Source organism: Vigna unguiculata, chromosome 4, assembly GCF_037176805.1.
Source record: "Vigna unguiculata cultivar grain cowpea cultivar isolate G323 ecotype 2 chromosome 4, ASM3717680v1, whole genome shotgun sequence".
In the NCBI taxonomy this organism is placed as follows: Eukaryota; Viridiplantae; Streptophyta; class Magnoliopsida; order Fabales; family Fabaceae; genus Vigna; species Vigna unguiculata.
In genome coordinates, this window is record NC_140795.1 from 29,133,598 (window position 1) to 29,205,686 (window position 72,089).

General features: G+C 34.0%; 2 protein-coding genes and 1 pseudogene across 5 annotated transcripts in view; 2 read left to right on the plus strand and 1 right to left on the minus strand.

Moving 5' to 3' along the window:
- The window catches only part of LOC114182532 (uncharacterized), a 4,292-nt gene extending 2,879 nt beyond the window's left edge, over nucleotides 1-1,413 (minus strand). For 2 of the 3 annotated variants that reach the window (XM_085672431.1, XM_028069419.2), the window contains exons 1-3: nucleotides 1,178-1,413; nucleotides 872-964; nucleotides 333-427 (exon numbers count right to left, since the gene is read on the minus strand). Coding sequence is in view for 2 of the 3 variants with exons in the window: in XM_028069419.2 (XP_027925220.1) it covers nucleotides 333-373 (41 nt within the window). In the remaining variant the exon portion in view is untranslated. Of the gene's footprint in view, nucleotides 1-332; nucleotides 428-871; nucleotides 965-1,163 lie in introns of all 3 variants that reach the window. The other variant, XM_028069420.2, reaches the window with a different exon arrangement.
- A 33,284-nt stretch (nucleotides 1,414-34,697) lies between these two features.
- On the plus strand, nucleotides 34,698-35,228 carry LOC114180599 (uncharacterized). Its single transcript, XM_028066910.1, has one exon. The coding sequence runs from the start codon at nucleotides 34,698-34,700 to the stop codon at nucleotides 35,226-35,228; it is 531 nt and encodes a 176-aa protein (XP_027922711.1).
- Nucleotides 35,229-50,826: 15,598 nt separating this feature from the next.
- LOC114182082 (uncharacterized) lies at nucleotides 50,827-59,304 on the plus strand (annotated as a pseudogene). Its single transcript, XR_014994230.1, has 10 exons — nucleotides 50,827-55,136; nucleotides 55,675-55,758; nucleotides 57,044-57,176; nucleotides 57,218-57,241; nucleotides 57,399-57,496; nucleotides 57,905-57,926; nucleotides 57,988-58,187; nucleotides 58,314-58,404; nucleotides 58,507-58,820; nucleotides 58,992-59,304. The product of XR_014994230.1 is annotated as an uncharacterized LOC114182082 (transcript).
- Nucleotides 59,305-72,089: the final 12,785 nt, after the last annotated feature.

Here is a 72,089-nt window from a genome sequence, read left to right on the forward strand (position 1 = left end):
CTTGAACAATAATACCATTCTTTTCCTAGAGTATATAATTTAATGTATCAGAAGGGAATATCACTCATGCTGAAAACATTCAATTAAATGACCAAACTGCAAAATCATCTAAAATTTTATAACATTCAATTAAATGACCAACTGCAATATCACTCATGCATGATATTAATAGAAATAATTAGTTCCAATTTGATAACATCACTCTATATCATTAAAGCAATTTGTTATGGTTATTCAATCATTAAACTATTAAATGCAACAATGAATTACAATTAATAAAAGTAAAAAAAAAAAATACATCACGAAAATTTGTTAACATGGTGAAACCATACCTTTCCAAACACTCTACAAAACTCCAAGAGCTGCAACACATTCCCGTGTTTGGATGAAACCAGATTCCTTGAGATTACGATATAAGAAACCAGTACTGTATTCATCACAGGAAAATCATCATTCAAGAAAACATATTCATATATACAAGTACTGTACTTTATACCAGGATATCTCAGCTGACATTTGGAACATTTCACATTTACAAAAACAATATTAGTCATAGTTTTTAGAAAATTTTAAGTTTTTTCTTGCATTGCAAGTGTGTAAGAAATTCCATTGCTTTCCAACTATAGTTGAAACATACAAAAATCACCTAAGTGGGTGTTCTTTTTTCTGTACCAGGACACACGTATCCAGCATGATAAACAATTTTAAATAAGATAAAGTATCTCATGAGGGATACCAATGACCTAGTACAAGACCAGACAAGAAAACAAAAATATACATAAACAAAGTAAAGCATGCACACTAATTGAAGACACTATTAAGAGTGTTTATAAAATGTAAAGATGAAAAAGGAGTTGAAAAAGAAAAATACCTCTGCAGATAAGTTCTTTGAACCAAGGAGGCGTGATAGAATTTCATTCCAGTGAAAATAAGCTGATATGAAGTCAACCATTCCTTTACGGTACTTTCACACAGCAGGAAGGAAAGGTAAAATAAAATAAGTGATAAACGGTATTGGAAAGGTATTGGAAAGTTCTAAGAGGTAAACGAATATCGCAATAAGCAGCATACATTAGAGCAAAACTACAACTGGCTTCACCAAATTTCTCCAGTAAAAGAAGGAAGGAAAAAAATAGAGAAAAAAAGAAAGAAAAGAAGAGTACCATCAACAACATACTTTTTTCTTATGCAGAAGCAAGACACCCACACATATTCATAACACCTCCAAGAATAAACGCTGCAAATGACTGTCTCTTTTGCTTCTTTTTTTTTTCTTTTCTATAGTTAGGTTAGAAATTAATCTTCTTCTCTCTGATGAGTTAGGGTTTTTAAAGATCGGAAACCCTGATTCTCCCCTCTTTATGTTGAACCACCTGTGCTGTACGCGTGACCGACCTGCACTACAGCAACGGTCTTTTGTCCTAGTTTTGAATACCGATGAGTTCACAAACTTTTAATTTATTCATTAATTATTTTATTTTTATTATTTTTAAATTATTCTTTTACTTATATTTTTTTATTTATAAAACTATTTGAAATATACAATAAATTAAAATTCTGTTTAGTAATTTTTTGAAAATTTATTAAATTAAATGAAAAGTAGATAACTTTTATTTAAAAAAACATTCATTTTTATCAATTTAATATGTTTATATTATGTACGACAATTATATGTAAGAAGAAAAAAAGGACATAGGAAGCAATTAACGGAGGATATTTTGTAATTTCTATGGTAGAGACATCCTCTCTTCTGCCACATATATTTGGGTTCATTCAACTCATTACAAATACGTGATAAGATATTTTTTAACACAAGATATTTGTTCTTACTTAGAAAACTTTCAAGTACATTTTTAAAACTTTTTCTGTTTTATTTCTACATAGCAAGCTCAAAATCATTTTATTTTATCTTTCACTACAAAAATACCAAATTTAAAACACGTATTCACCCTTACAGTATCTAACAAAGAATAAACAATATATAAGTAGAAATATATATTTTTATTCTTTTTACAATTTTGTGATTTTTCTAAAAAATATATTTGTCAAAGTATTAAAAATTTATAGCATTAACTTAGAATTTAGGATTTATTAGGTAAAAGAATTATAAACATGATAATGAGAGAGCGTGGAGGTAGGTTGAGGAGAGATCAAGCATTGATAGGGTGAGAAGGAAGAAGGGATGGTTGGGGGTGGGAGATGGAACCAAAATGATTGAGGTAGGAGAAGAGATAAAAAATCGACATCCAGTCTCAGGGTTTCAATCTCGAATACTAAGAAATCGACCTCCAATCTAACGACATAACTTTTTCAAAAACAAAATGAAACCGGCTTGGGAGAAGACAACTTCACTTTTAATGTCGTCATTCCTCATGAAGACTTACCCCTATTTTGCAAAAAAAAAAAAAAATTCAACTGACCCTATTTTACAAATTGATGGTCAAAAAAACCTAGAAATACAAAAAAACCTACAAAAGACTATTAAATACAAAATAAAGTTGTTTGCCTGTAACTGTGTGCCACCGTAAGAGATAAGATTTTCCACCATTCATCGTTGTGTACAAGATAATCCACCATTCCTCTATTCACACGCAAGATAAAAGAAATAACTTTATCACATCATGAAAATTATAATTTAAATATAAAAACATAGAAGTAATGATATTAAATTATTTATATGATATTTTGATGACAATGAAATTTTTGTTACATTTAAATTATGTATAATATAATATATGTACTATTTTTTATAAATTTAAAAAAAAAAATCTTAAATACTATGGAGATTTTAAATGTTTTTAAATTTTATTTTGGAGACAGAAATTATAAGATAAGTATAAATATCAATATATTTAAATTTTTATACAGTTTTTAGATAAATTTTATAAGATTGAATGGTCTCTTCCTTGTTTCTTTTGCTTAAATAATAGGATTTTGCTATAAAATTCTGAATGATTCTATAACTATAAGAAAGTGTAGAGATATTAATATATTAAAAGTTTTATACTGTTTTATATAATAAATTACTGGATCTTAAAATAAGTATTTCAAAATGAAGACCCTCATTTATAATATTTTATTAATAAATGTATAGTATTACTAAATAAAACATTATATATATAGTTATTTCAAAAGAAAATACGTGTAACAATAAAATATATACAAACCAATTATAGACGATATTTCAAAACAGATATTTCATTTGTATAAAATATATTAATATAATCTTACAAAAGATAAGACTATAAAAATATATTATTTATACAAACCAACTAAAGCTAACCAAGCTCTATACAACTCCCATAAACCTTTCAGTAACCTAACTAATGGTTCGTCATCCTCCATAGGTGCATCTAAACCTGCAATCTCATCGTCTCTCACCAAAAAGGTGATCATGGCAAAAGAAAGACAAACATACTTGTGGAACCTTCTGTTTGTTTTCTTCACCTATAACGTGAATTCTTTTCTCCCCTCAATCATTTATGATATTTGTGTTTTTCTTTGTGTTTATGAACACTAGTGCAGAATCGCGTTTTTAACTCGTCTTATAGGCCTCGGTTATTGCAGAACCAAAGCCTATAAGGACGCGGTGGATTTTTGAAATTTTTCAAACTTTTTTGCCTCGGGTCCCTTTCCAACCGAAGCCTATAAGGGTTTATATGCTTCGGTTATCACTCAACTGAGGCCTATAACTCATCAGTGTTCCTCAAAATTTCAAAATTGCCACTAACAGCAAAGGCTTTGGCCTAGGTGGAATAGGACCGAGGCCTATACGACTTTATGCCTCGGTTATTAATGGAACCGAGGCCATAGACCTTATTTAGGATTCCAAATTCACGAACCCTGCGTTGTTCATCTTCTATGCGCGAACCCAAATCGCGAACTGGTTTTTTCTCCTCTGTGCAACTCCCCCAAAACACAACCAGATCGAGAGCTAGTGCGGCGTCAGACCACCGCGTGCCACAGCGACGCGAAACCAAGCTGCTGCTACGCGTTCAGAGTAGAGATTGACACTACTGCGAGCAAAGACGCAAACAGCCTCTATTGCGACGCCATCAACCTCACCACTGTTGCTCTGTCTTGCGAACCAGATCTACCTCGTGCCTCCGACAACCACCACGAGTCGCGCTGCTGAAGGAACATCACCTGCGACTCGCGCGCGACTGCACCATCGACACTGCCATCAAAAACCTCCATCGCTGCTGCTACAGAATGATCACTGCGAGTCGCATGCCGCTGCACCCGAGACGCGTGCTCCACCATGGCAGGAAAGTATGAGGATGCAGATAGAGGCAGTGCGATGAGTTCAAAAGCAAGTTCGAAACATTTTGGATTTAGGGTTTTAAACCCTCGAGAATCAGTATACCAGGATAGCAGATTTGGGGATTTTCAGTTCCAGATTTGGCTCCGGTCCTTTGCAACCGAGACCAAAAGACATCCGCTTTTGGCCTCATCCCAATATGCCTCGGGTCTAAAACCGAGGCAGAATAACGGAAATAACCGGGGCCAAAAGCCCTTACTGCACTGGTGGAAGTTTTACTAGTTGTTCTTGAACATTGATATTAGAGAGTGCTTATTACATGAAATTATGAAATATGATTTGTGAATATGATGAAGGAGTTGTGTATGATTGTTTGGTATGAGGAACTCAGTGTGGGGTCATGTTTTATGAAGAAGTATGAGGTTATAAGTATGAAAGAGAATCAGTGAAATGAAATGGTTAAAGTTGAATTGCATCTTTTTTTTTGAAGTCTTGGCTTCTAAGGAAGTATGATGATTTTAAGAGAGTGAAAGTGGATCTTAATGGAATGGAATGAAAAAAGTTGATTTGAATTGTTTGTTGTATAAAGGTTGTGTTTCTAGGAAGAAGTGCAACCCTTACTAGTAGGTTGTTATGCATTGACTAGGGATATGTGTTGGTCATAAGCTATCCTATACAATACTAGGTTTACAAACTCATATAAAGTGTTGTGTCCTAGGTGGTGACAGTTGAGGGAGGTTCTTATGGCGGGATTAGGGGTGATACCACTAATCTGGCGATGCCATAAGTAACTTACCCTATCAAGAGGAAATTGATTCATTTTGATTAGGCCAAGTGGAGCCATGACCTTTGCCGCAATCCACTTTTATGACAGGTGCACACTTCTTATGTCTAAGTCAATGCATAGATCTGAATAATTGAGTCAAGAGAGTCTATAATTGTATGTTTGGTATTTCTTTTTATGAATGTTTGAAATATGATATTTTATGATGTAATAAGTTTAACTATTATATGATTATTTCTTTTATAAATTAGTTTGCACTCTGTGTCTTGTGTTGTTTGTCTTTCTTTTGCCATGATCACCTTTTGGGTGAGAGCAGATGAGGTTGCAGGTTTAGATGCACCTCTGGAGGATGAGGAACCATTATTTAGGTTACCGAAAGGTTTATGGGAGTTGTAGTAACGTATAGAGCTTGGTTGGCTTTAGTTGGTTTGTATAAATAATATATTTTTATAGTCCTATCTTTTGTAAGATTATATTAATATATTTTATACAAAAAAAATATCTATTTTAAACAGTATACGTTGATACATCCTAGTATAGTTTTTTCTAAGCTGTTGAAATTGGGATGTTACACAAACCAATATTATTTATATAGAAATTGAAAACATTTTTTATAAATTGTTTTAACAATCTCAAATGGTTCCCATTCTAAATTATTATCATTGGTAAATATTAGATTAAGCTAATTTACATTTCTATAATAATAATAATAATAATAATAATAATATTATTATTATTATTATTATTATTATTAAATTAGAATTTCCGTTAAATATTATACCCGTTGAGAAAGACAACCATCATCATCTTATTATCTATTATTTGAGAAATTAGTGGTGGATGTAACAATGTCATACAGAAAAAGAAAACATATTTTATAATCATACATCAAAATGTCCTTTAGTATAAATTAAAAAGAAAAAATATAACTTTAAATGTGACATTCAATATGCACATTCAATAACATCATTCAAATAAATTGTTTCTTTCATAGGTTAAAAAAACGGTTTTCGATAAAAGAAAGTGCTATTAAAACGTTGAATACCGTTGACAATATCCATTCTACACAATTACGAATCCCAAGTGAAGCAATAGTGACCAAATTGCAGAGTTGGAATGAGTGGAAGAGTAAAAAAAAACCTAGATTTTGTTTCTTCTTTTGTGCTTTCATAAAAAAATTATTATTGTTTGGTGATAAGTTTTGGTGGTAAGTTTCAAGAGATACAATCAAACTAATATAAATATAATTAAATTTTTATTGTTTTAAACTGTAAATATAAAAAAAATTAGATACAAAAGTGAAATATGGTGTTGTGATACTTATATTATTTATAAGTCGATATTAAAGATAATTCTCCTTTTAATCTTAAACCCCTGACAATGTTTTAAGTTTTAAATACGACGATATCTGTTTTGTCATTCAAACAGACCTAAATTGAACTATTGAACTATGTCTTATGAATAAGTTTTTTAAATATAATATCATTAATAATTTCAAAATCTTCGTACATGTGATTCCTTGTGTGCATAAAAAACACAACCAAAATTCAGATTCAAAAACTTAGCATTAATGATACATATTTACTTCCATTACATGTGGGCTGAATCTGTAATTGCTTTCAGCCTATGGTCCCAGTTGACAGTTGAGGTGATTGGTTGAGAAAAGAGGCAAAGAAAAATGATTTTCAACGAAAACAAGATTCATTGAAAAGCTAAAACCTACTGCGTCATTCTGCATAAATATGGATTCCTATGGTCCTAGTTGAGCTCATTGGTTCACAAAAGAGGTAAAAAAAAACTGTTTTCAACCAAAACAAGATTCATTGAAAAGATAAACCTGTTGTATTCGAGAACACAACAGTAAATTGCTTGATTTAATAGTTCAGAAAGATTACAGTTGTCAATGAAAAAAATACTAGATTTTGCAGAGAGGTTTTGTTTCTTCTTCACTAAAATTTGTCTATATACATAATTAATTGTAAGACCCCTTCTATTATTGTTTGTTGATAAGTTTCAAAAGATATCATCAAAAATATTTTCCATATTTTTGTTATTAATATACATAAGCATAATTGTTGTTATTCTAAATATTCATTAGCATAATTATTTCAAGAGATCTTCATATAACATAATCCTATAAAAATTATTATTTTTCATATTTTTAGATTATTCTAAAGAATTTATTATGTTAAAATTTAAAATAACAACTGTTATTATTGCTATTATCAAATAAAAATATATATAACAAAATGAATTTAGAAAATTATATTAAATATCAGTGTAAACTCTAACATCTCAATTGATAATATGATAGAGAACACAATAAATTTGTTCTTTCAGACTTAGCCTATGGTCTGAGTGTAGTTGAGCTCGTTGGTTCAGAAAAGAGACAAAGAAAAACTGTTTTCAGTGAATTTAGATTTAGATTTTCAGAGAGGTTTGCTGATCCTTTGTTTCTTCTTCTGTCATCTGTTTCTTCTTCTTAAAAAAAATAATTTGCTGAATTTTGAATTATAAAATATTTTTCGGAATTTTTTATATCTTAAATTATGTGATGACATAAACCATTTCAAGAATATTAAAAACACATTTATTTCTATAATAAATAATTAAGTTACTTTACTAAATATATTTCAAATGTAGAACACTAAACAAAACGTTTTATGTCCCTAAAAATATTAGGTACTCCAAAAATAAATTAATCATATATATAGTAAATCTTAAATTTATTAAAACCTATAAAATATATTAAAAATGGAGTGAAGCATATAATCAATTTCTAACTGTACAGTATGGCCTACCATCGGTCAGGCGGACCAAGGACCATCGGTCAGGCGGATTCTCTTTTATGAAGACAACCGACAGGACGCACGACCCATCGGTCGGGCAGCCACACCAAAACCTGGATCAATAATCAGGTTTAAAACGCAATTGAGCCATGATTAAGAAACCCTAATCACAGGCCCAAACCAAAAACTATAAATAGAAGCCCAAGGTAAGTTGTTAAGGACCTTCAACTCGCATTTTATTACAGCATTTACTGCTATCTACTGATTGGTCTTAAACTGACTTAAGCATCGGAGCCTTTTAGACAGGTACCCCCGATCGCCCGACCAAGCGAACGGGAGGAGAGCCGAGCTACAGAGCGAAATGCAAGACCTAGATGTTAACTGTGGGCAAATCCGAGAAGATCTTGACTGGACGACCGAGCAACAAGAGAAAGAACTGTATAAGCTCACTAAGGAGGACATCAGACAAGAGGAGAAAAAAGGTAATTTGAGTGTTGATTGTAGGTGCTTGGTCCCTACACCCGAAACATTTTTGTGTACAGTATGGCCTACCATCGGTCAGGCGGACCAAGGACCATCGGTCAGGCGGATCCTCTTTTATGAAGACAACCGACAGGACGCACGACCCATCGGTCGGGCGGCCACACCAAAACCTGGATCAATAATCAGGTTTAAAACGCAATTGGGCCATGATTAAGAAACCCTAATCACAGGCCCAAACCAAAAACTATAAATAGAAGCCCAAGGTAAGTTGTTAAGGACCTTCAACTCGCATTTTATTACAGCATTTACTGCTATCTACTGATCGGTCTTAAACTGACTTAAGCATCGGAGCCTTTTAGACAAGTACCCCCGATCGCCCGACCAAGCGAACGGGAGGAGAGCCGAGCTACGGAGCGAAATGCAAGACCTAGATGTTAACTGTGGGCAAATCCGAGAAGATCTTGACTGGACGACCGAGCAACAAGAGAAAGAACTGTATAAACTCGCTAAGGAGGACATCAGACAAGAGGAGAAAAAATGTAATTTGAGTGTTGATTGTAGGTGCTTGGTCCCTACATCCGAAACACTAACATAGAAGAGAAGAGATATATTTTATTAAATTTGCATATATTTGAACTCACTTATTGTAAAAATGCTGAAAATGGTATCCTCATTTTGTTTCTTTTTCATGACAAGAGATTTCTTTAGAGTGAATCTCTGGTACGATAATACCTACAATTTTATGATACAATACTTTTTATATACAATGTATTAATATTATAAGTCAAACTACATAATATAATATAATATAATATATATAGTTAATAAATAAATTTAAAAGAATATATAAAATAAAATAAGTTTAGTTAAAATAACAAGATAAAGAATATTATTGTAAAAATAAAATGTATACCATCAGGATGACAACAATATTATAAAATAATATAATATTAACGAATACATAATTTATATATATATATATATATATATATATATATATTAAGTACGTGTATATATTAGATATTTGATTATTGTTTCTCAGCACCCATTTTTCAACAAGTGTATTGGTACGTAGTAATATCAACAAGTATCGTATACATAGGGTTTTAGCAAGTATATTGGTAGTTTGATTTTTGGGTTGTTTTAATTATGATAAAGAGTACAAGTAAAAATAAATAGTATTTTTTAGATAGATTGAGTAGAGTAGGGGCTATGAATTGATTTCATCTCATCTTCTTCTACTACACCACTACCATCTTGTTTACTTACTTTGCAAATCATTCAATGTCCTAGGAATACTCTTTCTATGTAAATCTCGGTACACCCCTGATACACTAGAATCTAAGGACTCCAAACCCCAGTGTGATTCCTCCACTCCTGGTAGAATGAGTCCTTGCTGTAATGTGCAAGACTCTCTCCTCCAACATCCACTCTGGTATGCCATTAGCATTCAATACATGTATGATGATTTGATTGGACCATAGTTTGAGACTGGTTTCCCAACTCAAAATCCAAACCAGTTAAATAGATGAGTGAGAAGTTATCATTAAGCATAAATCAAACCACAAACAATTGAGTGAAAGCAAAAATAAATACCCAAGGAGTATAAGTGAATAGAATCAGAATTGATTACATCAAATTTGGACACGAGGGAGTTTAGCTACTCATAGAATATTATAATACAATTTAAGCAACATCTACACATAATATTTACACTAAGAGCACCTCCCTCGTGCCTCACAAACCCTATTCTATCCTACTACTACATTGTGGAGGCTCCACTCAATGCTAGAATGAAGATCCAAAGTCTTTATTTATAAGAATATTTGGGTGATGCTCAGCCCAACTTTTGGTGCTTAGCCACAAGGGTTACTTCACAAGTGGGTTTCCTTCTCAGCTTAGCCCATTTTCGTAGTGCTTAGCATGTGACCTTTCCTTCTTGGAAGGGTTTTCTTGGCTGCTCAGCCTCATGGATTTGGGGTCAAGGTTTCCTTGCAAAGAAGGTTCCTCACGAGGCTCAGCTTCATTTCTTGTGCTCAACCAGAAAGTTCAAATATGTTGTCTTGTCTTTTCTACTTCCATGGCTCATCTCCAGTACTATGGCTTAATTGCATACTTGATATTTTCTTTTATTTTTACTGCAAAATAGCAAAATGTCATTATAATTCATAAAACTCAATTTCTCAATATCTCATTTTGTGTCTTAAGCAAGAAGGACTCTTTTGTGCACAAATAGCACCATTTGATACATGATAACAATTGGAAAATTTATTTATTCTTGACACTTATCAATATTTAAACGTATATATATATATATATATATATATATATATATATATATATATATTAATATTATAATATTATAGAAATAGATTATGTATACATTTTAAAAAATAAATTATATACATGTATACAAATTTATCTCTTGTACGAAGAGATAGAGGACTCAGCATATAAGAATCTAATTAATGAAATTCTTTTGACCGCAAATCTTTGGAAATGATTAAGTGTAATTAATGAAAGAATCTTTACCATTTATCACATTTACCACATGATGCCTCTATATAAAGAGTGAGTGATGGTGTAGTGAAAGCAACGACAAAAAAATAGGGAAGAAGATTCGATAAAAGGAGATAGATCAGGAACCATAAAAGAAAGTAAACATAACAGTAAGAAGCAAAGGGAAACAAGAGTGAAATGTGCATTTATTCATATCTTTTACAATCTTTAAGATAAGGGGAGGAGACATTTATCATTTTCTCTTTTTATTTTGATTATGCTTTTATCTCTTCATAATTATTTTTATATTTATCTTAAGTGAGGTGTCCTTAATCTCATTCCAATTTATATTTAGTTCTCATTATTTTTTATTTATTTATTTTTATTTATGTTCATCTCTAGTTATGCACTGGTCATATATTTAATTTATATTTACTCTTATTTATTTATTTATAATTACCTCCAATTACGTACGAGTCCTTTTTAATTATTTATATTTACCTCTAGTTACGTACTGGTCCTCATTATTTATTTATGTTTGTTTCCAATTATGCATTGGTCTTATTTATTTATACAATTATATGGTTTAATATAAAAATAAAATTTATGATAAATAAAGATTTGATTATTGTAGTTAGAGGTATGACTTTGGGGATTTAAATGAGTTGATATTACTCAAGATGAGATGTTCTTGGGTTACTTTGATGACCATGACGAGGCTCATTTGTCCTGACTAGTCACTACAAAATAAATTAAAATGTTTATAAAGTATGATAAAAATCTAGTTTCATGAATTTGAAAGAGTTTTTATTTTATTTTAGGTGAAATTACTCTTTTGGTCTCTCTATTTGTCATGAAATTTCAGTTTGATTCTCAAGTTTTTCGTTGTCTCAATTTGGTCCTTATTTTCTTAAAAATGACTCAATTTGGTTCTCACCATTAACTTTGACCAGACGGTGTTAAGTCAACACCACGTGTCAATTTCTGGTTTTTTTGAATTTTTTGAATTTTTTAAATATTTTTTTAATTTTTGACACGTGTCACTTCACAGTTGTGCCACATATCAAAGTGACTCAATTTGGTCCCTATATTTGTTTTTCGTTTCAATTTAGTCCCAATTTTTGTAAAAATGAAGCAATATTGTCCTCCTTAGATTGAGACTCAATTTAATCTTTATATACAACTTATGATGATATTCTTAATAAAATTGACATTTTTATTAAATATTTGTAGAAATATTTTTAAATAAGTTTTCTTTTTAGTTTTATTATTAAACAAAGTTAAACCCCAAACTTAATTTCAAAAGTTAACAATTTTGTCATCATATATAAAGGCATCAAGTGTATCATATTATACAAAGTTAGTAAAAATTAAAAATCAAATAACTTATCACACATAAGTTTAGGAACTAAATTTCAAAACAAAATCAAAGTCTAATGTTTTGTGTAGAATTTAAAGTTAATTTAAAATATTTATAGAAATATTTAATAAAAATGCGGTAAATAATTCAGTAATATTTCAAGGTACAAAATATTCTACCATCTCCATCCTAAATACTCCAAATGCATTGATTATCCTTTAAGGATAGATTGGAGTCAGCTTCTATTTACCCACAATAGTCCAAGTGAACCCTATCCATAACCCTTTTCCTCAACATGCTTCAAGGCCAATATATGAGGGGGAAACTATAAATAAATAATACTCCTTCCTCTTTTAGTGTAGAAAATATAATATGTACCAATTGATGTAAATATAAGATGCATATAGGACTGTAAAATGTATAAATATATGAATATTTTAAGTATGTGATATGTTATTATAGAATTATATATTAGAATTTTATAAGTGTAATATAGAAAATAATAGTAACAAAAAAAAAATGTGGTCGTCAGAATTAGATGGTATTAGAGCACGTTTCATGCGAGACCTGTGAAATGCTTTCATCATAAAATTTCTTTTAAGTACTAACTCATACAATTCCTGATGGTGAACAATAGGAGGGACAATAAGTTGACTAAAACAGTACAAGTTATTAGAGACATGGCTACAACTCTATTAAGAAATAAGAGATCTGAAGAAGCCCCTAGCACAATGTTTAGTTCAATTTAGGAGAAACAAACCCCCACAATTCTCTTGAAGGAAATGATCCATAAAAAGTTGAGTTATGGATTAAAGAATTGGAGAAAATATTTCGAGTTATGAACTGTGCTGACAACCAAAAGGTGAATTATGTTATGTTTATGTTAATTGGGGAAGCTGAATATTAGTGGGATAGTACTAGGATATTACTTGAAGGAGGGAGAATAATTATTACCTGGGAAGTATTTAGAATAAGGTTTTTAGAAAAATATTTCCCAAATGATGTGAGAAGAGCAAAAGAGATAGAAATTATGCAATTTGAAAAAAGGAAGTATGACTGTAGGGGAGTATGCTTCCAAGTTTGAAGAATTAGGGAAATACTCTACTTTCTTTTATCACCTAGAGGAAAGAATGAAGTGTATAAGGTTTGAAAATGGACTTAAGCCTTAATTAAGTAAAGTAGTAGGAATACTGGAAATTATTGATTTTCCTACGCTTATTCACAAGTGTAGATTTTTTGGAATATTTTGAGAACAACCAAAACAAGAAACTAAAATTTTTTGGACCCCAGACAAATAAAAATAAACGCAATGAGGAAAAACCTTACAATCACCCTCAATGGAGGTCCCAATCCAACCAATCTTCGTCAGAAAATTCTTGTAGACCTATATATAATCATATCAGATGCTTCAAATGTGAACAAGGTCATCATGCTAAAGATTGTCATCTCAAGGGACTAGTCTATTTTAAGTGTGGGAAACCTGATCACTTATTCTCTGAGTGTGGACAACAAAAGCCACATTTCAATCTTACTACAACCAAGGCAAGACCTACCACAACAAGAAGAGTGTACACCATGACTAGTGTAACATCCCTAAGGAATACTACTGATATTAACGAAACAAAATTGAAATTAAAATAAATGCAGCCTTTATAATAACTATTTCCCAAAATACGGGAAATTTAAAACTTTAATAAATATAGCCATAACACCAGGAGTCCATAAATCATAAAACCGAGATAAAAGTCAATGACTCCTGGCCCACCTGTCACATCATCTACTCTCGGATAACAAGTCATCCGATCATCGCCACACACACAGAGAAAGGGTGAGCTATGCACAATATATATAAACAAAACATGAATATAAACATGTTTTCCAACCCAAAATAATCATAACTAAATTCTCATACTTTTCAAATCATCCCACCATGACCTTATAGTCCTTCATGAGTCATATGCATGAACTAGATCTTGGGACTTCACTGTGCTTCCACGAAACTAACTCATTCGTGGTCCAACCCTATGAGCCTATCCCCCTCATAGTCTTGCCCTATAGACTCCTTGTCTGTAGTAAATCATCCAAATCTCATACTTGGACCCTAGCACGCACACAATCACCATACTATGGACTCCTCGCCCAATAGTAGCCGACGGGAACATAATAGTTCCTTGCCCATCGTGCGCCCGACACATGCAATCACCATACTAAGGACTCCTCGCCCATTAGTAGCCAACGGGAACTCAACCAGTTCCATGCCCATCATGTGTCCAACCACCAAGCACATCCCAGACCCCTATTGGACTTAGTTCTTCAAGCCCACACATCATAACACATGCATATACATCCTATACTTAAGAAAAGTAGACGTTTCACACGCACAAGGTCATACAAACATGAGAAATTCACATAAACTCGCTTAAGCCAGGGACTCTCGCCCAAGCCAAGCCCTCTGCTTCGCTTAGGCTAGTTTACCTCGCCTGGGCGAGCTTAAAACAACCATAACCTCACGTTATCTCGCGTGGGCGAGATCCCATCACCTGGGCGAGCTGTACCATCGCTCAAAGTGTCACCCACCTCTCGCCTAAACGGAGAACCACTCACTTAGGCGAGTGTTTCTCGCCTGAGCGAGACTAAGTCGCTCAAAACGCCAATACTTCTCGCCTGGGCGAGATATCGCTCTCAAAGCGCCCAAGTTCCTCGTGATCTCGCTTAGGCGAACTGTCTCTCGCCTGAGCGAGACTAAGTCGCTCAACACCAAACCAAGGTCGCCTGAGCGAGCAGCGCGATCCAAACCAGACGTGAGGTTCTGCAACTCTCGCCTAGACGAGATAGACTCGCTTGGGCGAGACTTGTAGAGTTTCCTCACTATCAAACACACATTTTACCCAAAACAATGTTAAATCATACCCAAAATTGTACCACAAACCATTCAATCGATACCAATGTAATTATAATGGCAAATGACATTCAGAATCATCCATTCCAACCCACTAGACCACCAATTGCGAATATAGGACTAAAAGTATCCAAAACCCTCGTCCCACAACCTATTCCACATACATAATCAAACACCCAATTCCAAATATCTCAATTTCACAATCACAACACATAGAATGCGAAATTTACATCATTCAGAATTCAATTGAGCAGGCAATAATCCAAAATTATAACACAAACATCAATTAACAACCATACACAAAGACAACTCCCCTAACCTACAGGCAATAATCAACTCCCCTAACCTACTTCAGCTCTTGCACACCCAAACTCAATTCACCCTCTCAAACTCGTGCTCCTCTCTACACTAGTTTAACCCAAACTCAATTCACCCTCTCAAACTCGTGCTCCTCTCTACACTGCCAAAACCCTTCCCTTCCCTTTACCCATTCTGCTAGGTTCTCTACCTTTCCACGTTCACTCCAAACCGAATTTAATAAAAATAAAGGTTTTGTCTACCAAAGTTTGAACCCGTGACCTCCCACTCATAATACCAAAGCACAACCACTATGCCAATTCACATTTGGTGATATACATAATCAACATATGTTTACATTTCAAATTCCATACTCGTACATATTATTAAAAATAAATCATAAAACAACAATGCATAATTGACATACATAGGACTTGAACCAAGTCCCCTCACACAAACCAAGTACTCTCAACCACATGAGCTAGTACTTTTCCACGTCACATTAAACAACAATTAATGCCATAAAGACGACTTCTACCCGCATTTATTAATTGATTAATTATTTAATTAATTAATTTTTTCCTGGTCTTACAACTAGAGCTAAAGTCGCTGAAAACCATGATCTGATTCAAGGTATGTGTTTTATTAAAATTAAAACTTTAAATGTATTGCACGACTCAAGTGTAACCCATTCATTCATTTCCAATTATTGTGTTCAACACCTTAATTTATCGATCTCTTTTCTTAAAACTAGTTTGATTGTTTCAACTCCCACAAATGACTCTTTGAGAATAAAAAATTCCTTGTAAATTTAGTATGTGTACCTTTATCTAAATTAGATGTAATCTTAGGCATGGACTGATTATCTTCCAATCAAGTCCTTTTGAATTGTTCTGAAAAATCAATAATATTTCCAAACTTTGAAAATCTTTGAAGTCACCTACAAATTCAAAAAGTGAGCCTTTAATAAATGAAATTCAAGGGTACTTGTTATTATCTTTTATGGAAATATAAGAGGAAGTTGATTTGAAAAATATAGCAGTTGTTCAAAATTTTCCTGAAGTTTTTCCTAATGATATTCCTACTTTACCGCCTAACAAAGAAATTGAATTTTCCATAGATGTATGCCGGGAATTGGACCAATCTCTCCACCATATAGTATGTCACCCTTTGAATTAGCAGAACTAAATAAAAAATTAGAAGTTACTTGAAAAATAGTTCATTCGTCCTAGTGTGTCACCTTGGGAAGGCCCAATTTTGCTAGTTAAGAAGAAAGATGAAAGTTTTAGGTTGTGTGTAGATTACCGTCAATTAAATTAATTTACCATAAAGAATAAATACCCTCTTCCTAGAATAGATGACTTGATGGACCAATTGATATGATCCTCTGTGTTTTCTAAAATAGACTTGAGGTCAGGATATCATCAAATTATAGTGAAAACAAAAGACATACAAAAATTGCTTTTAGAACTAGATAGGGTCATTATGAGTATCAAGTAATGTCTTTTGGTGTAACCAATGCTCCTGCAATATTTATGGTTTATATGAATAGAATTCTCCATCCCTTTTTAGATCACTTTGTAGTTTTTTTTTATAGATGACATTCTTATTTATTCTAAGACTCTTAAGGAGCATGATGAGTACCTTCGAACTATTTTGCAAATCTTGAAAGAAAAGAAATTGTATGCCAAATTATCTAAGTTTGAATACTGGTTAGAGGAAGTGAAATTCTTAGGTCACGTGATTTCAAAAGAGGGAGTGTTAGTGGATCCAACCAAAGTAGAAGTAGTTTTACAATGGGAACCACTAAAAACGGTGACTAAGATTTGCGATTTCCTCGATTTTCCAGGATATTATAGAAGATTGATTGAGGGATTTTCTAAAATAGCTATGCCATTAACCCAACTCATCAACAATGGCCAAGCATTTGTGTGGACAAAAAAAATGTGAGAATAGTTTTCAAGAACTCAAGAAAAGATTAACCACTTCTCATGTTTTAGCCTTACCTGATCTTGCTGGACACTTTGTTATATTTTGTGATGCTTCCAAAATGGTATTAAGATGTGTTCTTATGCAAGATAGAAGAGTGGTGGCATATGGTTCTAGGAAACTAAGAACCCATGAGAAAAATTACCCAACCCGTGATTTAGAACTAGCTGCCATTGTTTTTGCACTTAATATATGGAGACATTATGTCTATGGTGATAAGTTTGATGTTTTTAGTAATCATAAGGGTCTCAAATACTTGTTTGACCAAAAGGAATTAGATATGAGACAAAGGAGATGGATGAAATTTCTAAAAGGTTATGATTTTGAATTCCATTACCATCCAAGAGAGGCAAATGTAGTGGTAGATGCTTTAAGCAGAAAATCTTTACATGACTCCTCACTAATGATTCATGAAATGAATTTGTCAGAAAAATTTAGAGACATGAATCTGTCTGTCACCCTTAGTTATGATAAAATGCAATTAAACTCTATTTAGATCACTAATAGTTTACAAAAGCAAATCCATGAGGCACAAAAGAAAAAGAAATTGATAGATCAAAGGGATGGAGAGAATTTTGACATAGATAGGGAAGGAACTTTGAGATTTAAGGATAGGGTGTGTGTACCTAATAATGAAGAAATGAAGAAAATAATTCTAGAGGAAACACATAAAAGTAAACTAAGCATACATCCGGGCACAACAAAAATGTAGCAGGATCTCAAGAAAATGTTTTGGTGGCCCAAAATGAAAAAGTAAGTGGCACAATAAGTAGCAAAATGTCTAGTTTGTGAAAAAGATAAGATAGAATACTAAAAGCCAAAGAGAATGATACAATCCTTAGATATACCTGATGGAAATGGGATAGTATAGCAATGGATTTTGTAGTTGGCTTGCCACTAACAATTCAAAAATTTGATTCCTTATGGGTTATCGTGGATAGGTTAACAAAGTATGCTCACTTCTTACCCATTAACATTAGGTATTCATTGGAGAAATGGGCTGAATTGTACATAAGAGAAATTGTGAGGTTGCATGGGATTCCAACAAGTATTGTATTTGATAGAGATCCTAGATTTACTTCTAAGTTTTGGGGAAATTTACATCAGGCCTAGGGGACTAAACCCCATCTGAACTCAGCTTATCATCTCCAAACTAATGGACAATTAGAGAGAACCATCTAATTTTTGGAAGATTTGCTAGGAGCTTGTGTGTTAGAAGATTCTAGTAGTTGGGATCGATGTTTGCTTTTGATTGAGTTCACCTATAACAATAGTTTCCATTTTAGCATAGGTATGGCACCCTATGAGGCATTGTATTGGAGAAAATGTAAAACACCTTTGTGTTAGTTTGAAACCAGTGAAAATTTAGTATTAGGTCTTGACATGATTCAACATACAACAAAGAAAATCAAAATGATTAGGGAAAATTGAGAACGACTCAAAGTAGACAGAAAAGTTATGCTGACAAGAAAAGGTGACCTCTTGAATTTCGAGAAGGTGATCATGTATTCTTGAAAGTTACACAACAAATGGAATTGGTAGAGTGATGAAATCAAAGAAACTCACCACTCGGTTCATTGGTCCTTATCAAATTTTTAGAAAAATAGGCCTTGTTGCTTATCAAATTTGTTTACCCCTTTTCCTTTCCAACTTTCATAATGTCTTTCATGTGTCTCAATTAAGGAATAACCTTACATTTGACGTAATGCCTGTGCAAATTTTGGACAAGAAGGTCAAGGATCTGAGAGGCAGACAAATCCCTTTAGTAAAAGTCATTTCGAATGAAGCTAATGGAGATATTACATGAAAATTAGGAGAGAAAATAAGAGACATTTACCCTCAATTCTTTTAGTAAAAAAAAAAATTCAAGGACGAAATTTTTGTATTTGGGGGGAGAAAATGTAACATCCCAAATTTATACTATAATGATTTTAGTATGATAATACCTAAAATTTTATGATAGATTACTTTTCATATACAACGTATTAAAGTTAGAAGTAAAACTACATAATATATATATATATATATATATATATATATATATATAGTTAATAAATAAATTTAAAAAAAATAAAATAAGCTTAGTAAAAATAACAAGATAAAGAATAGGTTTAATTATGCCTTTGATCCCCATTTTCGTAGGAAAATATCGATTTGGTTCCTTTATTTTTTCTTATATCAATTTGGTCCCTATTTTGGGAAATTCGATGCAATCAAGTCCTTTCTGTTAGTGGTGTAGTAACAACGATAAAAGGATGCCACATGTCTGTTCTTGGATTGTTTGAATTATTTATTTATTTATTTTTTAAATATTTAAAAATTTGGCACGTGTCACGTTGACGACGTGCCACGTGGCAGTGACAATGCCACATGTATCCACATTCTCAATTTGGTCCCTGTATTATATTTTTTGTCTAAATTTAGTCTTAAGTTTTGTAAAAATTGAGCAATTTTGTCCCTCTCTAAATTGAAATCAAATTTAATTTCTATATAAATGTACACAAATATTTCTATCAAAATTGATATTTCAAGTAAATATTTGTAACAAAATTAAGTTTATTTAAGTTTATATTTTACATTGAACTTTATTTAAAATTGTTTTAAAGTTGTTAATAGAAAATAATGCGATTAGAAAAAATATCATACATTATATTGATATTTCATTACATCATAGTTTAATATTGTTTTTTTTATTTGAATTTATATTTCAAATAATTGTATAATTTTAAAATGTGTAAAATTCAATAATTTCTATACAAATATTTGAGTAGGTGTAAAAATAACAATTATAAAAATTTTAAAAATAATTTTAACTTGTTTATATAACAATCGAAATCAAATATATTTAAAATTTGAAAACAATTTTAAGTAAAGTTAAATATAAAATACAAATTTAAATAAACTTAATTATGTTAAAAATATATAATGAAAAATATATTAGTATTGTAAAAATAAAATGTATACCATCATAATGAGAATAATATTACAAAATAATATAATATTAACTAATACATATCTAATTAATATATATATATATATATATATATATATATTATAATTTTTTTAGAAATAGATTATGTATATGTTTTAAAAAAAGAATTATATACATATAGATAAATTTATCTCTTGTACGAAGAGACAGAGGACTGAAGCAGATAAAAATCTAATTAATGAAATTCTTCTGACTATAAATTGACTATAAATCTTTGGATAGGATTAAGTGTAATTAATGAAAGAATCTTTACCACTTACCACATGATGTCTCTATATAAAGAGTGATGGTGCACTGAAAGCAACGAAAAAAGAAAAAAAAATAAGGTAGAAGATTAGATAAAAGAAACGTCCATTTATTCATATCTTTTCTAATCTCTGAAGTAAGGGGAGGAAACATTTATCATTTTCTCTTTTTAATTTTATTATTGTTATGAATTAATGGTCATCCATTGATTTGATACAATTACTCATATGATTAATATGATTGATACTATATGATTCATTACTCTTTATGTAATATTTTGTATTAACTATTTGATTTATATCTTTCTGGGTTACAATGTTGCATCTATAAATAGGACTCGTCCTATCAGTAATAAGACACATATACAAACAGAAGTTGCTCCCTACTCTCTCATTCTCTATTCTTCTTCTCCTTCTTCTCTCTCTTATTAGCTTTATTTTATAACACGTTATCAGCACGAGAGTTATCCAACTGAGCGTGAAGGCATATTTTTCTTTCTCCCTAAGGAAAACACTCTACATTCCTCAACCGAGATTCTTTCTAATCCTTTTCTCATTCACAAACTTTATCTTATATATTTTTTTTTTGTGATGATAATTGTTTGATTTTTTTCTCTGTCTTATTATTATTATTATTTGATTTTTGTAATTTCATACATGAAATTTGATTATATTAATATTTTATGTGCTAGTTCTAAAACATGTTAAATCACGCAAACTTGAATTTTCGGCCCTTGATATTTCGGAGAAGAATTATTTATCATGGATTTTAGCTGCTGAAATTGATCTAAATGCAATGGGTCTTGGTGATGCTATTAAAGAAGGAAATAAAGCATCTGAACAAGATAAAGCTAAAGTATGATTTTCCTTCGTCGCCATCTTCATGAAGGGTTGAAAATTGAATACCTTACTGTAAAAGACCCTTCTATATTGTGGAAAAATTTAAAAGAAAGATCTGACCACTAGAAAACTGTGATTTTGTCAAAAGCTCGTTATGATTGGATGCATTTACGGTTGCAACATTTTAAAACTGTAAGTGAATCTAATTCTGCAATGTTTAGAATTACTTCTCAATTGACTCTATGTGGAGAAAGAATAACTGATGAGGATATGTTGGAAAAAACATTCTCAACTTTTCATGCAACTAATTTGCTTTTGCAACAACAATATCGTGAAAAAGGTTTTCACAAATTTTCTTCATGCCTTCTTAGCTGAAAAAAATAATGAGCTCTTGATGAAAAATCATGGTTTTGCTCCATTCCCAGAAGTGAATGCAGCAACATCTGATCCATATAATCATGGATGAGGTCAAAACCATAAGAATAATCGTGGTTGTAATTTTGGTCGTGGTTGTAGCCATGGTTGTGGTCGTGGTCATGCTATTAATCATGGTTGTGGACATGGTTATAAAGGAAATTTCAAAGAGAAACTTCATCAACAGAAGTGGAACAAGAATGCGAAAAAGGAAAAGAAATGGGTGAAAATAATGGCAAAAAAGCTGAAAATATATGTTGTTGTTGTGGTAGTAAAGGTCATTGCACCCATGCTTGTTCTACACCATAACATCTTGTTGAACTCTACCAAGAATCACTTAAAAAGAAGAACATAAAAACACACTTTTCTTATGAAGATGGTGATTCTGATTATGGCCATATGGATACTACTCATCTTGATATTGGTGATTTATTTTCTAAACCCGATGAAAGCATTGATCACCTTATTGGTGATGGGAGTGTTAGGAAATAGTTTTATTTTATTTTATATATGTTATTAAATTTTAAGACAGTGTTTTATATTTAATTCATGTTGCTTTTATATGTATAAGTTTTTATGTTTTTAGGAATAAAATCATCTATTTTTATTTATTTTATTTTATTGTTTTCTTCTCCTCTTACAAAGTAATATCTAATATTGATATTTATGTTTATATGACGAATGAATATTGACATTAACACCAATGATGAGGATTTGTGCCTTGCTGATAGTGCAACAACTTATACAATTTTCAAGAGTAATAAATTTTTCTCTTGTTTGGTAATGCGAGAAGCCAATGTTAGTACCATTTCTGGTACTACAAATATAATTGAAGGCTTTGGAAGAACTACTGTACTTCTACCAAGAGGTACAAGATTGGATATTAAAAATGCATTTTATTCTCCTAAGTCCAATAGAAACTTATTAAGTTTCAAGAATATTCGTCTAAATAGATATCATGTTAAGACAAATAATGAAGGAGATATTGAATATCTTTATATCACTCTCATTGAGTCAAATAAAACATGTGTATAGGAGAAATTATCAGCCTTCTCTTATGGCTTGTACTACACATATATTAATGCGATTGAGACGCATTATAAACCAGAAGCTTACAAATAAGAATGAATTTCTTGTTTGGCATGATCGGTTGGGTCATCCTAGATATATCATGATGCGAAAAATAGCTGAAAACTCATGTGGACATCCACTTAAAAGTCAAAAACTTCTTCAGTCCAATGATTTCTCATGTACTGCATGTTCGTAGGGAAAGTTGATAATAAGACCATCACCAGAAAAAATTAGAAATGAGTCAATCTCATTTTTAGAACGAATACAAGGTGATATTTGTGGTCCAATACATCCACCATGTGGATCGTTTAGATATTTCATGGTATTAATTAATGTGTCCACTAGATGGTCACATATTTGTTTACTATCAACTTGAAATCAAGCATTTGCTAAGTTATTAGCACAATTGATCAAGTTAAGAGCCCACTTCCTGTTGACATTAGAAGCCAAGGTGGTTTGGTTCTTGAAGATTTGATGAAGATTGAATGAAGCTCTTTTGAACTATCTTGAATTCATTACCATTGGAATGAAGCCTACATTGATGAAGGAAGGGTGATTTGATGATAACCATGTTGACTAAGGCTGGAACATGTGCTCTCCATGTACATCATTTAGAAAGTGTATTTTAAGTTTGTAATTCATGTTGTAGACCTTATAGCATTAATTAGATGTTTTTTGTCTTAGGTGTGTCTTTTAATCTGTTGAATGGTTTTTCAACAGGTTAAAATGTCTCTTTTAGTCTATTGAATGGTTTTTCAACAGGTTAAAAGGTTGGCTGCAATAGTCTTAAACTGCAACAAATTCAATCAGTTGATTTAGTTTTTAATCGACTGATTTCACTTAATTCAAGTGAAATCAACCGATTGATTTGAAAATCAACCTGTTGAATTTTGTAACAGTTTGACTATAAAAGCTGTGATTTTTGAAAGAGAGGTCTGTTGATCATTTTAGAGCACAAATTTATTCTGGAAACTCTCTCCTTCATGATCATACGTGTTGCAGCTGTTGAAGATTGATCTTGGATCAATTCTTGGAGCTTTTGGCTTGGTGTGAAACTTGGAGAAAGTGGTTTATGGTAGGCTAGGCTGTGCTACCACTCAGGTTTGATCTTTCTCAAGCTTTGTGTGTGTGCCTGGTGGTTTTCCAAGTCTGCAAGAGGGTTCTTGTTGTGCTGGTGTGATTCTTGTGTGATTCAAGAGTCTTTTGTGGTGTTTTTTCATATTTTGGAAGTGTAAGGGTGGATACTTTGTAAATCTTTTGGAATAGTGCAAAGTCAAGCTAAGGTTGCCTTGACAAACTGGATGTAGCTCAGGTTTGAGTGAACCAGTATAAAAATCTCGTGGTGTCCTCTCTTCTCTAACCTTTCTCTCTTGCATTTTTATTTTAAAGTTTAAAGAACTTGTGCTTTAATCATCTTTTTTATGTTCTTGCATGTTTCCATGGCATCTGTAGCATTAACATGTTTGTATAATCATTTGGAACTGGTCTTGATAATTCTTGAGCATTATTTTGGGTTTAAAACTAGAATTTGCATTTCTGCATTTTTCCCAGTATTTTAGTTGACTGTTTTTTGTGTTTCAATCGATTGATTATACCAGAACAGAATCTATTTAGTAAAATCAATCTGTTAACTCTGTTTTTGATCGATTGAAAGTGTACAGTTCAGTACTGTTTGCATCCTAACTTGGTGATCTATTTGATACAATTAAAAGTAGTTTTTAGCTTACAAAGATAGCCTAAATTTTTAACTAGCCAATTCAACCCCCCTTCTTGGCTTTTCAACCATTTCAAAACTAACAATTGGTATCTAGAGCTAGGTACTTGAAATTTGATCAAGTAAGGTCCTAAATCTATTTTGAACTACTTGAAATGGTTGAAAACAAGTTACCCTTTGGTGAAGGTGCCTCAATTCATATACCCCCTATGTTTAGTGGCATTAATTACCAATTTTGGAAAATTATGATTGATGAAGGATTATCTTGTTTCTTTTTAAGATTATTGAATATGGTGTGAGTTGTTTAAGAAAGCTAAGTGAAATCCCCACTGGACATTAAGATAGCAAGCTATCTAGATGTGAAGGTTCCTTTCACAAAGCTCAACAGAAAGAGATGATGGATTGATTCAAAACAAAAAGGAAATGGAAAGCACATAAACCATAGAAAACCAAGAACAATTAAAGGAAGAAGAAAACATAAAATGGAGAGAAAAGGAATGGTAAAAATGTGAGAAGCACGCCACTACAAGGCTAGGCTAGAAGCCATGGCAACCTTGAAGATGAGTGGATGTGTGCCGCCACTTGCTATGCAAGATAAGGCTTAAAAGTATTCACTCCCTAGGGAGGAAACTCTCACAAATGGTTGAGACACAAGAGTGCTTTTACTTCAAAATGTTCAACCCTTTTACATGTCTAGGAGCACCCCTTATATAGAAGAGTTTAGGGGCCTCTAAGCAAATAAAAGATACCTAAGGATGTCTCTACAAAAACCTAACCCTAGCTTCTAGAAACTAGGTCAAATAAGGTTACAAAAATTAGAGACAAAAGAGCCAACTATTGTGTGTGCAAGGCTAATTTCGTTCTAGCACAAAAAGAGACAAAGAATGTGTCTCATATGTCTCCAAAAAGTGGTCAAAGTGTGCTAAAATCAATGGAGACCAAAGGTACATAGGTACACTTGTTTTATGCCTTTTACTTTATGCTTTATGTCTTTGCTTTACTCTCTCCTCCACATCATATATGCTCCTCAATCACCATGCGCCACCTAGTATTGCTTTCTTACTCCTAATTAACCTACAAAGCAAATAAACATAGATTAGCATGTTGGCTTAAGTCAAGTCAACTATAGTCAACAAGTCAAACCTAGTCAAAGGTCAACAAGTGAACTAAAGTTGATTCAACTAAGTCAACTTAGGGAATCAAAAATAACAAACACAAATGAAAGGGATGAAGGATTAGTGAACTTCCTTTCTAAACATGCTTAGTCTTTTTAAGCATGTGCCTCCATCCTTGGTTGGGATCAATCCTTCATCAAGGATGAAAATCTTTATTGAGTCAATAGATCAAGGGATATGGGATGCAATCATAAATGGACCATATACTCCTAAGCATATTGTTGATGATGTGCAGGTTAATAAGCCATGGACTCAATGGAATAAGGAAGAAAGGAGGAGAGCCCAATATGATTGCAATGCAAAGAATATCCTCACTTCATCTCTCAACATGGATGAGTTTTTTCATGTTTGACAATGCAAGAGTGCCAAGGAAATGTGGGAGGTTCTTTAAGTGACTCATGAAGGAACCAATGATGTTAAAAGAGAAAGAAAGCATGCCTTCATTCAAGAGTATGAGTTATTCAAGATGAAACAAGGAGAATCCATAGCGGATGTGCAAAAGAGATTCACTCACATAGTCAACCATCTCATAGGTTTGGGTAAGGAATTTGACAATGAAGAGTTAAACATCAAGGTGCTAAAGTGTCTTGATAGATCTTGGCAACCAAAGGTCACGACCATCTCAAAAACAAGAGATCTATCCACTTTGACTACAACTGCATTGTTTGGTAGCTTAGGGAGCATGAGATTGAGATGCAAAGGCTTAATGAGCTTGAGTCAAGTGAGAAAAAGGTTAAGAACATAGCCTTGAAGATTAGCACCAAGAAGAATGAGGAACTCGAGGATGAGGTGGCTGAATCAAGTGAAAGTGAGAACGTGAATCTCCTTGTCAAGAGGTTTGGTAAGTATCTCAAAAGGAAAGGTACCAAAGGTAATCCCAAGAGGAAAAAGGAGAAGAAGCCAAAGGAGAAACATGCATACATTGCATGGGAGGACAATGATGATTCAACAATAAGTAGCTCCTCATAAGATGAGAGTGAAGAAGCCAACTTGTGTCTCATGGCGGGTTATGAGTCATCTTCCCCAAGCCAAGTAAGTTCTCTAGACTTAAATGACTATAATCAATTGTTACATGATTTTGAAGAGTTGCATAATGAAGCAAACAAGATTTCTGCATTAAACAATCGGTTGAAAGGCTTAAACAACTGGCTGGAAAACAAAGTTAGCCAACTGGAAAAAGAAATAGCTGATTTAAAAATTGATTTTGAGCATTTAGAAATGATTTACAGTAATTCAACAGACTGTTTTAGAAATTAACCGGCTAAAAAACCTGTGAAAATTGCACAGTTTTGAAAAATCAAGTGAAATACCTTATAAAGACCTGTGCAAGGTTCATAAGAGGGGAAGTAAACTTAGAGGTTGTTCTTGGTTCTCAAAACTGTGTGTTTGGCAAAGTTGGACTTTGTTTCAATCCTTCTTTTCAAAAGAAAACCAAGAAGTTCTCTAGTTTCATTTCAAAAGGTATGCCAAGTGACATGCCATTCATTTCATGCAACTACTGTATGCAAAAAGATCATGTTATTAAGAATTGTCATGCTAGAAAATATGATGTTCCTAAAGGGATTATGAAATGGATACGAAAAGGATCTAGAAAGGCATAACAATGATGGACCCAACCTATCAAAGGGTACCAAATAATCCAAATCTGTTTTGCAGGTCATGAAAGGTGATAAGAAAGATTTGTGGTACCTTGATAGTAGTTGTTCAAGACATATGACAGGAGATAAAACCAAATTTGCAAAGTTGAAGTTGAAGGAGGAAGGGTTTGTAACCTATGGAGACAACAACAAAGGAAAAATCTTTGGAAATGGAGTCATAGGCAATGAATCCTCTTTCAACATCAAGAATGTGCTGCTCGTAGAAGGACTCAAACATAATTTGATAAGTATAAGTCAACTATGTGATAAAGGTTTTAAAGTCATGTTTGAACCAAATAGTTGTTTGATATATGATGCACATGGTAGTATTGTTTTGATAGGCAAAAGAGTCAATAATATATATCTACTTGACCTGCATCATGCATCATTTAGCATCCATTGTTTGTTACAAAAGAGGATGATACTTGGTTATGGCATAGAAGACTTTGTCACATACACATGCAGCATTTCCATCGGCTGAATCGAAAATAGTTGGTTGAAGGATTACCAAAACTCAAGTTTGAGAAAGATAGAGTGTGTGAAGCATGTCAAAAAGGAAAACAAACTAAGGTCTCTTTTAAATCCAAAAATGTTGTTTCAACTGAAAGACCTTTAGAGATGCTTCACATGGATCTATTTGGTCCATCTCGAACCATTTGGTGGCAATCTTTATACATTAGTCATTGTTGATGATTTCTCTAGGTACACATGGACTTTGTTCTTAGCTGCCAAAAATGACATTTTTCATGCTTTCAAAAGACTTGCCAAGACGCTTGAAAATGAAAAGAGTTCCAAGATAGTGTCTATTCGAAGTGACCATGGTGGGGAATTCCAAAATGAAAATTTTGAACACTTTTGTGAAAAGCATGGCATTAACCATAATTTTTCTGCACCAAGAACCCCACAACAAAATGGTGTTGTTGAAAGGAAAAACAGGTCATTTGAGGAACTAACTAGAAATATGTTGAATGAAAACTCACTACCTAAGTACTTTTAGGCTGATGCAATCAACAATGCTTGCTATGTTTTAAATAGAGTGTTGATAGGCCAATTTTGAAGAAACCCCCCTATGAGCTTTTCAAAAGGAGGAGGCCTGTTTTAAGTCACCTAAAAGTATTTGGATATAAAACGTCAAATTGATGGAATATTGTCACACCACACATGGTCCATTACCTATAATTCACTTCCTAATTATCTCTAGTCATGACTGGGCATTTAGCAACCATAATATCACATTCTCCAAGGATTTGTTTTAACTTAGCACCAATATCACCCAATCCAGCACCTCCAAGACATTTAACTAGTATTTCCATGCAATATTACATAATCAAATATCATCTATCTATGCATATAGTCACGAGTGACACCTCAAGCCAATAATTCATGATCAACAATTATCCAATCACACATTTACAAAGACTATGCTTCCAGAACCTGAACTATTAATTACATTATCCTTCTCCCTATCTTTCCTTAATATTCCAACCAACACACCATAACCTAGTCATACTTTCAAATCCATTACCCTTCACATACTTAATTACCATAATATTTTGCCCCTTCCAATGTTACTAATTAAATTCTAAAACCACACACTCACCTAGGATCCTCCCTCATTTGTTTTTCACTACCTGAAATCGCCAAAAGAGTACCTGGGCCTCGCCATCGTCTGGCGGCAAGCAAAGCGCCGCTAGGCGGTGTATCAGTACCCCGCATAAACCAAGCTTCTTCATACCTGCGACAGATTCAACCCTTTTCCAGTATTCATCCCTACCACTTACACTCACCAAGATGCGACAATACATATATAATGGACTAACTTTATGCTCTTAATTCAATCCATAAAGGTTTCTCGATCTTTACTCTCTTGAATAAACCCAATTTTCCGCCCCTTCCACCATTGCACATATAATCATGGATTATCATGCATGAGTATATCTAAAACTTTGCCATACCCCGAATTTTAATTGATTTCAGACCAACAAGGTATCCAATAGAGGCTGCACACATCAATTCCAAAAACCATATTGATTCTCATACAAACAGCAATAAACAACCAAAACGAACGCAAACAGTGTCGCGCCGCCTGGCAAATATTCATCGCCGCCAGGCAGTTCATGCCAAATTCAAGAACTGAGGCAAAATTTGTTATGCCGCCTGGCGGCTCAGTCCTTGCTGCTAGGCGGTTTCTGGGCAGAAACCCAGAAACCTCGAAAAACAACATAAAATGGCAGGGAATCAAAGCAGTTTCATACATACAAGGCACAATTCATCGTATTCAATTAAAAATCAAAGTAAACAGCTCCCCTTACCTAGAATTCGCGCTCCAATTGGTTCTCTAACTCTTGTCCTTATGATATCCACCAGTTTCCTTTTTCTCCTTCACACAAAACTTCACTCTACCTCTCCCAAAACGCCATTAACTTCTCTGCAATACACCCTTGCCAGTACCCTCCACTGGAGTCCCATTTTCCCTCACTCTCTCCAATTTTTACTAACCCTTAACTACTTCTTAATGACCTTTAATGGTCCTAAAACGAAAATTAAAGTTAATCCTAGGGTTAATTGCTATTCAAAGTCAATTATGACCCTTCTCTCCATTCTTGACTTCCACTCTTGTAGCTAGGGTTTCTATGCCTCTTCATTACCATGCAAAAAGAAAATTTCGCCCAAAAAAGAAACTTAGTTTTGTTCTTAGCAAGGTTTGAACCCATAACCTTTTAATCACAAAGCAAGTGCACAACCAATTCAACCAAACCATGTTTCATGTTAATTCTTACAATTTTAGGATTATATTATCACGTCTCACATTCAAATATATAACATAAAAATTTATAAATTAATTAACATAAAATTGGCATACATAGGACTCAAACCCAAGTCCTCTCACACAATTAAGTACTCTTAACCACTTGAGCTAGTACTTTTCCACATCATAGTTATCCACATTAAATGTCTTGAAGACTTCTATTACCCGTATTTATTAAATAATTATTTAATTAACTATTTAATTTTCTCGGGTCTTACACGCACCAACTTGTTAATCTAAAAAATGGCAATGGTAAAAGAAATAAGGACCTCAAAGCAACTATAATTACACAACCTCCAAATCATCTATAGAATATTTGTAATTGTAACTACCTTAATAATAATGACTAAAGAACTAAAAAGAGTCCTCATAAATTGAAACACCAAATCAAGAGATGAAAGCCTGAAGTCTTGAAAAAGACCTTGTAACCACTCCCATAAACGCATAACATTATAACAATTAAAGAATAAATGAAAATGAGATTTTAAATCATGTCCACATAAAGAACACATGAAACGAAGAGAAATCCCTCTTTTTTACACCTCTAAATTAATACAGTATTATTTTCCCTGTGTTAATTGTTTGAATTAGAGACTAAAAGAAATTAAGTTGATACGAGGGCATCTTCTATGTGATGGTATCCTAAAGAGTTATACAACGTGGATTTGACATGGTGAAGTTGTATACCTTCCAACCGTATCTCAAAGTCAAGAGTTTAATCTACATTGTTTGGATTGTGTGGACGATATGGTTGAAGATATTGGAGGAGAAATTTTTCAATGAGAACACGTGTATAATTCATTGATAGATGATTCAGAAAAGGCTTTATATCTTGGTTGTACGAGTTTCACTCGTTTCTCAACAACATTAAGATTATTTAACATTAAAGCTAGAAATTGGTAGGCCAGTAGAAGTTTCAGTGAGTTGCTCAAACTGTTGCATCTAATCCTTAGAGGGTAATAGATTGTTAACATGTCATTATGAGGCAAAGAAGATACTATGTTTGATAGGTATGGAGTACCAAAAATTCATGCATGTCCTAGTTATTGTATTTTTTATAGAAAAAAGTTCAAAAAATTGACTAAGTGTCCAAGATTTAGAGTATCACGATATAAAGTGAAAGATGATAACGATGATGAACATAACTTAAAGAATGGTCCTCCTGCAAAAGTGTTAGATCAGTTTTCACGTAAAACATTGCTTAGCCTTTCATACCATTGCCTTGGTGCTTGTTTCAAACCATATAAGGCCTTTTTCAATTTGAAAACATGGTTAAGATAGAGATGATCCTCAAATCCAGGAGGTTGTGATACATACACTTCTTCATTTAGGAAACCATTCAAGAATGCACTTTTCACATCCATTTGATGCAATTTAAAGTTACACATGCAAGCATATGCTAATAGTAATCTCACAGCTTCTAGCCTAGCTACAGGTGCATAAGTTTCATCTTGCATAGCCACAATCTTGAGTTCATCTTGCATAGCCACAATCCAATTACTATCATTCAAAGCATCATTCACATTCTTAAGTTCAATTTGAGATACAAAAGCAACATGTTCACAAAATACAATCCTACGTCTAGTAGATACTCCCTGTTTGATATCACCTATGATGTTGTCCTTTGATAAACCTCTAGGCTGGATCCAATCCTTGGGCAAGTTGTTGTCTACAACTTTTTCAGTCGACTATTTTACCTTTTCAGCCGATTGATTTCTTACACCAGTAGACTTTTCTGCAGCAGAAATCTGTTTTTGCAGTAGATCTTCTTCATCTGCATTCTTTGGCCCTTGATCTTGCAACTTTGGGTTAGTTTCATCAAATACAACATTCATAGACTCTTCAATAGTCATCAATCTCAATTATTGGTAAAAACTCATTTAATCATATGAAAGTTTCTAAATAAAATCAAAGTAATATCTCAATTCAATTTAAAATCCCTTAGACTCATGACCAACATGCATATAGATTTAAAATCATTACTTCTTACGTGATTTAAAGATAAAAGACATAGATGAATGAAAACCTCAACAATAATAAAAAGAACAAAGAAATTAATTGATCTAACCTCATAATCCAATTAAGAAATTACAATGGAATCAACCCAAGAAGTTTAGAACTCCATGAATGCAAAACAAAAATAGAAGAATGGAGAGAGAGAAAGGAAACGAAATTAGGCCCTCTAAGGGTTCCAAAACTCCGAAGTCCCGAGCTTGTCCTTTCTGCTTCTCCCTTGGTCTCTTTATATAGGAATTGGACTAAGCTTTTCTGTTGCTAAAATCTCTCAAATATCTTTTAAAATAAAGATAAAGATAAATATTTAAATATATTTGGAGAGATACAGACTATTTGACAAATATAATTGGTTGATAATATCAATATCTAATATAATTAAATTAATTAATTAATTAAAGATATATGATAAATTATCACCAATTAGTATTTGTATTAATTTTCCAAATCAACCATTTGCAATCTCCTTAAATTATCTTCTAAATAATCTAATATCTTCAAGATATATTTGTTTGTTGTGGAACTAAAAAGATTCAAGAAGGTCTTGTCATATTTAAAAATATTTGGTAGTTATTATCTTTTAATATTTTATGATATAATTAAATAAGATAATTATTTAAAAATATCAAATAAAATATCTAAAGATATATTTTTCCAAATTATCTTCTATCATAAAGATAAAGAAAACCGCAAGGTCTAATTTTTTCTTTCCTCTCTTCTTGGTTTAGTCAAACTTCTTCACTTTTTCAAGCTTTTCTTGCCGTCTTCATGCAATGCTTGGCTTGGATTTTTGTGCTTTTGATAATTTCTTATTCTTGGAGTTATCTTTAAGGTGTCATGAAGCTTTAATCAATTTATTTCCACACCTCCATGAGCTCAACTTAGCTGTAGCTGCACTAACACACCTCAAAATATCCAAAGAACATTTATGCAACTAAAAAGCTATTTTTAACATGTTTTTGTATCTCATGCTCAATAAACTCAATAATAGGAAATTCCAATTAAATCAATCTTTAAGCACACAAATTCAATTAAATACCCAGAATTAAACATTAAATGAAGGCAAAAATACGCACTCATCAAGAAGCCAGTGGCCTATGCTTCTAGACAGTTAAAGGTGTATGAGAAGAACTACCCTACCCATGATTTAGAGTTGGCTGTTGTAGTGTTTGCTCTCAAGACATGGAGACACTACTTGTATGGCTCCCAGTTTCAGGTTTTCAACGACCACAAAAGCCTCAAATACCTATTTGATCACAAAGAATTGAGTATGAGACAGCGGCTATAAATGGAGTATCTCAAGGACTATGATTTTGAGTTACTTTACCATCCTAGTAAAGCAAATGTAGTTACGGACACCTTGAGTCGGAAAAGGATGCATATCTCAACCATGATGGTGAAGAAGTTGGAATTGATCGAGAAGGTTAGGGATATGAACCTGGGCATACAGTTGGAGGAAGATTCTATCAGGTGAAGCGTCCTAACACTGACTAATGATATCTTGGAGACTATCCGAGATCAGCAAAAGAATGATGCTGAGCTGCAACAATTTGTGAGCTGGTTAGGAACTGAGAAAGGGAAGGATTACAAGATGGGAACAGATGGCATCCTGCGATTCCGCGACAGAATATGTGTACTTGGGAATTGGAGGTTGAGAAAACAGATTATGGAAGAAGGACACAAAAGCCATCTTAGCATACACCCAGGTATGACTAAGATATATTAGGATTTGAAGTAACCCGTTTGGTGGAATGGTATGAAAACTGATGTTGCTGACTTCGTGGCATCATGCTTGGTGTGTCAAAAGGTCAAGATTTGACACCAGCGACCAGGGGGGCACACTAGAGCCGTTAGACATCCCGTAGTGGAAATGGGATAGTGTTGCCATGGACTTCGTGAAAGTTAAAGGGCATGATTCAATCTGGGTGATAGTAGACAGATTGACTAAGTGTGCACATTTCCTCGCCATAAATCAGAAATGGTCTTTGGACAAGTTGGTCAAGTTGTAGGTGAGAGAAGTGGTCAGGTTGCATGGTGTGCCAGCTAGCATAGTATTAGACAGAGACCCGAGATTCACATATCATTTTTGGCAGTCTCTACAGGCAGCGTTGTGGACCCAGTTGAGAATGAGTTCTGCATATCATCCACAAACTAATGGGCAATCGGAGCGAATGATCCAGTATTTAGAGGATTTGTTACGAGCTTGTGTGCTGGATCATATGGGAGGGTGGAGTGAGATGCTTCCATTGGTGGAATTCACATACAACAACAACTATCACTCCAGTATAGGCATGGCACCCTATGAGGCCTTGTGTGGGCAACGATGCAGGATACCGCTATGTTGGAACCAGGATGGTGAATCCCTGGTATTGGGTCTAGAATTTCTACAGTAGACTTCTGAGAAGGTCAGGGCAATACAGGAGCGAATGAGAGCTACTCAGAGCAGACAGAAGTCATACGCAAATAAGAGTAGGCGGCCTTTAGAGTTTCAAGCTAGGGATCATGTATTCCTCAGAGTGACACCGATGGCAAGTATTGGAAGGGCTATCAAATCAAGGAAGTTAACTCTGAGGTTTGTTGGACCCTATCAAATTTTGAGGAGGATTGGCGTTGCAGCTTATGAGATTGCCTTACCACTGCACTTGGCGAATCTGCATAATGTATTTCATGTTTCTCAGTTGAGGAAATACATAGCAGATCCATCGTATGTACTAGAGTCAGACGATATCCAGATCCGGGAAGACTTGACGGTGAACACCGAACCAGTGCAGATTCTCGACTCGCAAGTGAAAAAGCTGCGAGGGAAGAAGATCAAGACCGTGAAAGTGCTTTGGGATGAGGCTACTCCAAAGATGACTTGGGAGATGGAGGATCACATGAGGCAATCCTACCCGCACTTGTTTCTTGGTAAGTCCTATTTTCGAGGACAAAAATCAATAAAGGTCGGGGGAATGTAAGATGATGAAGGATTATCTTGTTCCTTTTTAAGATTATTGAATATGGTGTGAGTTGATTAAGAAAGCTAAGTGAAATCCCCACTGGACATTAAGATAGCAAGCTATCTAGATGTGAAGGTTCCTTTCACAAAGCTCAAGAGAAGAAGATGATGGATTGATTCAAAACAAAAAGGAAATGGAAAGCACATAAACCATAGAAAACAAAGAATAATTAAAGGAAGAAGAAAACATAAAATGAAAAGGAAAGAAATGGTAAAAAATGTGAGAAACACGCCACTACAAGGCTAGGCTAGAAGCCATGGCAACCTTGAAGATGAGTAGATGTGTGCCGCCACTTGCTATGCAAGATAAGGCTTAAAAGTATTCACTCCCAAGGGAGGAAACTCTCACAAATGGTTGAGACACAAGAGTGTTTTTACTTCAAAATGTTCAACCCTTTTACATGTTTAGGAGCACCCCTTATATAGAAGAGTTTAGGGGCCTCTAAGCAAATAAAAGATACCTAAGGATGTCTCTACAAAAACCTAACCCTAGCTTCTAGAAACTAGGTCAAATAAGGTTACAAAAATGAGAGACAAAAGAGCTAACTATGGTGTGTGCAAGGCCAATTTCGTTCTAGCACAAAAGGAGACAAAGAATGTGTCTCATATGTCTCCAAAAAGTGGCCATAGTGTTCTAAAAACAAAGGAGACCAAAGGTACATAGGTACACTTGCTTTATGCCTTTTTCTTTATGTTTTATGCCTTTGCTTTACTCTCTCCTCCACATCATTTATGCTCCCCAATCACCATGTGCCACCTAGCATTTCTTTCTTACTCCTAATTAACCTACAAAGCAAATAAACATAGATTAGCATGTTGGCTTAAGTCAAGTCAACTATAGTCAACAAGTCAAACCTAGTCAAAGGTCAACAAGTCAACTAAAGTTGATTCAACTAAGTCAACTTAGGGAATAAAAAATAACAAACACAAATGAAAGGGATGAAGGATTAGTGAACTTCCTTTCTAAACATGCTTAGTCTTCTTAAGCATGTGCCTCCATCCTTGGTTGGGGTTAATCCTTCATCAATTTAGTACCCTGTTTTTTAAAATTATCCAATTTTCTCCTCTTCAATTTAAGATCAAATTAATAAATAACCTTAATTAGAACTTATATATACATGTTAAAATATATTTTTTGCATTTATAAATCAAATTGCTACATCTAAATGTTCAAATTATTTTATTTTTACAAGTGTAAAAAATTTCAAGGGTAAAAATGTAAAATAAAATAATTTGATTATTTAGGTGGAGTGATTTGATGTATAAATTCAAAAAAATTACTTTATCATGTATACATAAGTTGTAATTAAGCTTATTTACTATTTTGATCTCAAATTGGAAATGACAAAATTGGATCTTTTTATCAAATAGGGGTACTAAATTGAACCAAAAATTTAAATAGAGGACTAAATTGAAAACATCTACTATCACTGCCACATGTCACGATTGTAAACTGCTATGTGGCACGACAATAACCTAACACGTGGCAGCTTATATATTTTTAGAAGAAAAAAATTGAAAATTTCATGGCTTGACACGTGTCATGTACAGATAGGGTGTTAACTTCAACTTAATAAAGATGATCACATTGAACTTTTTTAAATAATTGGAGAACTAAATTGAATCAACAAATAATAAGGGATCAAATTGAACCAAACCAAAAAATTAGGAGACTAAATTAGTAATTATACCTTATTATTATTATTATGTTTAATAAGCTTCATATTATTTAAAGATATACAGTGTCAAAACACAATTTATATCTTGTGAAAAAAGTTTCCTTAAGTGAGTTGTTTTCTAATATACATTCAACATTACCAAACTTAATGCATGCATGTATTTAGTGGGAGTCCTAAATGTAAAGTCATCCTAACTCTACTACACTCACAAACTCAAATACACTACAAAAAATTGTGTTAAATACAATGGTTATTTGTTGCATAATATGGCGCTTATGAAAGCCGTATTTTGCGCGTGTCGGGCATACCGCCATATATTTTGTCGTCACAAAGTATAATATGGCATACTTGTGTGAAACACCGCAACACCCGCCATTTAATGCACGATGCAAATAATGGCAGTTGAAACTATCGTATTCACAACACAAATAATGATAGTTAAAACTGGCATAAGTTGTTTATTTTAAAAGAATTCTATTGCGAAAAATGACACTTGAAAGTGCCATTATCTTCAATCTACTAAAATATAGTACGACGTTTCAAATTGTCATAATTTGAATGTAAAATTATTTTTATATTTCTTTTATTTATTTAACCTGTTTTTCAATAAATCAAAAAAGGTAAAAAAAAAAAACTATCACGTACATAAATTTTGATCATAAATACTTTCATTCATAATTCATATTATAAAAATTCATATTATCCAACATCATCCAAAGGTGGTACATGTTGAAAACAACAACCCAAACAAGATCTTATATTTTCCTAAATTTTTATAACTATGTTCCCAACTAGTCTTGTGTCCCTCGCTTGATCTTTTACGTCATTCTGTGATGGGGCACCACTTCCAACAATAATGCTTAGAATAAAAAAAAAAACTTATAAGTTATTCAATTTAAATGAATTGCTCATATAACATATAACCTTTCTTGATAAAACCTTCTTTCTTAAATAAAGTGGATGAGGAACACTTTAACTTTTATATGAGAACCAAGACTTTTGTGTAAACCATGTCATTTTAAGCATATTAAAACTCCAATATTCGCTGACATGTAAAAGTAATTAGGAAAATGATTCACAATTAGACACAATTTTCTTTTTTAACAAAATTCATGTAGCTACTTTTGCGTAACCTGGTCACAAGGATCTTTATAAATCCTTCCATATAGTCGGTCAATGCTCAGACTCCAATTTTGAGTATTATAATAAGTGATCATGACCATAAACCACTAAGAGAAAAATATGGTGCATAGGTTAATAAACTTACGCCCACTATCTTTTTGAAGCAATGAATCATTCGATCTTCTTTTACAGTAAGACCCCTGCCAATCATTCAACTTCTCAAGAAAATAACTTTACTTTCACAATTAAACATGAAAATAATCATCTTGGTGAAAATATGTTTAAGAAATACACATGGTTAAAAAATAATACCTGTAAAATAAAAAATATAAATTATTCAGTTTTAATATTTCTTAAAATAAATAAAGATAATATTATAAAAAAATTTAAAAAGTTTTCTTAATTACACTATTTTTTCCACTACGATCTTCAATGTTTGTTTCACTACTTTATGTTATATTGCTTCTTTATATACCCCTTGTGAAAGTTATGGTTCTTTATTTTTATTTAATACCGTGTCATAAACCAACTAGGCAGAAGTTTGAACTATTAAATGAGGACATATTTTATTACTTTAAAGTTTATACTTATGTTTCTAACAATAATTACTTCTCTTGGGGAGTGTCTTCTACATTACTACTGCTATTCTAATTGTTGGGTATCAGAGTACTAGCACAAGTACTCACAACTAAAATAAAATATGAAAATAAAGGAACAAAAATAGATAATAGGCAATGAATATAATTTATTCAAGGAAAGAAAAATTACATATTGTACCACACCAAGCCAAGTAAACAAAATAATGATAAAACGATCACCATATACCAAGGCATTCGAGTAACCGGCCAAGACCGGTATCCTAGACGTCTAGAGGAACTACCCGCCTAAGACGGCCTACGAGTAACACAAACCGTCAAGGGAAGTAGTCGGTTGAGGCCGATAACTTCAATATACTTAGTAAAATGGAAGCCCCCACGTTCAATAGGTCTTAAGGGTTTGGGTTAGGGCCCAGGCCCACTCACAGTCCAAGCTAGAGCCCAAGCCAAGGCCCGACCCATGGGATAATCAGACATAATTAATGCTCTATAAATACGCGTGGACCCCAGTAATTAAAGGTACGCATTCATTAATCACAGATTTGACCTTTTTGAGAGTTTTGACTCACTTGAGCTTCGAAGTCCCTTCTGCAGGTAACCCCCTGGGTCCAAACCGACATGTGTCAACCCGGAAGAGGCCAACTGAGGAGATAGCGGACTACATGGGTAAGGTGATGCTTGTGCCTAACTTATCTTATTTGTTCTCTGCAGGAACAATTGGCGCCCACCGTGGGGCATGAGACGAACACCTTTAGTACTCGTTTTTCTCCGAAGATAGTTTCCACCCGTAGCAAAGCTGGAGTAAACAAGCAGGCAGATGCTGGTCCCTCAAGACCTGCTGGCATCACCCCTGACCTGGCCGCCATCCTAGACGGCCAAGCGAAGATGCAACAAGAGCTGGCAGACTTGAAGAAACGCAGTGTTGATGAAATGGAGGCGTTGCGACAAGAGAACTCTCGCCTTAGGCGAAAGATCGAAGCTGATCCCACCCTGAAGGGAAAGGCCAAGGAAACCTCTGAAGTTGCAAGGTCCCCGACCTTCCAGCCCACAGAGGAGGAAAGCGAATACAACCCCACCCCTCACAACTTCACCACCACCGAACAAACACCCATTCCTTCCACCCATCCCTATACCGCAGCCCCAACCCCTACCGCTACCCTTCCTACCACCCAGATCCCTTACAACATACCCACCACCCTACACACCACACATGTTCCACCATACAACCCACAATACCCTCCAACAAGCCACATCCCCCCTCACAACCTTACATCCACCTTCCCCGCTATGATCACCCATCCCATCCCACCCCATCTGCTCCCCCCCCACCAACTTAGACGCCGTCACCCCTTCACCGACTTTATCGCCAACACCCATCTTCCTACCCAGTGGGAACCATTCACCCTAGACCGCTATACTGGCAAAACTGACCCTGAGGAACACCTCAAAGTCTACATCACCCATGTCGCCCTGTACACGTCCCAAGACACAGTCTTCTGCAAAGCCTTCCCCACCACCCTCAAGGGCCCTGCCCTGAAATGGTTCACAACCCTTCCACCTTACTCTATCGATAGCTTCGACGTTCTATCACACATGTTCTCCACCCATTTTGCTGGTAGCCGTCCACACCAAACTACCACAATCTCCCTCCTGGGCATTAGGCAGGAACAAGGCAAACATGAAAAAGAATATAAACTTCTTTTATCTTGTTGTAGTGAATATGAAAAAAATACTAATTCATTTATTTGTTTATTAACATTTTTTATAAAGTATTATTCAACAATTAATTATTCTATATTTATTACAACATTCAAAATAATTAAAAGTAATAGAAAATAAAAAATACTAATTCATTTATGTGTTTATTAGCATTTTTTATAAAGTATTATTCAACAATTAATTATTCTATATTTATTACAACATTCAAAATAATTAAAAGTAATAGAAAATAAAGGATTATTACTAATGTTACTTATTTGAGAATTAACTTCTGTACTGCACCCAGGCGGCCTAACAAAACCATTTACATTTTTCATCCTTTGCCGCTATGTCTCCACCGGCAAAGGCTGGGGGACTGGTGTACTGTACCTAGGCGGCCTAACACAACTATACGGTAAAACCCGCCTACACAAAGCCCCGCAAACATGCCAGTAGTTATCAAATGAATCGAAGGAACAATAACATAAGCGGCGCATGCCGCCTACTTCAGAAGAAAAAACGAGATCTGTAAACCATTCCAGACTTAAAGTATTACAGGTAAAGCCCCTAGACCAACAATGATCGAACTAAGGGGCTTGGGCTAGGCCTAGGCCCACTTGTGACCCAAACAATGGCCTAGCCCATGACATGGCTAGACATAATAAATACGCGTGGACCCAAACAATTAAAGGTACGCATTCATTAATCCCTTAATCACGAGATTTGACTTTCTGAGAATCTTTTGGCTGACTTGATCGTCGAAGTCCTATCCGCAAGTAACCCCTCATGGGTCCAAGCTGTGATATCAGCAGATGACTTACGCGAGCCAAGGAAAAGCCAACTAGAGAGGTTGCGGATTGAGGTAAGGTGATATTCGTGTCTAACTTCTCTTACTTGTTCTTTTCAGGAACAATTAACGTCCACCATGGGGCACGAAGTAACACCTTACATCCAGTATCTCAAAACCGGTAACCCCCCACCTAATGTTGACAAGAGCTGGGTGGCTAAAGCCGCGAGGTATACGATGATAGGGGACGACTTATACAAGCGTGGATATAATCAGACACTCCTCAAATGCGTCATAGTCGAGCAAGCCCAGTACGTAATTAGAGAACTGCATGAAGGCATATGCAGATATCACTCCGGTGCGCGAACCATGACCACCAGAATTCTCAGAGCCGGCTACTTCTGGGCAATCATGGAGGCAGATTGCCATACATTTGTCAAGAAATGCATACCATGCCAGAAGCATGGCAACCTCATCCATCAGAAGCAAGAACAACTCCACTCCATACTTTCCCCATCGCCCTTTGCAAAGTGGGGAATGGACATCCTCAACCCCTTTACCCCGAGAAAAGGCCAAGTGAAATTTTTAATAGTCGTCATCGATTACTTCACCAAATGGATAGAAGCCAAACCGTTAGTCACCATCACAGCTCAACAAGTCCAGAATTTTTGTCTGGAAAGATATCGTATGTCGCTATGGCGTGCCATACACGATCATAACCGACAATGGCCGACAATTCATAGACAAAGAGCTCGCTAAGTTCTACACCGGCCTCGGCATCAAACACATAACTAGCTCTATAGAACATCCACAGACCAATGGCCAAGCTGAAGCTGCCAACAAAGTTATACTAGTGGAATTGCAAAAAAGATTGCATAGTGCTAAGGGCCGGTGGTCGGAAGATTTATTGAAAGTATTATGAGCGTACAGATGTACCCCCCAATCTACAACAAACGAATCCCCTTTCAGCCTAGTATATGGCGTAGAGGCCATGATTCCAATAGAAATTTACGAACCATCTCTACGTCGAAAACTATATGATCTAGACCAGAACTGCCAAAATATTTGCACCCACCTCGACCTACTACCCGAATTAAGAGACAAGGCACAAATCCGCAACATGGTAGTTAAGTAGAGAGTAGCCAGGAGATAAAATGCGAACTTATGCCCGTGGTCGTTTGTAAAAGGAGACCTAGTTTGGAGAATGGTCAGCAGCGCAAGAAAGAAAGATAGCAAATTGGGATGGCCCGTACCGATTGGGCGGCGCCTACAAACTTGAACAACTATCAAGAGAAGAGATACCAAACACGTGGAATGTATCTCATCTCAAAAACTACTTCAGTTAGACTGATTATTGTACCAAATATTTGTAACCCTAGGTGTACTTTTTTTCCTCACCTGGAATTTTTCCCTAAGGAGGGTTTTGGCCAAGGAGTTTTTAACGAGGCACCCCAAACTCATGAATAAAACTGAGGGTTTTTTTTCTCCATCATATACCTTCTCGTGTTCTACTTGTTAATTAATCAAGTTCCCCACCCTTACCACAAGTAAGCGGCCTGGGTCGAACACCCTTTATCTGGTTCAATTAATTAAGTTCCCCACCCTTACCACTAGTAAGCGACCTGGGTCGAACACCTCTTTATCTGGTTCAATTAATTAAGTTCCCCACCCTTACCACAAGTAAGCGACCTGGTCGAACACCCTTTATCTGGTTCAATTAATCAAGTTTCACACCCTTACCACAAGTAAGCGGCCTGGGTCGAACACCCCTTATCTAATCTCATTCACACGTTTCCCCACTACTTACTAGGTAAACGACCTAAATCGCATAACTACAAACTATTATAGTAATTCACGCCAACTATTAAAATGATCCATGCGATTCCTGTGCAAACTACACTATTTTTGCAATGTCACTTATCAAATCGAGCACTTCGAACATCACAACGTTTTACATTTCACCATACCCATGTCGTCTTACCACAAGTAAGTGGCCTGGGTCGAATACTACAACTTCCATATCATATAGACAAAAATAATCCAATTTCCCTACAAACATCAATACTACTTATCCAAGTGAAACGACCTATGAAGCAACATACCAAAAACATAACGAACTCACACCAACATCATTCAATAAGCGCATTCCTACAATATAGACTATCGGTACCAAGCACACAAAAAACATACCAAGGATAGTAATCATATTAACAACAAAGTAAATAGTGTACGAATTATTACAAACTTAGGCTTAGAATCAAATTGGAAACATAGATCAAATATCCTAAGTTGTTTTTTCATCAACACCCTCCACAACCACGACTTCATCAGTATTCATATCTTCATCAACTGCCATCTTTTATGCCTCCTCCTCAGGGCTGGTTTCGACTTCGCTTATAAGTTGGTTGTCCACTACGTCTTTATTCACATCAAATCTAGAATCCGCCACATCCACGTCTTTACAGAAAAAGGTCGCCTGCCTCAAGCCTTTCTAAAACCTATTGATATGCTCTTAAATTATATAACCTTTAAGGTCTCCAGCTCAACTTCTAGGCCCTCATGCTTTTCCTTCAACTCGTCGTAGTCGGCCTAAAGATCAGCAATCTTGACTTTAAACTTCTCCTCCGAATCCAAGCAACGCACCTTCCAGGTCTCGAGCCTTTTCCTCTCTTCCCGCCATTCCTCCCTCTCTTTTTCCCAAGCCTCCTTCTCCTCGGCGTGCTTGTCGACTTGCCCTTGCAGCTCCTTGAGCTTCGACTGATTCCCTTCCTTCAGTTCCCTCTAGTACAAAGACCTCACCCTGCGCCCCAATATTAGCGTCTTGCTGCTAAATTCCACCATAGCGCTCACCAGTGCGTTTGGCTCCATACTGTCAATCAAGTTAACTAGAGTTTCTGACAAGTTTATTTCAATATCATGTCGAACAACAGTCTTCGGCAACTCGATCGACCCAACTTCCGGCCCCTTCCCACCAGAGGACGACCCCGACCCTAATAAAGTGGCCCGTACTTTCTTCACATCTTTCCCCTTGCTAGGTCTGGCCGGCAACTCAGTCTTTCTCTTTGTTCCCTCGTGCACATGCACCTCAACCAAGGACTCTTGTAGGTTGGGAACCTCAGTGCTCCCGGCAGCCTTTTCCTTCGCTGCTTTCTACTTCCTCAACGTTTGGAAAAGCGTCAAATTCTTCTTCCCTATTTGAGCCATATGACCTATAAACAACAACGAACATCGATTAGTCAACTCAAACATATTATAACACTCAAAAATATAAAAAGATACATTCAATATCAATAATCGGATGAACCGAATTATAAACCCTAACTAAGTCCTTAGTGGGCATCCTATCGCTAAATTACATCACAACATCCACCATCTCCTTGTCCGCCACCGACAACTCCTCCCTCGTCAGCCCTTTATATCTCCAAGGATTGCTAGTCCAATAAAAGGGGAACTTAGTGATCCCATCGCCGATATAAAAGTGTGAACGTCCCCCCTGCTTCACCACTACTTTAAAGAACCCATCCTTGAAGTATTTAAAGGACTGAGTAAACGTATCCAATCTATTTATCCTTGGTCGACTTATGAGCGACAACCAGGTTATTGGACTTCTCGGCCGCGCGTCGAAGAAATAAAGAAAAGAGCACGAACAAGGCTTCAAATACAACGCCTTACATTTCAAATACAAGGCACCTATATTTATAACTAGTATCTCAAACATTTCAACTTTTCCCTTCAGAAACAACGATTAGGCGAAGCATCACAACCAGTTTCGAAGCGTCACAACACTCCAAACGGTGGCACCCTATGATCAGACCTCTGACATCTTCCACCCTTTCACCTATTGTCACCTATTAAGATTCTAGCCTTAACACTGTTCATCACACTTAAAGGCTGAAGGACTAGTGTACTGCACCTTGTTAAATCAGATTTGTCTAAAATATCTTAACCAAGAAGAGGATCTGAACTGGTTATTGAGTCTTTCACTTAGTTAAATTGAATCTTGAAAGTTTCTTTAACCCTTATGACCTAGTTAACCAATTTTACAGTTCTGTGTTAATGGACTGTGTAAAGCAATAAAGAAAGATGTAAAAGAAGAGAGAAACCAAGAACACAACAATTTATACTGGTTCGATTTAAGATGAATCTACATCCAGTCTTCTCCTAAGTAAACCCACTTCGGAGGATTCCACTAACTCAATAGAGATTCAATAATTATAAGAGCATATATATAATTCAAGACCCTAAAGACTAAGGAGCTTGATCTACAAATCAAGAACTCCCCCTAGATGCAATGCATCCACACAATTGCACCTAGACCTTCATTTTACACAGTGAAATTACTATGAACATAAATACAATAAGAAAGAATCAAGAAACGAATACACCTAGTAGTTGTGCAGATTTGTCACTTGACTCCTAGATCCAAACTTGACCCATCAAGGTTGAATCCACCATCAATCTTCTTGAATCTTTACTTGAATGATCTCTCAAGAATGCTTAGGAACTCTGTAAATCTCAGAAGGCAGTTTCTCAGAAATGTTTTTTAGGATTCTGTAATTTTTCTCCACTCTAAAACTTATTTCAGAAACTGGTTTTATACAGAGTTCTCTGCAGTCATTAATGGATTAGGAATTTACCTAATAGATTATCGTGAGTATGTTTTCACTGCATTAGTGCAGTACCCTCAACTAATCTATTAGTTAAGTAGCTAATCAATTTATGAATGCACATGCAAGAGTTTGATGGTTAATACAACTTAATGCAAGATTGTTTTACATATGATATTTTTTCACTAAAACCCTAATGCACAAGCTAACAAAGCAGGACTAATTCTAAACTAGTAATTAACATGATGTGTAGCCTTGAACATCATCAAAACCATCTTAATTTGAGTTGAAGTAGCTCCCCCTTTCACACCTAGGCTGCCTAACAAAACCATTCACACTTTTCATCCTTTGTTGATATGTCTCCACCGACAAAGGCTGGGGGGACTGGTGTACTGTATCTAGGCGACCTAACACAACTATACGGTAAAACCTGCCTACATAAAGCCCCGCAAACATGCCAACAGTTATCAAATGAATCGAAGGAACAATAACATAAGCGGCCCAGGCCGCCTACTTCAGAAGACAAAACGAGATTTGTAAACCATTCCAGACTTAAAGTATTACAGGCAAGGCCCCTAAGACCAGCAATGATCGAACTAAGAGGCCTGGGCCAGGCCCAGGCACACCTGCGACCCGAACAATGGCCCAACCCATGACATGGCTAGACATAATTAGTAAAGTGTGGACCTCAGCAATTAAAGGTACGTATTCATTAATCCCTTAATCACGAGATTTGACTTTTTGATAATCTTTTGGCTGACTTGATCGTCGGAGTCCTCTCCGCAGGTAACCCCTCATGGGTCCAAGTCGTGATACCAGTAGATGACTTACGCGAGCCAAGGTGAAGCCAACTGGAGAGGTTGCGAATTGAGGTAAGGTGATATTCGTGTCTAACTTCTCTTACTTGTTCTCCGCATGAACAACCTCTTTTTTATTAATATTTAATTTTTTTTCCCTTATACATGGTATAATATTTCAAGTTTGGTTGTTTAATTAAGCTTGTATTGAATTCGAAGAGTAGAAACAAACGAATTTGGAGAAAAAAAAAAGAGGTCGTTTAAATTAAGAGAAATATGATAACAAATAAATGATGAGAAAAGAAAAATTTAAATTTTTTTGAATAATTAGATTAATGTAGAAGATAAAAAATTAATTAGTAGATCAAATTACAAGACCACCAAATTTTCCTTCTAATAAAAATAATAATAATTATTGTTACTTATATTATTATTATTCCTAATAATTATTATTTATATTATTATAATTATTGTTATTGTAATAATAATAATAATTGTTATTATTATTATTATTACAATTATTATTATTTTATAAATTTATCATTATTATTATTTCATCATATTAATATAATCAATTATATTATATTATATAATGTAATAAAAAAAATTTATATATATTTTTTTTCTGTTTTCTGTAAAGTAAACTTGTAATTAAAATTTGTAAATTTATTCTATTCTACAAAAATATTAATCTATTCTGAAACATTTTAATCTATTCTACAAAAATATTAAATTTTAACTTAAACATATAATCTCTAATTGTAAATTTAACTTTTGTCCGATTAATGTAAAAATATAGAAATATATTAAAAAGTTATGACTCGTGTACAGAGGGTTCTGGATCTAATAATATAGATTGGACCTCATGTGAGTTCCTGGTTCATTTGGGAGTATCCAATATATCACTAGAGGTTTTGACAGTGTGTAAATTTTAAAACAAGTTAACATTTGTGCAATTTTAAAACAAGTATATATTTTATAGTTAAATATTTAACCTAAGTGATGTAGAATTTTTCAATTATTTTCCTATGGCTCGTGTGGTTAGTTCTTAAGAAAGTATTCTCATTTAATTTTGACGGGTGAAACATATTAGTAGACTTTACAGTTCGTTTTAAGAAATTTAATTTATTTTAATTACTTTCTTTTATTATAAATATTTTATAATAAAATTTATACACTCAACACCAAAATGTTTATTAGATATGTATTTATCATGTAAACATTTATGCATAATTTAATTCTATTATTGAAATAAAATATGATTAAAGTGTTGCATTTCTATTTGTCGTATGATACATGAAGAAAAGGTGAACTAAATAGTTTATGAACTTGCTTAGTTATAAGTTATTTAAACATTTACACTTTGTTAAATTATCATGAAAAGATAAATTGTTATCATGAAGTCTTAGAGTACAACTTATATATTTGTTGGTTAATGTCACAAATATGAATTAACTTTAAGATGAAATCTTACATGATACCATATTTTGTAATGGAGCTTCACATTACTTTCTTTTGAGGCGTAGTTTTAAAACTCCTAATATATATCACCAAGTTCTTACAACTCATCTATTGGTTAATGTCATCAATATTGATTAGTTTTAAGATGAAATCATACATTATATAAGATCCTACAGTGGGACTTAAAATTACTTTTACTTTTCGGAGATATAATTCTAGGACAATGACCTAATAGTAATTTTATCTTTTAATGATAACTTAACGTTAATGCTTGAAATAACTTATAAACAAGTCTATAAACTAGTTTTAGTTCACTTTTTCTTCATATATCATGATGATAAATTAAATTCACATTGTAAATGAAACACTTTCATTTTATCTTAATTAAAAAAAAGAAATTACTTATGGTAGAATGTTTACATGATATATATATATATATATATATATATATATATATATATATATATATATATATATATATAATACAATTATTTTCGTGTTGAGTAGTGGATAAATTTCACTGTAAATATTTATAAGGTTTAAATACTTTTTTTATCATTTTTATTGTATTTGTTTATTTTGATTTTGATTTTCGTTTTGTGTTCAATTAGATTTTATTTTTTCGTCAATTTTAATCAATTTGGCCATTTTTGCTAATTATATTCAAATCGTTAAGTTTGTGAACAATGTATGTCACATGTTAGTTTTTTTTTTTTTAATTTTAAAAAAAAGATTAAATATGTTTTGAGTTCCTCTACTATTATGCAAAATTGAAAATAAAAAAATTAATATGCACATTATTAGTGATGAGTAAAATAAAAAGTATTTGATTTAAAAAGTACATATGAAAATAAATGTTGAATACTAACAAAATATAATCATATTGTAAAAAGAAATTATTCAAATGTATTTTTAATATTTTGTAGTTTTAAGAAGTATCAAAATCTTGATTTTTAATTTTTTTCTATACCATAAATGAATTTAAATAAGATTTTATTTAAAATTATAAAATATAATCAATATTTATTTAAGATACTATTTTTATTTTTTTTTTAAAATATTAGAAACACAGTCATGAAACAGGAGAAACAGAAAATAAGAAAATTATCACGATATATTATAATTTTTAATACAAAAATTGAATATAATTTCATATGTACCTTTATTATAAAGTTCTCTTATATTTTATATTTATAATATAATTAAATACAGTCATGAAAGACCGATAAAGAATAAAAGATGGATGGAGGACAACAAAACGTAAAGTATGACTTTTATTTTATTCCTTAAAAAAATTAAATATATATTTCATTCGTATTAGATATGATACTTTCAATATATTTATTGAAACTTGTTACAAGAATAATAATAAAGTTATGTATGATAACGATTCTTTAAAATAAGAAGGTTAAATTATACTTTTAGTCCCCATTTTCGTAGCAAAATTTGAATTTGGTCCCTCAATTCATTTTTATCTCAATCTGGTCCCTATTTTGGGAAATTTGACCCAATCAAGTCCTATCCGTTAATGGTGGAGTAACGGTGTTAAATGGGGTGCCACGTGTCAGCTTCAGGATTTTTTGAATTTTTTTTATTTTTTTTTGAATTTTTTTTTGAATTTTTTTTTATTTTTTATTAATTTTTTTAAAATTTTTTAAAAAATTAAAATTTTGCCACGTGTCAAGCGGACATTGTGCCACGTGGCAATGACAGTGCCACGTGTCACTATTTGGGAGGTGTCATTTTCTCATTCTCAATTTGGTCCCTGTATTTTATTTTTTGTCTCAATTTAGTCCCAATTTTTGTAAAAATTGTGCAATTTTGTCCCTCTCCAAATTGAAACCAAATTTAATTTCTATATAAATATGCACAAATATTTCTATCAAAATTGATATTTCAAGTAAATATTTTTACCAAGATTAAGTTTATTTTAATTTATATTTTACGTTAAACTTTATTTAAAATTGTTTTAAAGTTGTTAATAGAAAATAATGTTAATAAAAAAATTCATAAATTATATTGATATTTTATTACATTATACTTTAATATTGTTTTTTATTTGAATTTATATTTTAAATAATTGCATATTTTTAAAATGTGTAAAATTCAATAATTTCTATACAAATATTTTAGTTAGTATAAAAATAACAATTATATAATTTAAGAAAAATTAACTAGTTTATGTAACAATAAAAAACAAATAAATTTAAAATTTGAAAACAATTTTAAGTAAAATTTAATGTGAAACAAATTTAAAGAAACTTGGTTTTATTGAAAATATATAATAAAAATATCAATTTGAATAAAAAAATCAAATTTAATAAAAATATTTGTATAACATTTTATAATTTTTGTTTCAATTTGGAGGGGGACGAAATTGCATAATTTTTACAAAAATTGGGACTAAATTGAGACAAAAGATAAACTACAGGGACCAAATTGAGAATGAGAAAATGACACCTCCCAAATAGTGACACGTGACACTGTCACTGCCACGTGGCACGATGTCTGCTTGACACGTGGCAAAATTTTAATTTTTTAAAAAATTTTAAAAAAATTAATAAAAAATTCAAAAAAAATTCAAAAAAAATTCAAAAAATTCAAAAAATCCAGAAGCTAACACGTGGCACCCCATTTAACACTGTTACTCCACCACTAACGGAAAGGACTTGATTGGGTCAAATTTCCCAAAATAGGGACCATATTGAGATAAAAATTAATTAAGGGACCAAATTCAAATTTTGTTACGAAAATGGGGACTAAAAATATAATTTAACCAAATAAGAAACAAGGAAAGCTGAAACTGTAAACAAAGCAACACTGCAGTATCCGATGGAGCCACTGTCTTCTTCGGTCACCGGTTTTTTTTCTTTTTTTCACCATTCAACTTGCTCAGGACTCGGCGCTGAACTCGGTCACTGCTTGTCCATCTATCTGGGGTTCATATTTGTGCCAAACGGTGGGGAAAATCGGTTCAGCTTGGTTCAAGTGGTATTTTTTTTTCTCTCTTTGGAAACCAGGTTTTGTTCCTCTTTTCTCAACATATGTACCGGATCAGACCATGCCCTAGGATGAGTTTGAAAGAAGTAATTTATTGTTAGGGTTTTGATTAACTCAGTCCCGGTAATAGTTTATAAGATCATGGTTGTCTTTCCCAACTCAGAATACTTCATAAAATTTGTAGGAAATTGTAGTTTTCCCCCTCATTTTGAACATGCTTGCACATAAGAGTTGCAGTTTAATAATAATAGTAATGATGAAAGTAATAATGGAATGTATATAGATCTAACCTAAGAGCTGTCTAGTTGTAACTTGTGAAAATAATTTAAAGTTTAAATGAGCTAAATTTTGACACCGTATAAACAACTTATACAAGGGTGTTTTCATTTCTGGTACAAATATTATTTTTTTGGTAATTAGATTGTTTGCATTTGTGTACATGTTTGAATCAATTTATTAGTAGGTTAATAAACTATTTTAAGGTTATCTCCTTGTAATAAATTATGAAGATAAATTACACTTAAACTTGGTGTTTTTTCAGAAGTAGGCAAAACGTGTGGGGCTGAACGTTTTCTGGTGAAGAAATCGTTATGTCCCAATGCGTTTTTGAGTCAAATACGGTCAATGGATGAAATCGTGCAGGGGTGAACGATTTTAACAAAGAAATCGTGGGGGGTCAGGCCGTTTTCATAGAGAAAACGTGAAGGAGGTTGACATTTTCAAAGAGAAAACGTGCCAGGGGTGCACGTTTTCATCCTTTTTGTTTTTTTTTTTCTTTGAGCACCCCATCCATCTTTCTACGTTCCGGATCCTCTTCTTTTGTTTTTTATACAATATGAACATGCTTTCAAGTGGTTATATATTGAACACACCACTGCTTGCGGAAATTGGGACTTCATAGCTAAAGGTTTTGCTTGCACTGTAGGTTGTTTTACTTAGTAAGCTGTAAAAAAAATATAAAATTAAATGAAATAATATTTTGTTTGAAGGAAAAATTTTGTGCATGTGGAATGTAAGATTAGGAAAATGTCGTACCCAAATTAATGAAATCTTTCTTGAGATCCTCCATAATTCCATGAACTCATTATGGACACGTTGGTATGGAAATGTATTGTAACAAATTTGAGATGTGAAACAAGCGGTGGATGCAGAGAAAATTTGGTAGGAGAACAAATGGTGGTGTGTTCAATATATAACCACTTAAAAGCATGTTCATATTGCATAAAAAACAAGAGAATAAGAGGTTCCAGAACGTAGAAAGATGGATGGGGGGTGCGCAAAGAAAAAAAAAACAAAAAATATGAAAACGTGCACCCCTGACACGTTTTCTCTTTGAAAATGTCAACCCCCTTCACGTTTTCTCTATGAAAACGGCCTGACCCCCACGATTTCTTTGTTAAAATCGTCCACCCCCTGCACGATTTCATTCATTGACTGTATTTGACTCAAAAACGCAAGGGGCATAACGATTTCTTCACCAGAAAACATTCAGCCCCCACACGTTTTGCCTACTATGATAATTTTTTAAAATTCTGCCTAATACTGTAATTAGGCCAACTTATTTGCCTACTTTTGAAAAAAAAACCCTTAAACTTACATCCTGAATGCAACACTTTCTTTCTAATTTATTTTCAATAATAGAAATAGCTTATGCATGAATGCTTTCATCATAAACACTTATAAATACTTTGGTGGTGTTTGCAACACTCTCTTTTTTATTTATTTTCAATAATAGAAATAACTTATGCATGAATGCTTTCATTATAAACACTTATAAATACTTTGGTGGTGTTTGAATAAATTTCAGTCTTAAATACTTATAATGGAAGAAAACTGTTAAAATTAATTGAGTTTCTCCAATATACTAAAGTCTACTTATAACTTCACTTCTTGACAACATTAAATGAAAAGACTTCTATAAAAGCTAACAGTGCAAATTATATGAGAAACATTTAGAAGTTCCACTTTGTATACATCAAGTCTTTGAGTGCAACTTATATATATGTTGGGAAAACTTCTTTGGTAAATACCAATTTGTTTTAGAATGGAATATTGCTTACTCTAGTAGGATATTGCCTAGTTTACCGAGACATCCCTCTGTGGAGATGAATGTTGTAAAGTTCCATATTGTCTGCCTACCTTTGATAGGTTGAAAGTCTGATTCAAAGGAAGCAGTGGGTTAAAAGAGTTCACACATTTAAGGGAAGCCAATGGAACACCTGACCGTGTTGTATGTGTTTTGGATATGTCAAATCTGAGAAGTTTTTTAAGTTCCTGTTTCCACAAATAATTACGAAAGTATTGTGTATTTTTACTTCCTTTTTTTTTTATGAGATCTGTTTGTATAAGAAACAGTATAGGTGAAAGTAAGAAACGAACTGTATATATCTGAATTTTTTGTCTGGGAGAAATAACAATAAAGATGATTTTCTCAGAACAAACAACCTTAATGTTTACCTTTATGGAAAAGGTTATTGGCTTCAGTAGATACTTTGAAAATTACTATGCTTCCTGTGAAATGAGTAGATTTACAAAGTTGTAAATGTGATTTCTTCCAATCTCTCTTGGCTCAAATGAAATATTGTGGTGCATTGTTGATTTGTTTGTAACCTCTCCCTACTCTTTGAGGGAACTATTATATAAGTTCTGGTCTATATCTCTCATCTCAGCTTGTTAATTCATCCCTTTACATGATTGTCCTTGGCTTCACAGAATAAATTTTTGTAACTGGTTGATGGGTTATTTATTTTTAGAATATTATTAAGGATTGCAGGATTTATTTGATGTGGTTAATTAGGTGTTGGACTCTTAATTTTTTATAGCTTGAGATGTAATACATTAAGCACTGATCTTTTTGTTCCGTACAGCTACAGTTTTTTTGCTGCATATTTTAATCTTCTCCGTGGATCCAAATGGTGAGTTATGTTAATATATGACTTCCATCTTGCAACAAAATTTACTGAATAGATAATCATCATGACAAGATTGTGCAACAGAGCCATGTTTGGGCCCTTTCCTAATGTTATGTTCTTACTGAAAAATAGATCAACACTAGAAGGGGAGGGTTGACAGTAATGTAAGAAAGTTCATGCTCTTAAAAGACTTTTGATAAAATGATTTTCACAAAACTGAAGTGTAAAAATTTTATCCACATATACTGTTTACAAGTATAATAGAAGAGCAGCGAAATCTCCTTTTATGACTTTTGACTTATGTGAGGACATAATGTCACTCACTCCTGACAAATCCTCCTAATCTCTCCTGGAGACTAAGAAGACCAAGTATTCTCTGACACTAAGCTTCTTTTGGCTTTCTTTGACACCAAGTATTAGTTATAAGAATGTGTTTTTGTTGTTTCGATGTTGTTTGTATTTTTTAGGCTTCAAGAATGTGTTCATGGTAAGACATTTGATAATGGGTACTGAAACAAATATTTGATTGTTAGAAAGTTGAAGCAGATCTTCTTGTAATCTTTCATATTCTTGTAAAATCTATTTTCCAAATAGATTTTATTCTTTCTTGTTAGACTGCTTATGTGTATCTCTGGTTTGTTGATATGTGCTGCACACATCAAAAAGGAAATTAAAGGTACGTGTCTTAGGGATAACGTGTAATGTTTTTCCTTTTACGTGTTATATTATTGCCGTTTACAAACTTTTATTAAAGCAAGTAAAAATATTTATCTTATTCTGGATAATACTTTATTGATAAAAACAAATTATATACCCTAGATTACATGCTGTTTTTGTATTATAGAAGGTTAGATAATATAAAGTCATCAAGTTTTTTAATTGATTTAGCAAGCTCCAAAGCATATGTTCAAACAAGAGGATATGTGGTTTCAAAACTTAATCTCGAATGTTATTACCGCAACGTAATGTAAATGTCACATACTATGTTTAAACGGTATGAGACTAGATTGTTTTAGTCTTAACAGTTGTTTCATGTTTCTCTTTGTGCATTGATGTGTTGATTGAATGGTCCTGTGGGTCAAGTACTCTCTGTATTGTTAATACTCTATCTTTTTTGCAGTATTCAAAACTCATGCCAGCACGCTTCACATATATATTCAGATGCTCAAAGCTTGAGGGAAACATGTGCAACTCCAATTCTTAAACAGGTAATCTCATGGTGATTAATTCTTACTGTCATTGTTGGTTTCAATTTAAATTACTCATAATGTGTTATCTAAAATGGTCATTTGGTGGATGTATAGTCTAAAAAGCTTAGTAGTTGAATTGGCTGCTATGCAAGAGTCAAACCGATATGAAATATCAACTTAGTTGCAGGATTTTAACAAGATTAAACTTATTTGTTAATTGTTTCTGCTACATTATCTTTTTTATTCTGAACTAATATATTGGTTAAACAAACCTTATATAGTACAGAGTTCATTTTGTGTAGTGTCCATGGATGATGCCAAAATTGTAGACGACAAATAGGTGTACGTCTGCCAAGCAAATAGTTCATTCCTATGAATGGTCATTTTATGCATTCAATATAAAGTCAATCCATACTTTTCAATTTGTTTTGTTTTCTATTAACATTAGTTCAAGTTTTGCCTCTAAAGCACTCAATTATACTCACTGCTTGTCTGTCCAACCTAGGTGGCTTTGAACATTAAATCTATCATGTGTTGTCGTCCTGTGCTTTTACAGGTGAAGAGTGATTTTACCATATATTGATATGGAGATGAGCAGCATTTGGATGAGACATGGAAACAAATATTCTTATATGACCCTGTATGTTATTTGAATTAGTGAATAGTCAATTAGGTGCTTTTTATTTTATTTTTTGTATATTATTACTCCATTTTCATACTTTTAGGAATTACATGAAACATAAAAGTAACATTTCTTTTTCTCTGTTCTATGGTTGTGTTTGAAATGAAACATAACAAAGTACTTCAACCAATTTCGAACTTAAATTTGGGGTGATTTGGTTCTGAACATGGGCAAAAATGAATCCTTCTAACACATAATGATATATTTGTCATTAATCAACCATAACATAAACTTAAACTATTAGCGGAATGCATGTCAATCCATGTTCATACTACAGATACTATCAACAATCTTCATCCGCTCTGGCAGCATTGGTTAAACAATTAGATTGCCACTACATGCACTTGTTGATAATGGAATTTAATCATTCTTCTAAAGTAGTCTGTGTTATATTCTTCAGTTCGGAGACATCATTTTATCTGTCCTGCTTAAGTGATGAGAAATACCAATAGAAGTACTCCTGTCCTACAATTGATTCTTGTACAAGTGTGCTTGTCAATTTTGCATTACCTAACCAATTGGGAGTACTTTTACTCATGTCTCATCATAGCTAACTATGTTTTTCATTACTTATTTTATGATCCGGGGATTAGGAAAAAGAAATAGTGTAATTTATCTAATTTTAATTTAAACAAATAATTAGTAAATTAGTAGACTAGGATTCATAAATATATGTTGCTGGTTCATCTCTTCCGTTGTGCACACACTATCATCTCTCTCTGTATTATGAGCTGTTTTAACCACGTTATGTTCCCTGGTCTGTTTTTACTCATTTTTTATTATTTATTTAATTTAAAACTACATTTATGTTCATTTGGTGATATATTATGGACTTTGACCTCGTCTTAAGCTTATAACTTCTATCCTTATCTTAGCATTCATGAGTACGCTTTTTCAAGCTTCTTTTTGAAGAAACTCGAACACCCAGCTTGTCTTTTCAGCATTTGAGATTGAACTAAACACGTTTGTATCTCTCAGGCTTTTTTGGGCATCATAGTATGTGTGTTGGTTTTGGAATATAAAGCTACGGCTAATTCCTTGTTTAATTATTTCCAGTTGCATTTAGATCGGCATTTAAATTTCTATTGTAATCCACTTGGCATATAGTAAACTACTTTTAGTAAAATAGAACAACATCTTCTGAAACTTGTTTAGGTTTAGCTTTAATACATTTATAGATTGATAAAAGTAAATTAATACGTTTATTACTGCAATTAATAAAGTTTCTTTTTATTATATATAGAGAGACTGAAAGTGCCTTGTCCTCGAACTCTAGGTTACTGTGTTCATATCACCACCAGACTTCTTTCCTTTTTGCTACTCCCTTCAACTCACCTTCAACCAGGGAATTCCGTTCTCCTACTCCAAATGGACGGTAGATTGAACTTTGAGGATGCTGTGGCCAGTTCTTCAAAAGGGAACCGGAAAATCTTGTCATCAAGTACTTTATTCATTTTTTATTTTTACTTTTGTGACGTTCAATTTTTCATTATGCATGTTGGAGTGTGGTGATTACCCGATTACTCTTTGTTGGTGTTTCTTGATTTTGTGGTGCATTTGGATGATAACACTTTTGTTTCGTTGGTTTTCCACTGTAGTGCCGGCAAAAAGAGGAAAATTTTGCTGTAACATGCAAGAACTTCAAGAAAGGGAAACGTTGTCCAATTAAGTTCTGCAACAAGTGCCTCTTGACCAGGTCAGTCTGGATTATAAAGTTTAGGTTTTCTTTTTATTTTAGATGTTTGTAACTTTCAAAATTATTCTATCCTTCTTTCATAAAAGTGTGATATGCAGCATATCAAAGATATATATGAAGATGTGGGAACAGTGGAAGGACATAGAGGAGCTCAAGGCCTTGTTTTTGGGCATGTTTATGGCAAAGCCTTTTTTAATTTTGCAACGAGTATACAAAGAAATCACAAAAATATGACTAATATTCTAAAAACGATGACTAATATTGATTTTTTTAAATGGGAAATGTTCCAAATTGTCAGGTGAGATATCCTTGGTACAAAATGAAAGAATGAGAGAGTATACGAATACAGTCAGTACTTGCATATCTGTATATGTTTTGTTTGATGAGGATTTTGCTATGGTGATTTAGGTATGGGGAGAATGCTGAAATGGTATTATTGTTCCAGCGTAATTCTTGCTTTAAAGTTATAGTGTCGCAGCCATTCATAATATATTTATCGTGTTTCTTCAATGTTATTCTTATCGTGTTTCTTCACTGTTATTCTTGTGTGTAATTTTAATCAGGCTCTTGATCTCAAGGAAGGAGAACCGGAAGCCATGTTAAAAGAATTGGTTAGTAAAGGACATAACTCCTTGCTGATTGAATTTCACAGTAGACTCTTGGCTTTGATCCTAAGCGAATCAGGAAAGGAGTGAGTTATCCCTTTAAATTCTTGTTTCGGTTTTTTTTCCAGTAATTAATTTCTTTTAGATATTTGAATTAATGTTTTCGTATGGATGACATTTAAAGTGGTTGGAAACTTGCTTAATATGTCCAGGAAACTGAGGAGATATATTAAAGATGAAAACTCAAGATATGCAAAAGGAGTGAAAGAAGCAAAACTTAAGATTGATGCAACTAAGGAAAAGGTAATAGAAAAGAAGGTGTTATGGTTTTTTTATATGGATTACTATTGCTGTTACTGTTACGGTGTGTTCATAATAATTTTGTGTGCATGATGTTGTGTACAGATAAAGTGTGTTGAACGGAAGTTGCGGAATGAGAAGGCAAAAGTTGTTTCTTCAACTGTGTCTCCCTTTCCAATGGAGGAAAAAAATAAGAACCGAGGTTGATGAAGCACACGCTGACATGCTCAGGTTAAAGAGCACAAAATTCATGAGCTCATTTTTGTGATCAATGATACATTATTTGACTTAGGCTTTAGCAAGTTTTCTAAACGAAAGCAACATTCAGACATCAAAATAGAAGATGAAACTGCAACTTCACCTGAAGAAAGCTGGTCTGTTTATAGTCCTGCAGAGATATCAAAATATATTTCCTCAATGTGAGTTCTTTTCTTAAATTTAAGTGGATTGTTCTTGTAGTTTCAGATACTTTACATTCCTCAAGGTGATGGAGTATTGGTATTGTATTTATGAGACCTTTTGTAAATTTATATAATAATAATATGTTGGTAACATTATTATTAACATGATATAAATTTATTGTTTTTTAGGTTTTGGTGGAAATCTTTCTCTGATGGTGCTTTTTATCGAGGCTGCACAGTGGCGGAACTTGACCAAAAATTCTATGGGGGCAAATTATATTTGTTATATATAAATTTTTTTTAATTAAAAAATAATAATTTCTTTTAATTAAAAAAAATCAATTTCTTTACATTATTTTTTTTATTCAAAATAAGCACTCATGACAATAGAATCTAAACAATATATATAACAATGGATAATTTTCTAAACACATTTGATATGGATCCCATTTTGAATAAGTCTTTCGTACCTCATCAAATTAATTTGGTGGGTATTGTCAAATTTGAAGACGCTTTCCCGGATCACCTATTTTCAAATTCATTATATGTAACTTTAGGAACCTTAGAGAGTTATTTTTCGTTTTCTTCAATATTTGGATTCTCATGAAGTTTCTCAATTTTAGATGACAGATGCATTTTTTTCATCTTCATCACAAGCCTTCCTCTTGAAGAAAAAATCAATTCTTTTACTCTTTATCATAATTTTTCTAATATAAAATTTTCACCTCTTACCTATTTACAAAAAGATAAAATTATGAATAATTAAATCTTAAAAGTAAGACTCAATATTTTAAGAAAATTAATAACTTCTAAATGATTAGTTTCCCTTACCTTAGAGTAGATTCCTAATCTTATTCTTCCCTTACACAACTTCAAAGCCTAAAATAATTCTATCTACATAAAGAAGAGTTTGATCAATAATTAAAGCATGATTTTATGATCTCTAACAGATAGAGATATACCTAGAGCGTAGAAAAATCACATACAAGAGAGAAATATATTGCTTCAAAAATAAAAAGGAAAAAATGAACTTACTCAAAAGAAGAAATTGTTCGGTCCAAAATGTTTCTTAACTCTTTAATTTTGTCGTAGTGCAATTTGATTTTGAAAATAATAAGAAATTGATGGTGAAAATTGAGATGAAAATAAAATGGGAGAAAGAGATGAAGGCACGGAAGAAAGAAACCAAATAAAAAATTTTTAAAAATTATATTAGAAAAAAAAAACATAATTTTTAAATTTTAAAAAAGATTTTTCAAACTAAATTAAGATAATAATATATAAATAAGTAATAATATATAAATAAAGTAACAATATATAAATATTTTTTTAAAATATATAGAAAATAAAATAAAATAAAAATCAATTAATATAAATAAAATAATAATTTATAAAAATTATTTTTTAAATATATAGAAAAAAAATTAAAAAAAAATGGTTGCACATGGGTTATTCTGTCCCTTCCTACGTCCGCCATTGGCTGCACATGGGTTATTCTGTTGTCTCAATGAATATAACATTTTTGTATTTTCTTTTAGTGGAACACAAAATGAAATGATTTTTTTGTATTCTGTATATTTCTAATAGTTTCAGTTTAATAAATAATTTTAGAACTTTTGTCTTGACCAATTGTTAACTAGAATTTTATTTAATAAAAATTTTATGATTATTCATTTTTCTTGACTTTTCAGCGTATCATCACATATCACTAAAAGAAATTAATAAATACGCCAATAACCATGCATAGGTAAAAAAACGTAAATTAAAATATTTGATTTAGGACTGTTGAAAAAAAAAATTAATGGACTAAAAAGGTAAAATTGATACATGTAACGTTCCATATAAAATTACCAAAGATTCATAAAAGAAAATCCTGAAACACACCATGTCAATACAATTTGAAGTATTAAATTTTGTTTACTTGGATAGTTAGTTTTTGATTTAGTTATTTACCATGTTTTGTGATAATTTTTTTTTTAAATGTATTCAAAGCTAAACACGAAATTAGTTATAAAATATAAAATATGAATATGATTCACTCTAAAGAACACCATCTTTACTTAAATAAGTGAGTTCAAATATATGCAAATTTAATAAAATATTTCTCTCTTCTCTGTTAGAAATTATTACATGATTCACTGCATTTTTAATATAAGTTATAGGTTTTAATAAATTTAAGATCTACTACATATATGATTAATTTATATTTGGAGTATCCAATTTTTTAGGACATAAAACGTTTTGTTTAATTAGTGTTCTACCTGTATATTTGAAATATATTTAGTCAAGTAACTTATTTTTTTATTATAGAAATGAATGTGTTTTCTATAATCTTGAAATGGTTTATGTCATCACAAAAGTTAAGATATAAAATATTCAGCAAATTATTTTCTTTTAGAAGAAGAAGAAACAGAGGACAGAAGAAGAAACAAAGGATCAGCAAACCACTGTCTTCTGGGACGCAGCAGGTTTAGGTTTTCGATGAATCTTTGTTTTTGTTGGGAAAAACAATAACACAAACAATATACCAGAAAATGCAGCGGATATAATTTCCCATAACTTGCAAGAATCTATGAGGAGCAATAATCAAAGAGCAACAATAATAAATCAGCAGAAGCACAAATAAAGGCACCAAGATTTTTAACGTGGAAAACTCCTCAAATCAAGGGTAAAAACCATGAGTCGTCCAGACCAAAGAAATAGCTTCACTATGATCAACAAGAGTACAAAAGAGTCTCAATCAATAGCACATATTAGTTCCAACACCCAACCAAATAAAAAAGCAACAAAGCTTTCAAATAGAGAAGAACAAGAGAGGAAAACCTTTAAAAATCACTGCTGCAGTGCGAAATTAATATCTCCCAACTCAGACCTCGTATCAATGATCCAACCGGTCAGAATGAAGAGCAATGAGTGTCGAACCTGCTGTAAAAATTTCAGCGCGATCCAACGGTGAACGAACCCGCAGTGCCGAATTTACGGCGACAGCTCTATGAAAAACGTGAATAAAATTTTACCTCTACCTCTCCCTCTATGTGTTAAGGCTTTCAGTGTGTCCTGACTCTATTGTTCTGCCTCTCTCTTTATTTTATAGCCCCCTCTCCACTAGGTTAAATGAGACATGGGCTTCTAAAGTTTTGGGCCTTTTCTCTACATAGGAAGGGAGCCCAATACCCAACAAATCTTCCCCTCACAACTATGTGGAGATAACCGTCAAACCGGCGATCTCACAACAAACTTCAAATTTCCCTCTTGGCAATGCTTTAGTCATCATATCAGCACCATTATCATCTGTATGAACCTTTTCCAACTCCAACAACTTAGCATCCAAAGCATCACGTGTCCAATGATACCTCACATCAATATGTTTGGATCTAGAATGAAAAGTTGGATTTTTACCAAGATGGATAGCACTTTGGCTATCAACGAACAATGAATAGTTATCTTGCCTAAAACCAAGCTCCTACAAGAATTTCTTCAACCATAACAACTCCTTGCATGCTTCAGTAATAGCAATGAACTCTGCCTCTGTAGTAGACAACGCTACACACCTCTGTAGTCTTGATTGCCAAGCCACAACTCCCCCTACAAACTTTATCAAATAGCCCAAAGTGGACTTTCTGGAATCAATGTCCCTAGCCATATCTAAGTCTGAGTAACCCATCAAAGTAGGTTTATCACCTCCAAAACAAAGCTTCATATTAACTATACCATGAAGATACCTCAAAATCCATTTCACAGCATTCCAATGCTCTCTACCTGGGTTTGACAAAAATCGACTAACTATACCAACAGTATGTGCAATATCTGGTCTTGTACACACCATCGCATACATCAAACTGCCCACCGCAGATGCATAAGGAACTCTACTCATATTGGTCTTCTCAACTTCATTTGAAGGACTCTGTTTAACACTCAGTTTAAAATGAGTAGCAAGAGGAGTACTCACAGCTTAAGCATTTTCCATCTGGAATCTCTGCAACACATTCCTAATGTATTGCTCTTGTGATAGATAAATCTTCTTTTCTCTCCTATCACGTGAGATATGTATGCCAAGAATCTTTTTAGCAGCTCCCAAGTCTTTCATGGCAAAAGAATCGCCAAGTGTCTTCTTTAACCTGTCAATTTTGGAAATATCTTTTCCAACAATAAGCATGTCATCAACATATAATAACAAGATAATAAAGTCATCATTAGAAAAACTTTTAACAAAGACACAATGATCAGAAGTAGTCTTCTTATAACCTTGCTCACACACAATAGACTCAAACTTCTTATACCACTGCCTTGGGGCCTGCTTCAAACCGTATAGACTCTTCCTTAGTCTACACACATAATCTTCCTTGCCTTTAACAAGAAAACCATCAGGTTGCTTCATGTATATCTCTTCCTCCAAATTACCATGAAGGAAAGATGTCTTCACATCCATCTGCTCAACCTCCAAATCAAGAGTAGTAGCTAAACTTAGCACAGTTCTGATGGATGACATTTTCACCACAGGTGAGAAAATCTCATTGAAATCAACACCCTTTTTCTGTCTGAAACCTTTCACCACTAATCTGGCCTTGTACCTTGGAAGCGTAGAATTTGAATCTTGTTTCACCCTGAAAATCCACCTAGTTTCCAATGCTCTTTCGCCCTTAGGCAATTTCACCAAGTCGTAAGTGATCATGCAAAGATTTCATCTCATCTTGTATTGCATCCAGCCACTGTTTCTTCTCTTCACTATCCAAAGCCTCTTCAAAACACTCATGTTCTCCACCGTCAGTCAATGTTATGTACTCATCATAAGAATACCTTGTAGAAGGTTGTTTCTGTCTATTAGACCTTTGATGAGTTCAAATTTTTGCCCTCATTTAATATTTAAATTTGGGGATTTAATTGAATTTTCTGTGCTTAAAGATTGATTTAATTAGGATTTGTGATTATTGGATTTATTGAGTAAGCTTGGTAAAAGTAGCGTAAAAATTGATTTTAGTTGGATAAAATATTATTGGATATTCTAACGTCTGTTAATGCAGCTGGATTTATTTTTGGTCATTAATAGTGTGGATTTGAAATATTCAAAGTTACAAAATAAGTCCAAAATCAGGAAATTCTGGAAAAGAATAAATCAGGAGCTAAATGCACCCCAGATTTTATTTGCACACTCCTCCTGCAAGTGGACCACAAAAATCTATTCTGCACCCCCTAGTTTTTACTAAGTTGCACCCCTCCTACCACTTAAAGTCCACTCAACCAGATTATGCCATGTGGCAATCCCTACCTTTCAAATCAGGCCAACCATATGCTGACACATGTCATAATCCTCCACTCACCAAATTGACCAATCAAATCTTGCCACGTCACCATCTCCCAAAATGAAACCCTAACCCTAATTTTCTCCTCTCCTTCCATCACCATGGCAGCCACCGCCGCCATCTCCTCGCCGGCCACCACCAATCTGCAGCAGACCGCGAGTTCTTCTTCCTCGCACCTCAGCCATGGCAGCCCCTTCCACCGTCAACTCGCCGGAGTTCTGCCACCATCAAATCCCGCGGTGCCATCTCCGTCAACCACCATGGAAGCTTGTTTTCCGCCACCATCTGCCTCACCATGACAACCACCATCTTCAATCTTCATCACCTCGCCTGCAGTAGTGCAGCGGATTCCGTAACAGCAGCAACGAGCACATCCAACCTGCACCAGTGATGCCTTCCGTTTTCTCGCGAGCACGCAGCAGTTCGCATCTCCATCGCAGCTGCAGTAGTGCCGCCACCACCACAGAGCAGCAACCACTCGCGCACTACCATGAGCACCGCAACTCCGTCCGGAACAGATTAGCACCGCAACACCACCACGTTCCCACCATCTCATGGCAGTAGCGGAGACGTCCGCACACCACCTGAACCAGGCACAAACCACCGCGCCTGCACCTGCTCCATTCCCATAACCTTCACGCCAATCTCGTCGGAGTTTGGGGTAGCGCCGTCACGCACAGCAGTCTTCACCGAAGAAGAAGACGCGCCCCCATTTCCGCGCAGCAGCAGCCACCGCAAGTCGGAGAACGGCAGCAGCCGTCACAACAACTTCGCAGCCATAGTGTGAGAGAAACCCTAGTCTGGAGAGAGAAAGCACTCTGCCACGTGTTAGGCTGCTATTGGACAGTCAAACTGGTCAACTGGTCAACACTGGTCAATTGGTCAAAGTCAGCAGTCAACTCTGGTCAAAACTGCAAAAATGGTTAAATAAGAGGGGCATAATTAGAAATTGGACAGGAATTAAGTTGCTAATTAATTAAATAAAAATAAAAGATTTTAGCAACTGACAGATAAAGCCCAAAGTCCAGTTGAAGCCTATATAAAGAGACTTAAGGGAGCAGAAGGACAAGAACGGAGACACTTAGAACTCTCTGGTTTTGGCAGACACCGTCATCCATCACATCTCTCATTCTCTCTTTTCTTTTATTTTCTTTCCTTCATCATATATTATCATGTATTCCATCAAAGCCATGGACGGTTAAGTTTTAAGGGTTGATTCCACTGTAATTTCTTAACTGGATTCTGAGGTTAGATGAATTTATGTGTTTGTTATTTTGATTATTGTTGTGGTTTTTGTTTATCTATGTCATTTGCTTCTTAATTGAATAGAAAATAGTGATTTTAAATCTACATGCATGCTAATCATATGAGTTAAAAGGTTTTTAAATTAAATTGAGACTTTACTTTGATTTTGTTTAGAAACTTTCATTTGATTAAATAAGTTTTTGCCAATAATTGAGACTTTAATTTGATTAGAGGTAATTACTTTAACTAAAATTAGTCAAGACTTTACTTTGATTAATTAAGTTTTCTATTTGGTGAAGAAACAAAGGAATAGACATGATTAGGCATAGTAAAATTAATTGAGACTGTACTTTGATTGAATTTACTATGGACAATCTAACAATTGTCATTTTTAATTGAGACTGTACTTTAATTAAAGTGAGGATGCCAACAAATGAATTGAGTCTTTACATTGATTGATTTGTAAATCAACAACAATAATTAATTTAACAATAATCTCTAGATAACCAATGAAGAATCTTATTTACAAAAAAGTAGTGGAATTGACCTATTTACTATTACTGTGTTTACAATCTTCCGTGTCATTTTCTTTGCACATCAAAATCCCCCTATTTTTATAGTTGCTAGTTTTAATTGCATTTTTAAGAATCAAATATTTGAGATCAATTCCGTATTCGTTGTGAGACGACTCAAGGTTATCTTAACCCTAACTATTTTGTTCACTATTAACTGGCAATATTGAAGTTGCTAAAGTAGTGGTAATTTGATCGCCTAACGACAGCGATATCAACCTCCTGAGTTGGACTTGAGGTGATTCAGGTATATCACCAAGATCATCATCATCATCATGTTCCTCTTGAGCATCATCAATTGGAACCTCGACTGCACTTCCAAACTGTTGATCATCAACATCACCATGTTGCTCATTGTCTTGAGCTTCCGTTTCAACATTCTCCAAATTGTGAGCGGACAACCTCATCGGATTACCATCAGAGAGATTACTATCTTTCTCGGGTGTGGTCTTCTCCACCTTATCAATATCTTCAATGGTATGGTCTTCCATGAATTGTACATCACGGCTTCTAACAAGATTCTTCTCAACAGGATCATAAAACTTGTAGTCAAATTCATCCTCACCATAGTCAATAAAGATACATTGCCTTGTCTTTTTATCTAACTTGGATCTTTCATCCTTAGGAACATGAACAAATGCCTTGCAACCAAAGACACGCAAATGGTCATAGCTAACATTCTTACCAAACCAAATTTTGTCTGGCACCTCAGTATTCAGAGCAACTGCGGGACTGAGATTAATAACATGCACAGTTGCAAGCAATGCCTCTCCCCAAAAGTGCTTAGGCAACTTTGCTTCCGAAAGCATACATGTAACCCTTTCAACCAAGGTCTTGTTCATCCTCTCCACTAGACCATTCAATTGAGAAGTTTTAGGAGGAGTCTTCTCGTGTCTAATATCATGCTGCTTACAATAAACATCAAAAGGTCCACGGTACTCACCACCATTATCACTACTTATGCATTTCAGCTTCTTTCCTGATTGCCTCTCAACCATAGCATGAAATTCCTTGAACTTTTCAAGTACTTGATCTTTTCGCTGAAGAGCATAGACCCACAGCTTCCTGGAACAATCATCAATAAAAGTAACAAAGTAAAGTGCACCACTAAATGACTTTACCTTTAATGGGCCACAAACATTAGAATGCACCAATTCAAGCAATTCCGACTTCCTTGAGGGAGGATGCTTCTTAAAAGATACTCTGGTTTGTTTACCAGTCATGCAATGAGAACATTTCTCCAATTCTGCATTCCTCAATCCCATAAGAACATCCTTTTTAGCTAAGCAGTTAAGCCCTTTCTCACTTATATGACCAAGCCTCTAGTGCCACAAAGATGCCTCCATATACATAGTATTCACACTGTCTTTAGCAACCAAAGCTTTAGTCCAGTACAATTTAGATTGTTTCTCCCCTCTAGCCATAACCAAGTTACCTTTAGTGAGCTTCCATTTACTAGAACCAAAGTGATTGTCATAACCACAATCATCAAGCAACTGCACAGAGATTCAATTAAAACGGACATCTGGAGCATGTTTGACTCCTTTAAGCAACAACTGCACTCCCATATTGGTTTGCAGGCAAACATCACCAACACCAATCACTTTAGACTCACCATCATTACCCATCTTCAACACTCCAAAATCATCAGAAGTGTAAGATGTGAAGAACTCCTTCCTAGGTGTAACATGCAGTGTAGCACCACTGTCAATAATCCACATGCTCTCATCAGATACAAGATTTACGGACTCAAAGTAACGAAGAAGAACAAGATCACCATCTGTAGCAGTAGTGACACAATCATCATCATCATGGTCATTCTCTCTCTTTGTTTGTCCTTCTTGTCTTTGTTCTCCTTTTTCCACTTAAAACAGTATTTCTGAATGTGCCCAGTTTTATGACAAAAATGGCACTCTAAATTCTTGTATCTTGACTTGGACTTGCTCCTACTCTTCTTTCTACCACCTTTATGTTCCTTTTTCTGACTTCTCCCCCTAGCTTCTGTAACAAGTATCTCAGACTGAGATGAAGAACCATGTGCCTTCCTTCTCATCTCTTCATTAAGAGCACCGCTTTTTGCCATCTGAAAAGAAACAACACCATTCGATGCAAAGTTCGTAATTAAAACCCGAAATACCTCCCAAGACTCTGGTAGAGTATTAAGCAACCATAATCCCATAACTTCGTCATCAAAATTTATGCCAATTCCTAACAATTGATCTAGGAGCCCTTGAAACTCATTTAAGTGATCAGAAATAGAAGAATTCTCCCTGTACCTCAAATTCATCAAGCAATTTAACAAATACAATTTATTATTGCTCGACTTAGAAGCATACAAAGACTCAATCTTTTCCCACAAAGCTCTGGCATGTGTCTCATTAGCAATATGATTATAAACATTATCTTCAACATATTGCCGAATAAATCCACATACCTGTTGGTGCTCAAAGTCCCATTCTTCTTCAGACATAGAATCTGGCTTCTGTGTAGTAAAGACCGGAAGATGCAATTTCTTGACAAATAATAAATCTTTCATCTTGCCCTTCCACAAATGATAATTTGTACCATTCAAAGCAAACATCTTTGCATTTGCCTCCATCATTCAAGCAAGTAAATATAGACCAACCAAGAGCTCTGATGCCACTCTGATGGGGAAAACAATAACACAAACAATATACCAGAAAATGCAGCGGATATAATTTCCCCTAACTTGCAAGAATCTATGAGGAGCAATAATCAAAGAGCAGCAATAATAAATCACCAAAATTACAAATAAAGGCACCACGATTTTTAACGTGGAAAACCCCTCAAATCAAGGGTAAAAACCACGAGTCGTCTAGACCAAAGAAATAGCTTCACTATCATCAGCAAGAGTACAAAAGAGTCTCAATCAATAGCACAGATTAGTGCCAACACCCAACCAAATAACAAAGCAACAAAGCTTTCAAATAGAGAAGAATAAGAGAGGAAAACATCTAAAAATCACTGCTGCTGAGTCAGAATGAAGAGCAGTGAGTCTCGAACCCAACCAAATAACAAAGCAACAAAGCTTTCAAATAGAGAAGAATAAGAGAGGAAAACATCTAAAAATCACTGCTGCTGAGTCAGAATGAAGAGCAGTGAGTCTCGAACCTACTGTAAAAATTTCAGCGCGATCCAACGGTGAACGAACCCGCAGTGCCGAATTTACGGTGACAGCTCTATGAAAAACGTGAACAGAATTTTCCCTCTACCTCTCCCTCTATGTGTTAGGGCTTTCAGTGTGTTCTGACTCTATTGTTCTGTCTCTCTCTTTATTTTATAGCCCCCTCTCCACTAGATTAAATGAGACATGGACTTCTTAAGTTTTGGGCCTTTTCTCCACATAGGAAGGGAGCCCAATACCCAACAGTTTTTGATGAAAAACGTTTTTCTGTGCCTTTTCTTTGAACCAATGAGCTGAATTACGATGGAACCATAGGCGACTATGTAATAACCACTGTCTTCTTCGACGCAGTAGGTTTAGCGTTTCAATGAACCAATGAGCTCAACTGGGACCATAGGAAGCAATATATTATGCTATGTTCATATCTAAGGTGAATTCAACGGTATTCAGCTTTTTAATAGCACTACTTTCTTTCACCGAAAACCCTATAGGTTTAACCAATGAAAGAAACAATTTACTTGAATGTTTCTATTGAATGTGCATATTGAAATTGTTTCCTTGTAGAAAGTAGTAAAGAGGAGGAAGATGAATAATGTTAGCCTAATGGCTAATGACTTATGTAACCTTCAATCTATTTTACAAGAATCATGCATGTATGTGAAAAGATATTTTTCACTTATTGTTACGATGACAAAAATGTTTTTATTATTATTATTATTATTATTATTATTATTATTATTTTTATTATAAAGTATTATTATTATTATTATTATTATCTTTTTTATAAACTGAATATAAATAAATTATTTTTTTTAAATTTGTTTTATGGAATGTTTCTTTTTTATTTGATAATAACAATAAATTAACAATTGTTATTTTAAATTGAAATAATACATTATTTATAATAATTTAAAAATATGAATAATAATTATTATTATTATTTAAAAAATTATTCTTATGAAATACTATTTGGCCCACCCCACAAGATTTGGTTAGTCTTGATCCACGTTAGTTGGATTAAAAAAGCTTACAAGGTAAAAAAAAAAAAACTATTGAAAAAGCTTAATGGGCCAAAAGATCACAAGGTATGTATCGACTTTCAATCTAAATAGGCACGTCTCGACCTTGTGCCAAATTGGCCAGGGTTAACCCCAGAGGACCTATCTTAACATTGGTCCAGACCAACCCATCTCAAACTTAATCTTGGGTCAGTCCAAGTTAACCTTCAACCTAAGTTAGGCTAACTAGTCTCGACCTTCAGCTTGGGCAAGCACAACAGTGTCGACCTTTGGCCTGAGTCGACCGTCTCGGCTTTTGGCCAGGACTAACTTGTCTTGACCTTTGGCCCGGGTACTTTTCTCGACCATTTACCCGACTCGACCTATTTCGACCATCTACACGATTTGATCTGTCTCAACCTTCGACCTAGGTCTAGTCATCTTGACCTTCGGCTAAGGGTAGGGTCGAATTGGGTTGCGGCTGATTTGACTAAATTTCAATGGGGCTAAGTTTGCCGAATTTCGCTAAATTTTGGTCAAGGTGGACTCGGTGGGGCCAACTAAGCTAAATTCAGCAAAATTTACGATGACATAGACGCCAACATAATTCGGTCGAGACTGTCGTAACTAAATTTGGCCATTGCCGATTCGACTTAATTAGGCTTAATTTTCACTTGGCTAAATTTAAGTCAAGGCCAAATCAACCTAATATACTTGGCCAAATTTGGTTGAATTTTGGTCGCCCGACTAGGCCGAATTTGGTGTTGCCAAATTTCGGTGACTCGGTCGAATTTTGGCCTAAGCCAATTCTACCGAAATAGGGCCTTCTCAACCTTGGGACCAGATTGGCCCATTTGGACCTTTCATCCTAGTTTGCCAGTCTCGACCTACGACTCGTCCAACTAGTCTCATCTTTGGTCTGGGCCAACTATTCTTGAACTTTGGCTGAGGCTAAGTTGTCCCGACCTTCATTTTGGAACAACGCGTCTTCACCTTCGGCTTGAATTAGTTTGTCCCGACCTTCGGCCTGTCTCGAACTTTGACACCAATCTCGACCTTATGTCCTATAAAGGTCATCTTGACTTTCTCCTTGAGTTGACCCTTTTCGAAATTTTCCCCGATTCGACATGTCTCAATTTTTGACTTGTCCCGACTTTTCACTAGTGTAGTTTTGACAATTTAACTCACGTTATAGGCCTCAATTATCAAGAAACCCAAGCATATAATGGCGCGGTGGAATTTTTGCAATTTCTACAAGCTTTCCAACCTCGGTTCCCTCAATAACCGAAGCAGAATCTACTTTTTTGTCTCGGTTGTAGTAGACCTGCTGCCATAAAGCCTTTTAGGCTTCAGGTTCCCTTACCTGAAGCAAAAAATTAATTGGGAGAGTGACATTTGGCCTCGGTTATAATTGAACTGACGCCAAAAATCATTGTTTTACCTCGGTTAAAATTGAACCGAGGCCAAAAATCACTATTCTACCTCAGTTAGGGATTCAAAACGTCAATGCAATATTCTTCGTCTTCTACAATGCAACATTCACGTTTTCTCTCCTCTGAACGCGCCATCAACCGTCCACAACCATCGTTGTCCAGCCTCCATTCACACTGCTATGGTCATTTGTGTTCCACAGTAGCCGCTAATTCATCCCATGCAGCCACTACGCCAACCTTTCCACCAGGCATCGCACCAGCCTCCTCGCCAGCCTCTGTTGCACCATCATTCCTCCCCAAAAAAATCTTCTCCATTGTCTGTTAGTCTCTCGCGCCACCGTTGCTCCCGTTCTAGGAAGCCACCGTTGCGCTCCGCCATGTTCTCCCTACGTGTTGTGGTTTATTTGAAATTCAAAAAATTACGCGATTCCTTCTTTTTTATTTCGCGTTTTGTATAATTGTTTTTGTGATTTGGGTTGTTGTTTTGCGTTTTGTTAGGGTTTTGTTGGGATTTTCTTGGTTTTTATTTTTTTTTCTCCTATTTTTGATTGTTTCTTCTGTTTTTATAGTTGTGTTCTTTATTAGGTATTGTTG

Excerpts from the sequence above, each read along its gene's own strand:
- LOC114180599 (XM_028066910.1), top strand. The coding sequence starts at position 34,698 with ATGAGAGCTACTCAGAGCAGACAGAAGTCATACGCAAATAAGAGTAGG.